This window comes from Talpa europaea, assembly GCF_964194135.1.
Source record: "Talpa europaea genome assembly, chromosome: X".
Taxonomy (NCBI): domain Eukaryota; kingdom Metazoa; phylum Chordata; class Mammalia; order Eulipotyphla; family Talpidae; genus Talpa; species Talpa europaea.
In genome coordinates, this window is record NC_140081.1 from 61,692,496 (window position 1) to 61,764,584 (window position 72,089).

The 72,089-nt window shown below is 42.2% G+C and overlaps 2 protein-coding genes across 3 annotated transcripts; one reads left to right on the forward strand and one right to left on the reverse strand.

Annotated features, from left to right (window-relative positions):
- The first annotated feature begins 4,589 nt into the window (after nt 1-4,589).
- Nucleotides 4,590-27,487, forward strand: SRPX2 (sushi repeat containing protein X-linked 2). Its single transcript, XM_084258711.1, has 10 exons — nt 4,590-4,686; nt 8,957-9,037; nt 16,842-17,033; nt 21,212-21,388; nt 21,689-21,815; nt 21,962-22,083; nt 23,510-23,689; nt 24,005-24,138; nt 26,001-26,122; nt 27,178-27,487. Exons 1-10 carry the CDS (start codon nt 4,605-4,607, stop codon nt 27,356-27,358), a joined length of 1,398 nt encoding a protein of 465 aa, XP_084114837.1. The 5' UTR covers nt 4,590-4,604; the 3' UTR covers nt 27,359-27,487.
- A 4,708-nt stretch (nt 27,488-32,195) lies between these two features.
- On the reverse strand, nt 32,196-55,372 carry SYTL4 (synaptotagmin like 4; the record flags this gene model as incomplete). 2 transcript variants are annotated; one of them, XM_084258387.1, is made up of 16 exons in its annotated part: nt 32,196-32,344; nt 34,196-34,404; nt 35,413-35,512; nt 37,445-37,553; nt 41,494-41,655; nt 42,156-42,258; nt 42,555-42,733; nt 43,898-43,987; nt 44,766-44,869; nt 44,984-45,074; nt 45,436-45,511; nt 45,971-46,072; nt 54,203-54,314; nt 54,554-54,663; nt 54,800-55,015; nt 55,263-55,372. In XM_084258387.1, 16 exons carry the CDS (start codon nt 55,370-55,372, stop codon nt 32,196-32,198), a joined length of 2,022 nt encoding a protein of 673 aa, XP_084114513.1. The 2 variants fall into 2 exon arrangements, with proteins under 2 accessions (XP_084114513.1, XP_084114512.1); XM_084258386.1 differs by having other exon boundaries at nt 43,898-43,990.
- Nucleotides 55,373-72,089: the final 16,717 nt, after the last annotated feature.

Genomic DNA, 72,089 nt, shown 5'->3' on the forward strand with positions numbered 1-72,089 from the left:
CCAGTGTTTAACATAGAGTTACCCGCATATAACAGGTACCAAAGAAGGTTTTTATTTTTATTAACCCCATCTGGTTTGGTTGAGTTCTTTATGTTACTTATCCCAGAGCTTCACCAGGAAGGCTCTTTCCTCATTTATTCCCTTACTTTGATGTCCTTTTGATTTCTATATTCTCCTTCCCTTTCTGCTTTAACCGCTCTCTTCTACCCCTCTGTCCTGCTCCTTCCAGCTCTACGTAGGGCATAAGTCTTTATCCAGCATCTTTACCCTAGCATGCGCTAAGCCCTAAGCTTGGTGCTGGGGGCTTGAAGAAGACTAAGATAAGGTTTTTGCCCCTTAAGTACTCACAGCCAAGCAAGGGGACATGGCCCTCATGGAATGGAGGGGACAGAGATTCAATAGAAGTGTTCTTAATTACAATTGTGTGTGTTTTGGGAACTAATCTCTCTGGACATCTACTAGAAGCTAAGAACCGGGGATACAGTGGTAAACACTGTCATCCTTGACATGATGGAGCTTACTCTCCAGCTCTGAGAGGATTTATGTTTAGTAGGAGAGAACAGGGGGAACCAAAAAATTAGAAAACAGTAAAAGACCATTTATTAATAAAAATCTCTGTCCCCTCCATTCCAGTAAGGGCAGGGACAAGTCTGAAATGAAAAAACTAGGGGACAGAGGTTGTCAGGGATGATCAGTGACAATAAGTGTGATCATCCCTGTCGTCTTCATGTGAACAAAGTGCTATACGGGGAAAGGAAGACCAAGTAAATTGCCTCTGATTGGGGTGGGTGGAGAGAAGCTTCTCAGCAGGAAAGATGGTGATGGATTCAAAACACCAAGAAAGGTGGGAAAGAAATACAGGGTAAATATGTCTGTACAAAGGAACCAAGGTGTGAAAGGAAGAACGAGGAATTCATTGTGTCTAGAATGAGGAGACAAGGAGTGAATGCTTAAAACTGGGCTGAGAACATAGGCAGGGTTTGCTTGTGAGGGTAAGGTAGACCCAGTTGAGAAATTACAAGGTATTCTTTGACAAGAGGGAGCCAGTGTGTGTAGGGGGGGACAGGGAGGGAGAGGGGGTTATAGAAGAAAACAACACTGGGGATTTTCTCTCTCTCTCTTCCATTTAATAGAGTCACTATTTCCTGACAATAAGTTTTAATTCCTAGATCTTATTTCAAGGGTCCCCAAATATGGTCCTATCTTATTTTGTCAACTTTGTTTCCTACCACTCCTGAACCCTCATACCAGTGAGTCCACCACCGCCCCCACCCCACCCCCCGCTGACCTAACAATGAGCTCTTGTTGATGTCACGTCCCTTGCCTGAGTGCACATGATGACCACCTTTCCCCACCGAGTCCTCACTGCCTGTACGATAACATTAAGAACTTTAGAAAACAGTAAAAGACCATTTATTAATAATTTTTTGGTTCCCCCTGTTCTCTCCTACTAAACATAAATCCACTCAGAGCTGGAGAGTAAGCTCCATCATGTCAAGGATGACAGTGTTTACCACTGTATCCCCGGTTCTTAGCTTCTAGTAGATGTCCAGAGAGATTAGTTCCCAAAACACACACAATTGTAATTAAGAACACTTCTATTGAATCTCTGTCGCTTCCATTCCATGAGGGGCAAGAGTATTTGTCAATTTGTTCACTGATGTCTCTCAAGTTCCCAGAACAGCACATAGCACATAATAGGTGCTCAACAAATATGTGTTGGATTGTGAATTAGGATGTCAGGGATTTTATTTGTTTTATTCATCATTATGCCTACCATCCTTAACATGGTAGATAGTTGGTAAATTTATTGATTGAATGAGGCCAAGGTCAAGCCTTCTGCTTCTTTATACCACTGGCATGCTGCTCGACACATGCTAAACACTCAATCCGTGTATGTGATTGGTGGATGGGAAGTGAAGCAGATTCACACTTGCTACTGAACTTTTTATTATCCTGAGCACATTTCTTCCCTTATAACTGAGAAAGAGCTGCCAGCTTGCATATATATAACTAAAAAAAAATTCTTCTATAGCCACTGCCTTTTCCAAGATGGGAATGTCAACCTTGAGGAAGGGAGAATGTAAGAAGTTGCTCTCTACCATAGAATAGCCTTGTTACCCAATACTAAAATGAAGAAAGCTCGCATAGTGAAGAGAAACATATCCTTGCATCAGAGGTTACTGGGAAACAGCTATAACCTTGCCGTGCACCGATCATCTAGATTCACTTAAACAGCCTCCCAATAAAGCCTCTCTGGACATGCTAATCAGCCTTGGTTCTTCAGGCAAGAATTTTGTAGTGTTTTTGTAAACAACATAATCTTACCAGAAATTGAAATCCACAGAAGTTAGATCATCCGGGAGGGTTTCAAAGTGTCTGACCCTGTGCTCTCTGGCTAGCATGTCACCGGGAGTTGGGGAATGCTAAGGAATGGCAGGGGAAATCTCCAGAGGATGGCAAAGTCACTACACTCTTTCACTCTCATTGAAGTTTGTGAAATTCCTTTTCATTCACTCCTGATGTCATGCTGAGTCATAACAAAAACAAGCATTCTTTTCTGGGCCACATCTCTGGGGGCCCCCTAGCCTGTCTCCTGGTTATTGCTATGCTCGCAGGCTTGGGGGCAGCACCATTCATTCTTCCCCCTGTTCTGCAGCAGACGGACTGCGTTCCTCTAATCCTTGTATTCTTTCTTCCCCATCGCTCTAAAACCCTTCTCAGAGAGGAACAGCTAGCTTTGGGGATAATGTAGCTTTAAGGAACTTTTGGCAGATGCGGATGTCCTAACATCTGGGCAGTGTTAACAGAATCCCGGAGGCCCCGGACAGACCAGGAGCCATTCGTTCTAGGAATGTTAAAATAGACATTTTTCCGACTGATGAGAGAAGCAGAGAAGGAAAAAGAGAAGTAGAAAGAGTACAGAAAATCATAAAACAGGTAAGATCTGCTGCTTAACATCTCCCGCCCTCCTCCCCTCCATGCACTGCCCTAGTTCACAACCATGGGGCTTGAGGAGTGGGGGATAAGAGACCCAGGACTTGAGCAACATGACTCGGGGTGGGAGGAATTTCTTTAGTGAAGCTGGATCCTATGCTGCTTTCCACTTGAACCTGACCCTGCACAGACACAAGTTTCCACTACCTTCCAGCCTGCCTGCAACAGAGGGATGACTGCCTCCGGTGAGTAGAGTTTTCAGTCTGAGATTGGGGAGGAGGTGAGCAGGGAAACCTTCAGCAGAGCACAGGGTCTGGAAAGGAAAGCCCCTGTTCCAAAATCAAGGGGCTGCATGTGGAGAGGATCAAGGATTCACTGCTCTAGCTGTTCATTTTCCTGGCTCTCTCTTTAATCTCTTTATCATCTCCCTGTTCCCTCTTTCTACTTTTACCTCTTTCCTCCAGCACTGGTAGATTTTTTTTTCCTTTCTAGCTTCCTTTCCACTTGCTCTCATGTTTTCTCTATCCTACTTCATTGCCACTCTCTAGACAAAATTTGAGGCCAAGTAACGATGAATTGGAAAATCAATCTTTGCCATTCTTGGACTTGTCATGCCCATTGGGGACTCTGGTCAGAATCTACCATCTTTTAGGTTCTCTGTTTCCGGGACTGACTCCTCCCCCAAGCATGGCATTTCATTGAAAGCCACTGGGTGAATGAGTGCTTGTTGAAGGGTCCAGCTGTCAGTTTATACCAATGGACAGTGAGTTTTAATACTGCCATTTATGAAGCATTTGCTGACCGGGAACCACAAAACTCTCATTCCATTACAGTGAGGGCTCTTGTAGCTTGCTCACTCTCCCTTCCTGTACCTTGGTAGGTTCTTCCCAACCTCGCTGACTTCCTGCTGGCGGGGCAGTGTAAAACCACAAGGTTAAGCTGGACTTGGAAACCAGAAGCCACTGCCTGTGAGAATGGAGACAGGAAACATCCACACCTGTCCAATAGGAAATTGGTGATAATCATACTCCCCTATGTACTAGGTAATAACTATTCTATAAGGTAGATACTGTTGTTACAGATGAGGAAATTGAGGTTCAGAGAAGTTAAGGACTTTATCAAAGGCTGCATAGCTAACAGGTACAGAATAGAATACACATTCAGAGTTGTGTGAGTCCAGAGTTCAAGTTCTATACAAACTAATTCTTCCCCAAGTACTAGTTGAATGGCTGAAACCATCAACTGCCAACCTATAGAGCTCAGGATTCCCTCTGGGTTTAAGAGGACTTTATATTTTGTTTTCCTGCTCTTAGTACCTCTGTGTCTTTCTCTATAACATGGACCATAGAAAATTTGCATCTGATCTCATCAGCGTCCATTGAGAATTGTTTTATGAGCTCCTCCTTCTGAGAGGAAAAGGAACCATCGATAGCAAATAGAGTCTTGTTATTTTATAAAGTAAATGATCCTTACAAGGGGGACAATATAACAGACATTCATTCATTCATTTAAAAATCTCTCTTTTTCCTTGCAGATCCCACATTTCTGCTTGCCTTGAAGTTCCTGATGGCTGATTTCTGAAAGTTATTTTTTTCTTTGCCCTGGTACTTCTGGCCACATACCTCTATTCCTATCTCCCTAACAAACCTTCTCCCTGCCTTTCGAGGATGGCAAGTCAACTAATTCAAAGAGTAGCTCTCTCCCTGCTGCTCTTCCTCATGCCAGCAGTGACACCAACATGGTATGCAGGTAAGTCCCAGGAGCTTTTGCCCATTGTTTCCAGGGAGGGCAGAGCCAAGACCGAGCTTTGAGGATGAAAGAGTTAGATTGCAATATGAGGCACTTAATTAGATACAGAGAAAACTTTTCTTAATATTAAAGATAGTTTAACATTGCAACTGGCTATCAAGAGAGTCTTTTAAGATAAACTATCAGATAGCTAAATGTGGGCTACACCAACATAAAAATGACAAGATCGGACACCATAGACTTTGAGACCATTGTCTCACCTGCTTCTAGACTTAGCTTCTCGTAAATCATTTTCCAGTATTAATTCCTTTATGAGTTAAATCTTAATTCCTTTGTCAAGACCACAAAAATAGGACTTGGGCCACATATGTCACTTGGAAAATATAAGGAAAGAAAATCTTTTCACGGAAAACAAGAATCCATCAAAGTTTGCCCTTCCTTCTCTCTCTCTCCCACCTCAGAATTTATCTACAGGGTGAGATATTTATAGCCCCCTTCTGTCAAAAATTATTAATGGCAACACAAGACATACAAGTCACATTCTCTTAAACAGGAATTCCCCAGTTTCTTCTTGCTCATTCCTTACTTCAGAAGGGATGGAGATTGCTGAATTCCTGAATGTTTCTTTCTTTGCCCCTGAAGACACAGGGAACTGAAGAGAACAGATTCAGTGAGGAGAGGGAAAAGGGGAGGGGGAGGATAATGAGGTGGCAGACAGAGGTTTTTGATGGGGTCCAGCTGGCATTCCAATTGCTAAGAATATTCTGTGGCCTGCAGTGTCTGCCCTCATGGGGCGGGGGAGTCGGAGGGTGAGTAGGGAAAGGAGACAGACCTAACCAATGAAGTTAGGAAAATGTCCAAAGATGAGTAAATAACAAACTACTTCCATCACAGCCACAGTCATTGCAGCTAAAATTTTCCACATGCCCTTAGCTCCTGGTTGAGGCCTTTGGCAGCAGCTCTGTTTGTCTGGAACAGCTGCATCAAGCTTTCAAACAAATATGCAAACTTCATCCCCTCTCCAGCTTAAGTTGGCTTTATAGGGGTGAAGCACAAGGACTGACATTGAGATGAAGAAATTCAAGTTAAACCCTTGGGAGAGTACAAACTGGGGTTCAAGGAGCCCGAAGTCTCCAGAAGATAATATGTGTCCCTTTCCTCCTCAGCCTCCTCCTAGCTTCAGTTCAAGGACATAAGACCAAAATCCAGCCAAAGCCCACAGAACTAAGGTGTGGGTTGATTAGATGGCTCAAAGCCAGATTTTGAACACCTATATAAAATCTCATGGGGTGCATAGGCCTTTACCTTTCCCAGGACAGGAGTCTGAGGTGTTGGTGTCTTGAGGACAGGGAACGTTTTGTTTCTTTTTACATTTGTATTCATCTGAGGCTCTCGAAGGGCTGTTTGCAAAGGTGGAACCTGCCACTTCTGTAAGACTTTCCAAGGTCACCACTCCTGAGCAGTGCAGGCTAGTGAGGTCTCTGGTAACCCTGCAGACCCACTCATTATGTCCCCTGATAGCCTTAGGAGGCTATAGGATGGTATTTGGAAATTTTCCATTAATCCTTCCCTACATTGCTAGCTCAGCTGTCTAAACTCTCTCCATTTGCTCATTCATTCATTCAGTCAGTCATCCAACAAATATGTAGTGACCACTCTATGCATTCTGCACCCTCGCTAGCAGTTCTAGCCTTACCTTCAAATGGGAATGGCACAAAGAGAGCAACCAACTGTGAATTCCGGGCTAATTAGGAAAACCAGCAGGGGTTCGGGAGGGTTAAGAATATAAGTAAAGTGCAGAGTGGGTTTAAAAGTGTATATTAACATTTCTGTACAGTTCTGGAAGTCAGATTGTATTTGTCATCATAAGCCAAGCATGAGTGTGGATCTGAAAATAGCCGTCAGCTATTAGTTACATTTCCAACCACAGCTCTGTGAAGGGCAGGGGCTAGAGCGTCTGGCTGTGCTATGGAAGTTGGAGGAGCGCAGTAACAGACCACAGAGTAACTGCTGCTCGGTCTAAAGGACCTAAGGGGCTGCCCTCTCCCCTCCCCCCAGGGCATGCCAACAGAACAATGTCAGGAAGGTGCCCCTCTAATGTCATCCTAACCCTCATCTCAGTATCCTAGTATTTGCAAAAAATACCCAAAGCCAGGCAAAGGGGGAAAACGGAACGGTTTAAAGTGACCAAACCCACTCCCTTCGCAAGACAAACTTGGCTCCAGTCCACCTACCTCCGCACCCTGGTGGCAACTGTAATTATGGAATTGAGTTTTCCCCTCAGCTTTCCCACATCCCATCTAATTCTAGAATGATGTAAAATGATCGGTGGACTTGGAACACGTGCATGCGCGCGCACACACCCCCACACCCACACACCCCAGTAGGGAAGTTGGAATTCAAGAAAGATTTTGGATTTTTATCTGCTGGACATTGTACAAAGTTCTCTCCTACCTCCATCTGTAGTGGACTGACTGACTTTGGTACTGAGGGTGGTCAAACAGCCCTGGGCTAGAATGCCCACTCTGCTCCTTACTAGCCAGGAGAACCTGGACTACTCTCACTCCTCTGGGCCTGTTTCCCGGTCTGTAGGTTAGAGAGCAACAAGGGCACCTATCTTCACTGAGAGGTTAGGGTAAGGTCCCGAGGTAAATATGTAGCGGGTTGAACACAGCCCATGCTGAGTGCTGCTAGCAGTCCTTGCTGTTGTTGCTGTCATCCAGCCACAGGCCTCTGGCACTCCTGTGTGCTCCTCTGGGAAACAGAAGCTTGCTCCCTGCTGGAAATTTCTTCACAAGCCAGCTCTTCAGTCAGAGTGTGGGGACCAAATCCTTTAGGGAATCACACACATCTGGTCTCCTGTTTACAGGAGCTGTAAGGCTTTGAGGCCGATACTAAACTAAAACAGCTGACAAGAATTCCATGCCCCACAAAGAAACCTCCCATGTGGTAACAGGCAGAGAAAGGGAGATGAGGCCTTAGGAGAAATAAAGGGAAGCCAGAAGAACTGAAATGGGAAAAGAGAAAAAAAAAAAAAACAATTAAAAAGGAAAGAAAAAAAATGAAGTCTTTCCTCTGGAATGCGGGTAACCAATGAGGACATGATTTCATAACGCAAACTTTCAATTTGATTCATTCCCTCCTTCATCAAGCTGCACTGGTTTCCCACCTCCTAACCCGCAGTCTGGGCCTGTGGGGAATGGAGAAACTTCATCATCCAGGGCTGTGTTCCACCCTTTACTGCAGGGGGCCCTGCGCCTCCCTCCCAGAGGAGAGGCAGGCTAGCTTGTGGTCCTCGTGTTTACACAGCCCAAAGGGCTCCCGCACTAAACCCAGCCTTGTCAGGGAAGCACACCGGGTCCTGGAAATGGAGACTGGTCTTCTGATCACAGCAGCGCTGGCCCCTCTATTCCCGTGCCTGCGACGGGGCTCCGGGAGGCAGGAAGGAGGGCTTCTAAAACCTCCACTCCGGAAAGGGCCAAGTTGTATTCCAATTAGTTTGTTTCACAACTGATTTCCTGCCGTCTGCTGAAACACATTGTTCAGTTTCCCAGACAGCCACAGACCTGCCTCCACCAGGGACTGGGCCACTTATCGGGATGGGGGCAGCTTGTTTAGCAGCTTCCCGCTAAGGCTCCTGATTAGAGGAACCGGAAATTTCTCCAAAGCACTTTTCCTCTTTGTTCTCCAAACCAGGGCAAGCTGCTCAGGACATGAAAACTATTCTCATTCCCCCTTACCTTTTGCATCCTCCTTTGCCTTCGCATGCTACCCCAGCGATGGCAATCAGGTGGCAGAAGGCTGATGCTCTGTGGGCAAGTGGGAGCTGAATTATTTCCCTCTGAGGACTGTGCACAGGCCTGTCACCGGTGGGAAGACACCTACTCAGGCTCTGTTTTGTCCTCCTAACTGGGAAAATTGTCCATCCTCAGAACTTGGTGACCAGTGACTCACCAAGGAAATAGGTCATGGAAAGTCCAGATTGACTGCACTGATGAAAGGTCAAGAAGTTTGATTTTTTTTTTTTTTTTTTGCCTTTTCAGTGGACGCTTCTAGCGCTACCAGGGAGCTCCCACCCCACCTCAACCATGAGCTCCATGTACCTGAAGTGTGAGCTTTGCCCACAATAATTCTGCTTTACAAGGCAGAATTTTCCCCTTAGGTCCCTACCCATGTCCTCAGGAAGGGACCAAGTTGGATAGGGGGAAGGTTGGAAAGGACTTGAGTGAGAAATCAGTGTATCATCTTGATATTGTCTTCTTCATTCCAGGTTCAGGCTACTATCCAGATGAAAGCTACAATGAAGTATATGTTGAAGAGGTCCCCAGGGCCCCTGCCCTAGACTACAGAGGTAATCCACACTGCTTTGCAGACTCAGGAAGAGTCTGTTCTGGCCTAAGGCCTAGGCATCCCCTAAAGCATCCTCATCCAGCTTAGCTCATATGTACCAAAACTGGTGCTCAGGGAATCAGGGACTGTGATTTCTAATCATGAACTTGCTTCCTGACTTGCTCTGAGACCTCACCTGTGTAGCACTAAGGTTGCCCACCTATTATTAACCATTAAGTATTGACTGAGTGCCAACCGTATGTGTAATTCTGTGCAAGATGAGCTTGTGGGTGAAACAAAATTTAAGTTAGGGTTTTGTCCCCTCAAAGAGCTTACATTCTGCAGGTGCCAGGGGAGGTAAGAAGGTAATAGAATTAGCAGATGTAAGGAAAGGATGCGTGAAACTATGTGGTAGCAGTAAATGCAATAGGAGTGAAGAAAAAGAGGTCAGGGAAGGGGTCATGAAAGATGATATTGAGGTAGGTCTTGAATGATGGGTGGATTTTGAGAGCTGGAAGGGCAAGAGGAGGATGCTCAGCAAAAACAGATGGCCACGGGCATGGAGGTGAGAACCAACCTGTTATAGGAGGAAGCCAATCTGACTGGAGGAGATAGAATGTGGAGGATGTAGTAGAAAAAAAAAGTTGAATATAAAGAGTGAGACTAAATTAGGAAAGTCTCCATGATCTAGGAACCCTTCTAAGGAAGACTGAGAAGAGTGAAGAGCCATTCCTGCACTAAAAAGAAAATTAGACCAGGTAATATGTAATGGCCTTTCCCGTTCTAAGATTCTTTGTTTACATACTTGGCAAGCCACACAGGAGAATTTAGCTGTTTTGCTAAGAGCTCTAAAGAGGGGAGTGACACGGTAAGTGGTAACTGCAGAATATTAGCCTCGTTATGTGTATAGAAAGCTCTAGAGTATGGGCTCTAGACAGGTAAAGCCTGAGCCAGGGAAACATTCCAGGGATCAGTTCAATGTTGGCTAGAGGTGACTGAGGGTAGTGGCAAAGAAATGGAGAGTAAGTAAGAACCCCTGAGATGTTTCAAAGATAGATATAGCAAGAGATTTGCTGTACCAAGAACCTAAGAAAAAAAACAGGTATCTGAAAACATCCAGTCTGAATACCTGGGGGAATTGTAAGACCCCTGTCAGAAAGGCAAGGTTGGAAAAGAAAATTGCTTTGGTAAAGATGCCCTCTAGGCAGTGGGAAGATGGAGCTTTGTGAGTCATCAGCTTAGATGAATGACCTGTCTGAGGGAGCAGAGGACCAAGGTCAAAGCTTTAGAAGACATCCACATTTGTGAGCAGGAGAAGGTGAGCCAACGGGGAAAAATAAATAATGGTTGGCCATGTAGGAGGCCAGGGTAGTATCTATCATATTACAGAAAGCACCTGAGAAAAGAGCTTTAAGAAGGGGGAGGGATAAGACATCAAATAGTGCAAATATTGCAAAGTGACAAATTGACAGTAGAACAAACATTTTATTTGGCAGGAAGAAGGTAAATGGTGACCTTTGAGAAAAGTTTCAATAGAGAAATGACCGGAGTTTTGACTTCCTCTATGTGCCTTTTAGCTACCTTCTGCTCATCTTTGTCTCCCTGACCAATGGCCCACACCCACTCCCTCTCCAACTCAGCACCCACTGGCTTGTAAACACCCTCCAGCCTGTTTCTTACCCACCCAAAAATCCCCATGCTCAAACGACATCTCTCGAAGATTACGATCTTCTCCCAAGGCAAATCATTTGTCACTTTCTTGAGCTACAGCCTCCTCAGCCACTCAGCAAGCACATCTCTCTCTTTTTTTAACCACCCTTCCTTGGCCTCCATGACATTTCATTGTTCTTGTCATAGCGGAAGCCAAGAGAGAATGAGATGTTAATCTGAACTTGGAGTAACCCTGACCTCTCTCCTCCATCTGTAGCAGCTGCTGGATACTTCCATTTGAAAATGTCTACCACTAAATTCTTTTCTCTCCCCTGAGGAGGGCCCTACTAGCTTCCCTTTCCGCTACTGAAAATAGTACCATCATTCTCTTAAAAATTGTTCAACAGCTCCTTAATAGCCCCTTTTCCCATGGATAATGGCACTTACCCCCAGCTGGATTCTCTGACTCATGTTCCTCCCTAACAGAGTAGCCCGAACTAGTGGCCTACCATGACCATTTTTAACAGAGTCTGGGTTTAGTGTAGCTGTCCAGTCTGGCAACTATGAGCTCTTCTCCCCACATGAAATTTATGGTTCAGCCAAATTAATAGAAGTCTCTGTTCCCTAACTGCTTTAGCCCACATTGAGCTTTCCCTCATCCATCTAGTCATTCAATATTTATTATTGATTACCTACTATGTACCTCTTCTGGAATAGAAGCTTACTGTCTGGACCACTCATTTGCCATTCATTCTGTACTGTCACTTTGGTTTCTTTCCATTACTCTCAACAAAATACAAGGAACCATGTATGACATTTTTACTTACAGAAGTAAGTAAAAAGTATATGCCCAAGAAATGTTTACTAGCTGGTTAGCATCCTGGGAGCAGAAGTCACATTTTGGAGACTGTAAATGGGAGAAGTGGATAGGAAAGAGCAACAGAGGCTGAAGGTACTTTCAAGGGGTCTGGCAACCCTATGATTAATATCAACCTCCCCCGCTGGTTATTTTTAAAGCTAAAGCCCTTAGACAAATATAAGTCACATGGTGGCCTTTGGTCTTGGGGTCAAGTGTCTCACGGCTCTCTTTGGGATGTTTCCTCTACATAAAACTAATCAAGTGACAGCCATAAAATATGATGAAATCTTGCCATTTGTGACAACATGGATGGATATGGAGGGGAGTGTGCTAAGTGAAATAAGTCAGGAGAAAGACAAATACCAGATGATTTCATTCATTTGTGGAATACAAAAGAAAAAACAAGATAAACAAAAACAAACCCTGACAAGAGAATGGTGGTTCCCCCCAGAGGGGAAGGAGGGAGGAGAGATGGCAGAGGCAGCTGGTGGGTTGGTGGGAGATGGTGATCAGACATTTGGTGGTGGGCGTGGTGTGAAATGTACAGTTGCTGATACCTGAAACCTATACATTGTTGTAAACTAATGTTATCTCAATAATAATAATAATAACAAACCAAGATACAACCTTAACAAACAAATAATCCCAATCAAGTGAGGTTATCAGAGACTAGTGGGAGTGGGGACGGGGTGGCTGAGAAAAGTGCAATTTGAGCTCCCAGCCTCTCTTGAAAGGTCTTTTTGATCTCAGAATCAGCAGCTCTGCAGCTATCCAGATGATCCTGACTTAAGATGATTCAACTAAAGACTGTTTGACTTTATGGTGGTATTCAGTGGAAACTGAAGTACCATACTCAAGCAAACACTGGCAAACACAGCTCCCACTCAGCATTTTTGACTTATGATTTTTTCTTTTTTTTTTAAGATTTATTTATTTATGCATACAGGCCAGAGGTGTGGGAGGTGAGAGGATCTTTGATTTTCAACTTAGGGTGGGTTTTTACCCCTAGGGGCATATCAGGACTTAACCCCATAGAAAGTCGAGGGAGAGCTGTCGTGCTTAAGAGGCTTTCTAACATTCAGAGATGACAGCAGTTTGTTGTTCAAGGAAGGTTGAGCTGGTGGCTCAAACCCAGATATCCATTTAGGGAATATAACCCCCAGGGTTAGATAGTTTACATATTCAATTTCATTTGATTCTTAAAGCAGCCTTATGAAACAGGTTCATTATCCGTATTTGAAAGATCCAAGTCCCAAAACTCAGAGGAGGCAGAGCCAAAATCTCAAACCCAGGTCTATCTGACTCCAAAACCACACTCATGTCTCATCAAAACTTGTTATTTAAAAAAAAAAAAAGGTTTAAGAGAAGAGAGCTCATTAGTAAAAAACCTGATCATTATTTGAAAGCAAACTACCTGTGTAATTTAGTGCCAATTTCAATTAATTTCAAAGTTTCTTTCATTCCATTATCCTAACTCCTAGCTTGGAGTCAGAAGCCCTTCTGAGACATGCCTGCAGGCCCCACAGATGGCGCCAGCCCTGGGCACTGAGGTAACTCTGCCTGAGTTATCTTGAAGCAATCACAAAGCAGGCCCTTTCAACCCTGGGTCAGCAGGTCATGTTCTTTACCACCCCTAAGTAGAGATAGGTGAACAGCTGCACAGAGCAGAGACCATGGATCTGAATTCAAGTCCCAGCTCCCCCACCTTCCAGTTCTTTGACCCTGGACAAACACCCATTATGTGCCAGTCACAGTGCTGTGTGTTTTATAAATATTATTTCATTTGAATAAACTGCAGGTTTGCATGGAGTAATATAGAAAGCTTTCTAGAACACATCATTAAGTTTATAAAAATAAAAGCATTGGTGGCTTTTTATACATTTGAATTTCAAACCACGTGGCTATATTCTCTATTCAAAAACATAGCAGCCCAACATGCTGCAGCAGCAGATACTGTGGTTAGAACAAACACCAGGGTTAGAGTCGGACAAAGGTTGCGTTCAAATCCCACTGCCCCCCTTACTTGTTGAGGGACCCTGGGCAAGTTACTTCCTCTTCTGCAAAACAGAGAAGTAAAATAGGGAAGTAGCCACAACGCCTACCTATCACAGGGATGTTGGCAAACTATTGGAGGTGATGGGTATGAAGATGCAAATACCTAGCTTGGTGCTTGGCACTCAGTAGCTACTCATTAATGACTAACACGTTTCCTGAGACATTTGCTCCAGGCAGTACAATATTTTACCACGTTCTTAGTTTCAGTTTCCCTGCAGCGCTCTTTGGGTACAGTTGTTGAGTCAGTTATGGATCTCCATAACTATGCTGCGACCTCACCTGTATTGCTTCATCTCATCTGCACGAAAGGTATTGTCCTGTATCTCCTTCACTCCCATATCACATACTATTTCCCCTGCTTTCCCAGTTGGCTCGATGTACCAAAAAAAGGAAATAAGGTCTGGAATGACTTGATGGTGAGGGCAATCAGGGGTTCCCACTTCCCTTTCTAACTGCTCGGAAGCCTGTGGTTAAATAGTCTAGAACTCTATGCTATCTGTGCTGTCATTGTCATTGGCTTAATAGCTCCTGGAGGCAGCCTCCTTCCTTCTGGAGATCTAAGCATGGTGACTATAGTGCCTAACACTACGCTGCATGCTTGCGGTTTGCTAGCGAGTACATCTTAAGTGCTCTCACTTAAAAGACAAAGTGGCTATGTGAGGTAGGTTAATGAACTGGATTGTGTGTGGTAATCATTTCACAATGTATACTTATATTTAACATTAGGTGGTACAACTTCACTATATACAATTTTATTCAATATATCTCAATAAAATTGAGGGGAGGGAGAAAATTGGGAAAGTGCTTTTGCTCTTTTCTACCCTTCCAACATGTTTTCTGCCAGGAGTCTGCCAGAACAGCACATTTGAACTTACTTACAATAGCGAGACCTTCTCTTCTGTCTTGGCTTTTATCCTGTGCTTTATATTTCCCTTTATCATACGGGTTTGTCCTGTCCATTCCAATCTGATGTATAGAAGGACAATCTGACGGGAATGATTACTGAGATCTCAGCCTCCCACGTCAAGTCCTTGTGATGTGTGTCGTTACCATACCATCACCAGCTCTGCAACTGCAGAGCTTAAAAGATATTCTGTTATTTGGAGGTGGCGTTTCCAGATGGCAGCTGTGCATCACAGGTACGGGCTCAACGATACTGGAAGCCACAAGTGTTTGGTGCTTGAAGGATACTTTTTCACTGTCAACTGGCCTCTGTTTCCAGCTGCCCTCAAGCTGAGACTCTACCCTTTTTTTGTTCCTTTAGTTCCTGCTATGCTCTTTATCAAAGCCCCTCTTTTTATGTCTCCTCAGATTTGGGAACTGAATTAACTCACGTGGGACTCTCGCCTTCCCAACTGCAGGCTAACAGATCTGTGTCATCTTGTGTAGGCCTTAGCAGGTGGCCCTCTACCTGCTCATACGTGTACTTAAAAATCTGAACAAGCTGAGAGTGATTTATTTCATATAGCCAACAAGGCATGTTTATGACACCTTTATGATTTAACAGCCCTATAACCATTTGTGCTCAGCAATCAACGGGGATTGGACTTTCATTCCTAAGCAGCCTTCTTTGATGTTGCATTCCCATTCCCTTCCTCTCCCAATTTTACATTTTGTGTTGTTTTTTATATTGTTTTAAATTTATATGCCACAAAATTCACTTTTTTTTTTTTTTGGTGTCAAGTTCTATGGGTTTTGACAAACTCAAAGTCCAGTAACCACCACCATAATCCCAAACAGTCCCATCACCTCAAAAACTTGCCCAGGGCTGCCCCTTTGAGGTCTTCTCCACCTCTACTCCTGATCCCTGCCAAACACTGACCTATCCCTATCTTTTTGCCTTCTCCAGAATGCGTGCAAATGGAATCGCACAGCATGCAGCCTTTAGTGTCCAGTTTCTTTCACTTCACAATCTGTATTGGGGATTCATCCACGTTGGTGCATGCATTAGCACTTCATCTTTTGTGTGGATAAACCAGTTTACCCAGGCACCCATAGAAGGATATTGAGCAGCTTACAATTTTTGGCAATTATGAAGAGACACTTTAACCATGTGTGTACAGGATTATGTGTGAACACGGGTTTTCGTTTCATTTGGGTAAATAGCTAAAGCGAGACTACAAAGTGGCAGTGTGTATTTACTTTATAAGAAATGGCAAAAGCGGGCCTCCCCGGTGGCGCAGCGGTTGAGCGCTGGGTTGCAAAGCTGCCCGCAGCCTCTGCAGTGCCGGTTCGATCCCCAGCTGCTCCCCGGCCACCGGAGGAGGGTCCCACATGGCGCGCAGACCTCTCCTGCCGCCCGCTGCTCCCCTCAGCAGTGTACTTCGGTCCTTCTGCCTGCTCTGCTCCCCGCTCTGGCTCTGGTGAATTCTCTCGCCCTCCCGCGCTTCTGACTGTACCCAATGCTTATGTAAGTAAGTAAGTAAGTAAATAAATAAATAAGGCAAAAGGATTTTCCAAAGTGACTATCATTTTGTTTTTCGCCCAGCAATGTATGAGAGTTCTAGTTACTCCTCCTTCCCAATACTAAGTATTGCCAGTTTGTTTTTAAATTTGCTCCTCCTAATGGGTGTATAATGGCATGTTCTTGTAGTTTTAATTTGCATTTCTCTAGTGAGGCTGACCATCTTTTCACATGCTTACTTTTCACCAGTATAGCCTGTTCAGTGACATGTCTATTCATGTCTTTTGCCCATGTTTTAACTGAATTGTTTGCCTTTTTATTGCTGAGTTTGTGAGTTCGTTATGTATTCCAGATACTAGTCCTTTGTCATATATGTGGTTTGTAAGTATTTTCTCCCCATCTATGGTTTGTCTTTCATTTATTAGCAGTACTTTTCACAGAGCAAATGATTTTCATTTTGCCAAGGTTCAATTTATTAATTTTTTTCTTTTATGAATTGTGTTTTTGATGGCGTGTCTAAGACCTGTTTGCCTAACTCTGGAGCCTAGATTTTTTTCCCCTAGGTGTTTTTTTTTTCTCTACAAGTTCTATCATTTTACTTTTTACACTTAGGTCCATGATCCATTTTAATTGTTCTGCAAGATTGGGCTTAGGTTGACGTTGTTTTTCTTTTCCTTTCTTTTGTTCTTTTTTTTGGGGGGGGGAACCTTTGCCAAAAATCTCAGCATATGTGTGTGGGTCCATTTCTGGATCTTCTGATCTGTCCCACTGATCTATGTGCCTTTTCACGAATACCACACTGTCTTGATTACTGTTTCTATCTTGATTACTCTATTTCCTTTTTTTCTGTTGCTACAGTTCCCCGATGGTGTTATACGCTAAATATCCAGGATGGAGAAGCCACATGCTATTCACCGAGGGGAGGGAATTATCATAGCAGCCTGGGCACTCGCTGTGAGCTCTCCTGTGACCGGGGCTTTCGACTAATTGGACGGAGGTCGGTGCAGTGTCTGCCAAACCGCCGTTGGTCTGGAACTTCCTACTGCAGACGTAAGTGGTGCGTGTGCACACATACACTGAGGTGTGAGTCCAAGAGAAGCCAGCCAACTGGCCGGCCACCAGGGTATATACCTGGAGGTGTTACTATATCCTCTGTCAAGTACAAATCGAGAACTTTCCACAGACTCCCCAAAGGGCCTTTCTCCTTCCTAACAGCTAGCTCATTTTTCCTCTCATCGTGGTTATTACCCAAACAGCATGGACATGGAAGTTAAAACCAGTCCTTCTGGTTCAGGGGTCCAGGTGTACATAGGCTATGTCTTAGGCCTGGGCCTTCCTCTGGAGCTCTTGAGCATATGTGGTCTCAGCCTCTTCCCCGCTTGTGGTGAATTGCTGTGCTTCCTAACCTAAGGCCTTGGAAGGCCTTGGTGATGACACTATGAGATGTCTCCTTTCTTCATATTCTTCTGAAAGTCAAGAAGAATCCCTAAGGCTAGAATATGGGATGCTAATATTGACACATTCCAAGTAATGTCCTTCTCAGCTCCCCAATCCCTACATTGAGTTCAAGTTCTATGCCCCATCCCTTCTAGTATCTGAGCTTTTCTGTCCATTTGGCCATTCCTGAATGCCATTTGTAGGAAAGCCCTGTATGGGTCACTTCAAGACTTTCCTAACTTCCTCAAATATCCCCAGGTTGCTTATAGACTAATGGGGGAGAGACACAAACATGTGCACATGAATATAGTGTAACTGGATCAGAGGGGTGAACATTCAAAGAGGGGATGGTCAGAGAAGACAGGGTGGAGGAGAAGAGAGGCTCGATAGCCAGAGAGAAGGAAGTCACCGCATCCCTCAGGTGACCGTAATTCATTGGACACTTAGATCCCACCGTTCCTAAAGTGTATTTGAACTGCCCTTACAAAATTAAAATAATATGTCTATAAATGTAAAATGAACATGAAACCTGTTGAAAGAATGGAGATGTCCTTATTTCCAGGTGCCTAGAATTAGTTGCATTTGAGCACCGAATCTGGCTTTGTCCTTTGTCATAAAAGACAAAAGTGTGAGCACTTTGGATCTATTATTTTCACTGTCACTTAATACTAAGAAAATAAATTCATCTGAAAAGACAAACCTTCTTCTTGGCCTTGATTTCAAGGAGGTCATTTTTTTTTTTTTTTTTTTTTTTTTAAATAAATTTTATTGTTATATTCCCCATACAATTGCAGCCCCCCCATTCTGACCCCAATCCCTCCCCTCCCGCCCCCCTAAAAGTGTCTCTGGTTCATAGTTTTTTGTTGATTTTGATTTTCACTATCTTATAGTTATTCATTTTCCTGGTCCCTTATTTAAGTTTTCTAGATTCCTGCTATGAGTGAGACCATCCGGTATTTTTCTTTTTCTTTTTGGCTTATTTCGCTGAGCATGATCCCTTCCAGCGCCATCCATGTTGCTGCAAATTGCATGTGTTTATCTTTTTTGAATGCTGAGTAATATTCCATGGTATATATGTACCACATCTTCTTGATCCAGTCATCTATTTTTGGGCATTTGGGTTGTTTCCAAAGCTTAGCTATTGTAAACAGTGCTGCTATAAACATAGGGGTGCAGGTGTTCTTTGGAATTGATGTTTCTGTGTCCTTTGGGTAAATACCTAGGAGTGGAATTGCTGGATCATATGGAAGCTCTATGTTTAGTAGGTCCAGAAATCTCCACACAGCTTTCCACAGTGGTTGGACCAGTTTGCACTCCCACCAACAGTGCAGAAGAGTTCCTTTTTCTCCACACCCTCGCCAACATTTGTTGTTGCTAGTTTTTTTAATATGTGCCATTCTCACTGGTGTAAGATGGTATCTCATGGTAGTTTTGATTTGCATTTCCCTGATGACAAGTGATGTTGAACATTTTTTCATATGCCTGTTGGCCATTTGCATTTCCTCTTCAGAGAAGTTTCTTTTAAGCTCTTCTGCCCATTTTTTGACTGGATTATTTTCTTTGTTGTTGTTGAGTCTCATCAGCTCTTTGCAGATTTTTGTGATCAGTCCTTTATCATTAGTGTTGGGTGCAAAAATGTTCTCCCAGTTGGTGGGGTTTCTCTTTGTTTTTGTTATTGTCTCTTTTGCTGTGCAAAAGCTCTTTAATTTGATGTAGTCCCAGCTGTTTATCTTTGCCTTCACTATCACTGCTTTGGGTGATGTGTCTGTAAAGATGTCTTTGATGTGCAAATCACGTAGTGTTTCGCCTATATTTCCTTCTATATATTTTATGGTTTCAGGTCTTATGTCTAGTTCTTTAATCCATTTTGAGTTGATTTTTGTGTATGGTGTGAGGTGGTGGTCAAGCTTCATTCTTTTGCATGTAGCGACCCAGTTTTCCCAGCACCATTTATTGAACAAACTTTCTTTGCTCCAATGCATATTCTTTGCTCCTTTGTCAAAGATTAGTTGACCATAAATCTGTGGGTTTATTTCTGGATTTTCTATTCGATTCCATTGGTCTGTATGTCTGTTCTTGTTCCAATACCATGCAGTTTTGATGATTATGGCTTTGTAGTATAGTTTGAAGTCTGGGAGTCTGATGCCTCCATTCCCTTCTTTTTTTTTCAGGAGAGCTTTGGCTATTCGGGGTTTTTTGTGATTCCATATGAATTTCATCAATAATTGTTCTATTTCTTTGAAGAATGACATTGAAATTTTGATTGGAATAGCATTGAATCTGTATATTGCTTTTGGAAGGATGGCCATTTTAATAATGTTTATTCTTCCAATCCATGAGCAGGGGATGTCTCTCCATTTCTTTGTGTCTTCTTCTATTTCTTTTAACAGTGTTTTATAGTTTTCTTTGTATAGGTCCTTTACCTCTTTTGTTAGATTTATTCCCAAATATTTGATTTTTTTTGTTTCAATAACAAAAGGGATGGTCTTTTTGATTTCTTCTTCTTCAGATTTATTGTTTGTGTATAGGAAGGCTACTGACTTTTGCGTGTTGATTTTGTATCCTGCCACTTTACTGAACTGATTGATGAGTTGAATTAGCTTTTCTGTGGAGTTTTTGGGGTTCTCTATGTATAATATCATATCGTCTGCAAATAGTGATAGTTTGACTTCTTCTTTTCCTATTTGGATTCCTTGGATGTCTTTCTCTTGTCTTATTGCCCTGGCTAGGACTTCCAGTATTATATTGAAAAGCAATGGTGAGAGTGGACATCCTTGTCTTGTTCCAGATCTTAATGGAATTGCTTTCAGCTTTTCACCATTGAGAATGATACTGGCTGTTGGCTTGTCATAGATGGCCTTTATGATGTTGAGGTATGTTCCTTGTATCCCAAGAATTTCAAGGGCTTTTATCATGAATGGGTGTTGCACTTTGTCGAAAGCTTTCTCAGCATCTATTGATATTATCATATGGTTTTTATATTTCTTTTTGTTGATGTGTTGGATAACGTTGAATGATTTTCGGATGTTAAACCATCTCAAGGAGGTCATTTTTTAATAGGTCTTTGCATAAAGGATACTAGAAAACAGGGAAGGTAGTCATCTTCAAATCTGGGTTGGCCAAGAAGCAAAACAAACATAGTTTATATAGCTTTATTCAAAGCTCCCATAACTGAACATAGGCAGGGTTAGAACTTAGACAACCTAAAGAAATGTATGGTTTGCCTGTTACTCTCAAGTATCTCAGATGAGATTTTGGCACAAGCTCACCATCAATTCATCAGAGCAGTGCCTGCATGTGGCACACGTGGCATCTAAAAGCACATGGATTCCTCTTGAATCAAGTAGCACCAAAGCTGGCCCTCCAGGCACTGGCCTGACTAGTATTCTCACCTGGCTGGAGGGCCAGCCTTCCTCATAAGTAATTGCACTTCAGCTGAGGAGTGCTGTGGTAACACCAAAACTATACTCAAGAAGAAGCTTTCAATTTGTTCAAGGGCATCTAACATTTAAGAAACAAGAGACAAAAAGTAACAGCTGCTGAGGTCCTATGGTTTACATAAACCTGGCCCCAGAGGCTTTTAGGTATTCTCCTTTAATCTGCACAAAGATCTTCTGAATTATTCACATTTTACTGATGAAAGCACTGCGACTCAGACAGAGAAGGTAACTTGCTCAAGTACCAGAGCCAGTGAGAGGTGAGGCTGGGGCGCTATCTCAGGTCTAGATGCCCAGGCATCCCCTCCAAATAGTCCTGCCGGCCACTGAGCTTGCCATTTGGTTCTCTCTTAGAGGTGAGATGCCACGCACTGCCACTCATCATTAGTGGCACCTACACTTGCACAAATGGGGTGCTTCTTGACTCCCGCTGTGACTACAGTTGTTCCAGTGGCTACCACTTGGAAGGTGACCGCAGCCGCATCTGCATGGACGATGGACGATGGAGTGGAGGCGAGCCTGCGTGCGTAGGTAAATGCTGGTTGCTACCAGTCATCCTGCTGCAAAAAGCCACCCTGTCACTATGTCCACAAAGGATGTGCATTTCTCCCCACAGAAGGCATCCCTGCTCTCTGTGAGGGTGGCACTCCACGCACGTGCTCAGCAAAGTGATTATTCCCCTGGCCTCAGGCCTCCTTCCCCAGTTTCATTAAGCATCTTGAACAGAGAGCTCATCTTTTACCTCCCCAGTGGTGTGGTAGTGCTTCTGTGGGTCCCCTCCAAGAAAGGCAGGGGGCTCATCAATTAGCACTTGATTTCTGACCTCGACAGACATAGATCCCCCCAAGATCCGATGCCCCCACTCACGTGAGAAGATGGCAGAGCCCGAGAAACTGACGGCTCGAGTATACTGGGACCCGCCCTTGGTGAAAGATTCTGCTGATGGTACCATCACCAGGTGAGCTGGAAGAACAATGCCCCTCCCAGCAGCTACTTGAGGGCTCGCAGGCTGCCCTTCCTGAATTGAGGGCAGTGATGATGGACCCCAGACCCCGATACTAAGGGCTTCTTTCCTCAGTGACGCTTGTACCCTGTCCCATGCAGAGTGACACTTCGGGGCCCTGAGCCTGGCTCTCAATTTCCCGAAGGAGAACATGTGATTCGTTACACTGCCTATGACCAAGCCTACAACCGGGCCAGCTGCAAGTTCATCGTGAAAGTACAAGGTCAGAGGGAAGTCTTCCATTGCCACATTGCTTATTATTCTTGCTGTCTCCTGACCTTCGAGATGCCCACCACAACCCTCTTGTCTGGGTTGCCTGAAACAGACACCTCATTTATATTGGGAGAGGGAAAAAACAAGTGCACTAAAGAGGGTCATTCAGGAAGCCTGCAGGACATGTGCATACACGTTTCTAATCCCTGACTCCCCAACTAGGCCTTCTCATTCTCTCAAATCTGGATAAAATTAACAAAGATTCTCTGTGTTTGTTTCTTTTTCTTGACCTTTAAACTACTGAGCCTGATCGGTCTTCATTCTCATTCTTTCTCGTCCACTGAAATTGGTGGCCTTAGCTGTTTGATTCTTCCTCCCTCTTCCATATTGTCTGGCGTCACTCATGATAAAAATAATTTATGCTCATTGATGAACATTTGGGGAATAAATTTTCAAAGGGAAAAAGATCTGTTACCTCATTGGTCCAGAGGCAATTGCTGTTAATCTTTTAGGATTTTCCTTTCAATTTTTTTCCTACACACACTTCAAAAAATATGTAGGAGAGGGCCTCCCCGGTGGCGCAGCGGTTGAGCGCTGGGTTGCGAAGCTGCCCGTGGCCTCTGCGGTGCTGGTTCGATCCCCAGCTGCTTCCCGGCCACCGGAGGAGGGTCCCGCATGGCGCGCAGACCTCTCCTGCCGCCCGCTGCTCCCCTCAGCAGTGTACTTCCATCCTTCTGCCTGCTCTGCTCCCCGCTCTGGCTCTGGTGAATTCTCTCACCCTCCCGCGCTTCTGACTGTACCCAGTGCATGTATAAACAAAGAAACAAACAAACAAACAAACAAATAAATAAAACATGCCTCTATAAAAAAAATATGTAGGAGATATCATACTATATATCCAATATTAGATCACCATTTTTCATTTCTTGTGATAACCGAAGTATTTTCCTCTGGTTCTTTAGAAAATCCTTGGAAATATTTTTCACAACAGTATAATAATCTCTTTCTAAAAAATATCATAACACCTCTGCTGATGGATATTTAAGTCTCCTCTGATTCATTTTTGCTACTTAAAGTGATTTAATGAAGTGGGCATATTTATGCAGGGTATTTGCAAAGTCTGAGAACAAAAACGGCAATATACATACATATTACAGTTAAGATATATAAGTATATATAACAGATAGTGTTTCCATGACAATACGGAAACTTGCTTGTGCTTCCACCCTTTATGAACACCTTTATCTGCATTTCAGATTTAATTTCTTAAGAGGAAAATTCTGGCTCTCTCCTGGCCATTGGAAACAGAGAAGCCATTCATTGTGATCGCCCATGGCCTTCTGGTTTAGAAACCTCAGCCTGGGCACCCTTTGAGCCTTGTTTTTTTTGTCTTAAGAGAGACACCAGAGCACCTAACTTGAACTCCTCCCTGACAGTGAGACGCTGCCCAACTCTGAAACCACCACAGCATGGTTACCTTACCTGCACCTCAGCTGGGGACAACTATGGTGCCACCTGTGAATACCACTGTGATGGCGGTTATGAGCGCCAAGGGACCCCCTCCCGGGTCTGCCAGTCCAGCCGCCAGTGGTCAGGATCACCACCCACCTGTACTCGTGAGTTAAACCAGGGGCTGGCGGGAGTGGCCATGTTGCATATGGCACGAGGGTCCAATAGCAATGAGTGTGACACGGGAATGAGAATCTGAGATGCGTTGATTTTAAGGACCAGTGTTTCCCTCTAGAATATCCCTACTCCAGGAAGAAGGGTTTAAGATCTGCAAGTGATCTTTCCGGATCTCCCCAAGGAATGGGAGAAACAACCAAAGAGCCTCAACCTGACAAACTAGAACTCCTGAAGATGTTTTAAGCTCCCTGTACTGAGAGGAAAGAGAAGGCAATCCTCTGACTGGCCATCTGCTTTTGCTCTAGCTATGAAGATTAATGTCAATGTCAACTCGGCTGCTGGTCTTCTGGATCAGTTCTATGAGAAACGGAGACTTCTCATCATCTCAGCCCCCGATCCTTCCAACCGCTACTATAAAATGCAGATCTCTATGCTCCAGGTGAGGCGCCTAGTCAGGGATCAGTCCCAACCCCATTCCTCACACCCCCTTAGTTTCCCTAGTCAAAGAACTGCTCTCTGCAGCACAAACCCTTTTCAAACTTTCCGTGGATAGCATTTGATCAATTTCACTGTAGACAAATTTAGCACATTTTTAAAGCTGTTTTGATTTTTATCGAAAAGGCAGCAAGGCCACTGGAATGGTGCATGTCCCTCACAGTGGGCTTGGTGAAGAATGGGAAGAGTGTGGGGCAAGCACTCTGGAGAAACCTGTAAGATGGCTACGATCACATAGAAATGTTGGGAGTCAATTACGCTTTCAAAGAATAAAAGCAAAAACAAACGCCTAGACGAAAGGTGTTGCACAAGTAGCGGATAAGTGAGTCTGTGCTTTGTGTATAAGCATTTAATTCTCACAACAATCCTTTTGAGGTAGAGACTGTTACTATCCCTCATTTTATAGGTAAGGAAACTGAGGCATAGAGGGGTTAATGATTGCTAGCTCAAGACTGCTAGCTCATAAGAGGCCAAGCTGGGATTGAACTCAGGCAGTCTGACTCCAGGGCGTCGTCTTGACCACTCCCAGAAGCAGAAGAGAAGGACAAGCATTGTGATATTTCAAAGTAAAATGAGGGGGTCACATGACAATTTTTAGCACAGTTTAAGATGCCTAGCCAAAGGCACCAGTGGGGGAAAAGGGAGAGAGGACAGAATAGGTGTGACCACTGCAACTTGCAAAAAAAAAAAAAATACTAGTTTCTTGGACAGAACTGTGTGCCGATGTGACTAACAGAACCAGCTCAGATGAGCTGCAGGGGCCTGGATACCCAGGTAAGGGAAGAAATGATTTATGGGTTTCTATAGGTTGATAGGTTGATTCTTACAAGTTGCCAGGTCAATACTCATGAGCTGTTGGGACAGCTCATGGCGGAAGCAGTTTTATAAAAGGATGGCCCTGAGTGTCTAGACCATAAAGGACCTAGGTCCTCCAGGGATCCAAAATAGAAAGACAAAGGTGGTAACTCAGCTTGAACAGGAAGCAAGAACAGGAATAGGAACCGGCCAGTAGACACAATGTGAGGGTCACTACTAGAAGAGTAGCCCAAAGCTACTGGCTACTTCTGTAACCTGGCCCCGGGTCTCTGGCACAAGGCGCCCCTGCAGGACAAGGCAGGGCAAAGAGCCAGGGCTGGGTTTAGAGTGTCCGGTGGCCCAGTGTGAGGAAAGCAACAATGGTTAATAAAAAGACCACTGGGCACCATTCTAGAGAAGTTCTAGAGACTGAAAGAAGAACCTGGTCATGCTGCATAGTGGGGAGCAACACATACTTGGGAGGCAATTTCAGCCCTCAGTTTGATTCAGGACTCAGCAACTTATTGTTGTCATGGAAACTTGGGCAAGATTTTTACCCTACAGAGTAAGATTAATACCACCTACCTTGTTAGGGTTGTTGTGAGGATTAAATTTGATTACTCCTGCAAAGCATTAGGTATGTGTTCAATAAACAATACCCATTCTTATGACATCACAATAGCCATCCTTTCAGAACCTGTGCAGTTTAAAACCTATGCGAAACTAAACGATGAGAGATGATATTCCTGCTGAAATTGAGCAATGACATTTCTCTTTTCTACCCCACCTATTAACCGTTTTCATATGCTTCCTCAGATTAAGAGAAATACTGTTAGGGCAAGTGCTTTGGGAATGACAGAGTAAAAGTCTGTAGGTCCCACTGGTGTGGTGGATGGGGGAGAAGCCCCTCCTTTGCCACACTGCCTCATGTGGTCCCAGGAGGCATCAGCTAAAGAGCCTTAGGTGTGAGTGAGGGGGCCTAGGCCGTCAAGCATTCTCTCCCCCTCTCAGCAATCCACCTGTGGACTGGACCTGCGGCACGTGACCATCATCGAGCTTGTGGGGCAGCCACCTCAGGAGGTGGGGCGCATCCGGGAGCACCAGCTGTCGGCCAACATCATCGAGGAGCTCAGGTTCAGGCGTGGGGGCTGCAGGGAAGGGGCAGACAGGACGCTGGCAACAGAAGGTTGTGGGGGAATCCGCAGACACTGTCTCAGGGCACTCCTTATGTTTGAACTCTTAGGTAAGAGCAGACAGGGGCGGGACATCAGAACCCAGTGGGGCGGAGCTTAAAATTCAGATGACCAGGCCCCACCCAGAATCTCCTCAGGAATGTGTTTTTTTAAGGCCTGTCAAGTGACACTGAAGCACAACCAGGGCTGAGACACAATTACACTCAAACATTACTCAGAGAGCCCTCTGACCCTGTGGCCTCATGAACTTGTCTCTTTGCCCTCAGTCCCCAGTGGAGCAAAAGTCATCTTAAACGCCGAAATGTGACGTGCACACATCTGCCCCTGGTAGGAAAAAAAAAAAAAAAGGACTATAGGTGACAGTTGGTAGCAGCTGACTTTTCTTATCTATTCAGTATCAACCTTTCAATACCTCCACATATACTAACGGCCAATAAAGGCCCTGCTGCTCCTATTCTAGAAACAGTAACTGCTTCTAGGGCTCAGATTCAGTGGGGAGGGAAAGATTCTGCCCCAGGCAGAGACTGGGAAACACTCAGAGAGGAGACTGTACCTTGCAGCTATAGCTAGAAGAGCCAACCCTCTACACGGAGCAAGCTCAGGGATGCCACGTGTAATTGCGCAGCGATGCCCAGCCCAGCTCCGGAAGACATTAGTCATATCACAGCAGATGTTACCGGTGCTCCCCAGAGTGACTCTCTGTGACCTGCAGAGTGACAGGCGCTGGCTCCGCTTAGGGGGCCTACAGTGGAAGTGCAGCCTAGAAAGAGCAAATTGCTCCATTTGGGGTAAGGAAGGGAGAAGTCGGCAGAGCTACATGCTTGGGGCAGGAAAATAAGGCTTTTGGCAGAGAAAAACAATAGGATGAGTAGAGAAAATGGGGACAAGGGCCCAGGGGGAGTGGGAACTAGTCCAACAGCAGAGCCTTGAAAAGACACTAGAGCCTGGAGGGAGCCCAGATAAGGCCTCACGCATCTCTGGCCTCCTCTCTCTAGGCAATTTCAGCGCCTCACTCGTTCCTACTTCAACATGGTGTTGATTGACAAGCAGGGAATTGACCGGGAACGCTACAGGGAACCTGTCACCCCTGAGGAAATCTTCACATTCATTGATGACTACCTACTGAGTAATCAGGAGCTGGCCCAGCGCCGGGAGCAAAGGGACGTGTGCGAGTGAACTTGAACTAGGGCATGACTGAAATCGTGAGAAAAGTTTCTTGGTTAGCTGAAACTGGGGTAGGTTTCCCATAAGGGACAAGACTCTGAGGTGGGTGAGGTTTACCAGTCCGGGGACATTTCCAGGCATCCTATTAAGGCTGTGTAATGTCTTGGCTAAACAAGTCTCTGCTTTAGGTAGCACTGGAGGAGCATAAGAAGCTGGGAGGGACTGAGGACAGGCCCTGGGCAGTGGGTTTGGGTAGGAGGTCTTTGTTTTCTATGCTGTGCCTCTATCCAGTTCTCTAAAATTTTCCAGATATATATAATGGACCCCTTTATCCACAAGACACAGGGTCCAAGATCCCCAGTGGATGCCTGAGGCTGTGGATACTACCTAACCCTATATACTATGTTTTTTCCTATATGTATATCCCTAAGATAAACTTTAATTTATAAGCCAGGCACAGGAAGAGATAATAGTAAAGTGAAACAATTTTAACAATATACTGTAATAAAAATTTTGTGAATCTGCACTCTCTCCCTTTCTCAGAATATCTTAGTGCACACAATATTTTAGACCATGGTTGACTGTGAGGAACTGAAATCACAGAAAATGCAAAGGTGCCTGAAGGGATGGGAAATTGCTGTACCAAGCGGTTGATTTAAATGGTCGCTCTACTCTGAGGTGACAGCAGAGGGCAGCACCATCATGACCATCAGGACACAAGCAAATGTAGCTTAATTTTCCTTGCAGGCTATTTGTATCATTGGAGGTGGGGGGAGCTTCAAAACCTTCTTGAACCTGTCATTTCCTCTTTTAGGGCACCGGGGTACAAGGGTTATGTCCACCATGGCTTTATCTAAGCTTTAGCAAAATACTGCAATGGCAGAGAGCTTGGGAAGGAAAGTCAGGCCAGAGCAGAAGGCCTTCTGGCCTTTCTTGTTGGCTGCGTGGGCAATAATCTCTGTTTCTGAGCCTCTGGTTCCCACAGTGAACGGTAACTGGTGCTGTTCCTTTGTCAGAAATACCCCCAGACTGTGATCTAGGAAACCTCAAAAGCACCACTACCAGCCCCTGTGGAGCCAAATGATGGAGACAGGCAAGGAAACCAGACTGAGCCCATGCGTGAACTTACTCAGATTCCACTTTTAAGAGATGAGCACAGAATGGGGGTGGGGGGAGCTCAGTGTGGTATGCAGAGCCTTGAGAGGCAGGCCTGAAATTAAATTTAAGCCTGTGGTTCAGTATTTGAAAGAAAAGCATTCATCCCCTTGCTATTGAGAACATTCTTTTCTATACTCACAAAACCCAGTGACATGATTAAGACTTAGTAGTCTCTCTCTGTCACCTTTATGTGTGGTGTCATCTGTGGAAACCTACATGGAGAAGGCAGTGGGCTGGGTAGAGAAGCAAAGCTACTTGTGAACACCAGAGCACTCACTATGTCCTAGGCACTGTTCTGAACACTCTGAGTTGCTCTGAAATCTTCACAGAGTAGGCGCTGTCATTAGCCCCGTTCCACAGACCAGGGGGTTGAAGCACAGAGAGGCTTGGCAACTTGCATGAGATCAAACAGCTAGTCCATGGCAGAGTTGGGATGGATGGAGTGATTTTTTTATTGAGGAAACAATACTGGGTATGTTGCAGAGGTATAGGATGTCACCCCTGCCAAGGATGTTGCCACACCAGAGTTGGGATTTAAATGCCAGCAGCCAGAGTCAATGCTCTTAACCATTATGCTATGCTGCCTCTATTTCTTTTTCCACTTTTCATTTCAAGACGGCTGACAGCTCCAATCAAGGGAAAAGGTTTTATCTTCTATAATGCCTCTTACACACAAGGCTCAGAGTGGGCCCAGGAGGAAAGGAAAATGAAAGGTTTTCAACTCAAGAAAAGCCACTCTCCAAAGCAGAGTAATGGGACATAAATCACGAGCCCAGAACATATGGGGGTGATAGTGAGTCAGAGAGAAGCTGTTTCCACTGGGATTTTTATAGAAATCCCTTTAAAAAAATCCCTTTTAAAAAAGTTAGGCAGTTGCTGGGGGGGGCGGGGACTGAAACACAGAAGAAATAATCAAACAAAAAGTTTGGAGCAAAAAGTTAGGTCCCTTTTCCCTCTTCCCTCCAGGGAAATACAGACACTATGATGGGCAAAAGGCAAGTTATGGGCAGAAGGCAAAATACGAGTTCATGTGGGAAATCTCCGGTCAGACAGGAGCTGTTGTTCCAAAGGCAAAGACTGACCATTAGGCAAGATGACTGACTTCCCTGTCTTTATCACTAACACCAAGTGCAAGCTAGCAGGCCGAAGCCCGGACGATGACATGAGGCGGCTCGCTGTCTCCTGAACAGAGGTCCCCCCCAGGTCTGACTCTCACATATAAATGCTCCCCCTGCTTAAAAAAAAGGCAAGGAGCTTTTGTTGAGTTTCATTTTATTGAGTAGTCAAGGCACATCAATCTTGCTTTGGGTAAAGTGGTTGTAACCTCTTTTGCAGACTGATTCAAGACATTCCAACTTCTAAAGGTCAGCAGCAACATCAGGTCCACAGCCAGACCAAAGGGGGTTAGCCCACACCCCTCTTTGCCCCCCACCACACACACACACACACACACACACACACACACACACACACAGAAGCTGTTCAGTCAGTAAGTTGATTAGTTCACATTCAAAGCATTCTGATTGTCCTACTTTGTAAACTAAACGTATTTCTTTGAGATATTTTAGAAGTCATCCCTTCCTTTGAATCTCTGCCCATAACACACATCACCTTCACAGGAGGCAGCATGGTACAGGAGAGTCACATTCAAACCCAAACTCTGTTGTATGACAGTGGGCTTGACTTTCATCATGTGCAAAAAAGAAAATTTTCCAACTATAGATGGTGTTTGGAGAAATTAAGGAAATAATATATATAATTGCTTAGCATAAAGTCTTATACACAAAAGGAATTCAATCTTTTCATGCCCTTTAGCCTAAGAGGTTAAGAATCACTACTGTTCTACTAGAAACCCAGAGTCTTATCTCTGAGATGGGTTACCTAGCATCAGCATCATTTATCTCTCAAAACTAAATACTGGTAATAGGAGTGAAAGAAAAAGAAAGGTCCTATCTCCTATAGAAATGGAAAGATCCAGAAAGAAACATGCACAGGGTGGTAGGAGTGGGTGGGTATGGATAGTAACTCTCTAGACACCAGACACAAAGGGCAAGGGAGTGGAGGTATCAGATAGCAATGTGGGGAAAGGCAAATGTTCTCTGAATATGCACAGGATGGTTAGGGAAAGGTGTCACACTCATTCTGATCCTTCAAGCCACATGAAAAGCAACAACAGTAAGTCAGGACATGGAGACAAAAGCATTGATAGAACTGACAAGTGCAAACAAACATTTGACAAATGAGAAAGCTTTTATTGAGGGGGCACACATTCATTTCAGGATTTCAGGGAGTAGACAACAGAGGAGCAAGTTACAGTCTAGGATTACAGGTTATGCCTTCCATTACAGTAGTAATCTATACCAAATACACCTTTTAAAAACTCCCCTCCATTCAGTTCACACATTCATTAGAAACCTCCATAGCTGTTCTCAGCCCAGTGGCCTAATAGGAGAGTCAACTAGTTGACTCTGCTGAAAGGGATTTCTTCACCAGTATACACTCCTCTCACAAACCACTCTGTGTACATATACTTGTAAGAATAGAAAGGTCAGTTTAGAGGAACATGTATCAGAAAAGGAGCCTCAGAACACTAGGCCCTTTTAAGAAAGCTCTCAACACACTACTCTTCTGGGCCAAGTTGAGGAAAGAACAGAAACTGAAACCACTGCAAGAAAGAAGTCAGAGAAACTGGGAGATTCCCTGAATGCATTCTCTTGGGGCATGAACAATGCCCATCCTGGAGAAACACTGTGCTGACTTGGTGCTTGGCTATTCTGGATGAGAGAACAGTACACAGATCATATTCTGTGTCTACCTGTGACCACGAACACCAAGACTAAGGGGCTACGCGAGTGAAGTGTCTTATCTTTCTCTCCAACAACCGCTGTATCCATTTCCAATGCAAAGAATTCAGCCTGGGCTGGGAGACACTTCATCCTCAGTCACTTTGGTCCTCTGGAACCACCCAGAAGCTCTTGCTGGGCATCTCTATGACTCAATCAAAAGGCCACTATCTAATTAAAGTGCTTTTCTAAAACAGCCCCATTATAAGGGTTCACCAAAGGTCTAGTGAAGATGTCTAGAACAGACAGGAATTGAGGACTATTCTTAGCATTTGAAGGAAAACCATTAGACCCCAAGCAAGGTAGACATTAGTTAAAAACAAAACAAAAGCCAAGTTCCAGAAATTTATCAAGGTAGGAAATGAGCTGAAAGCAGACATACACTGGAGATGACGGCGAGGACCCACACCCCTCTTTCCCCGTTCTCTCTCCAGCAACCCAACTCTGCCTCCCAGAGCTGGGCTCGCTTTGAAATCTAAGTAAGTGTGAATGCCAAAGGTAATGGGGCTTCCTGGGAAGTGGAAACAAGGACAGCAAGACAGGAGATAAAAAGTCGTTTTGGAAGGTTTTTTAGAGTTAATTCAACCTCACAAAGATACAAGCAAGACAAGGCTCTGAAAATAGGGTAGATTTTGCATAAATAAAAACATTTTCAAGAGACCCTCATTCTCGCGCCTGCTTTAAGAGGGAGAAAGCCTGCATCACTTTGGCAGCTAGATGTGTAGAAATACAAGTCTGTACACACACATACATCACACACACATGAAATTATAAATGTTCACTCTTGGTTTCTTCGCTTCATCTCAATTGCCCTGGTCAGGGCTGGACCCGCAGAGAAGGGCAGGGACTCATAAGCCCAGCTTCTCCTTGGCCATTGAGGAACGGAGCTGCAGAGTCCCTTCTGCCCAAGACCCCGGATACTGTCGCATCTTCTGCCACAGGCTCACTTCTTCCCCAGTCGAGTCCATCCAGTCCACCACTTCCCCATTACTGATCCCTGAGGAGAAACACCAGAGCAGGCTGAACAGGTACCCCACTCCTTAGCCCACCAGGAAAGATGGTTAGACAGCTGAAGAGACAGAGCTCTACAAAGATGGGCTGATTGGGGCACAGTTTGCAAACTGCTCCTCACTGAACAGCTATTTCTGGGTTCCTGAGACTATCAAGAGATGTGAGGTTGATGAACTGGGACTTTAAGAGGCACACAGCAGCTAGAGACCTCTGATTCAGTGGCTGTTCTAGAGCTCTTCTTTGTCTGACACCTCATGCCAGAGTGCCTGCCCTTCTGTTCTTGTCAAGCTTAAGCTTTTTTCTTTTTTTTTTTTTAAGAGAAAAAGCTGAACACATTCTTCTCTAGTCACTCTGGTCCTCTGGAACCACCCAGAACCTGGATGGTTCTACACCCTGGAGTTGTAGACTCCAGGACTGAAGTTCAGGTTCTATGTAGCCTCATTTTTATTCTCTTGTACGGTCATCCATTCAACAAACATTTACTGAGGGCCTACTGTGTGCCAGTACTCTTCTAAGCTCTGCAGATACAGCAGTGACCAAAGCCAAAAAAAAAAAAAAAAAGTCTTGCCTGCTTACATTTGAATAGGGAAGACAATTTAAATCAACGGGCATATTTCACATAGTGAAGCAAATGTCAGAAAGTAAATAACTAGGGGGACAGCTGTGCCTCGATGAAGGTCTCCTAAAGGTGGACGGGAAGGAGTCAGTCTTTCCAGAGAGAATGTGAATTGCAGAAGTTATAAATTGCACACCAGCTTGGTGTGTTCGGAGAGCAGAAAGAAAACCACTGCCGTTGGAGCATGGTGAGCACATGAGAGTGACACCAGATGGATCATAAAAGAACAGGGTCCAGATTACAGCCGGGTCTGCAGGCATGGTTAGGGTTATTTTCTAAGCTCAAGAAGCCACTGACAGAAGGGTTCTAAGGAGACTGAAATTCACTGGCTTCCTTTTGTGAGAGCATCATTCTAGATGCTTTGTGCTAAATGCTTTGTATGAATGCAGAGACTAGATAGGGAAATAAAGAGGATTCAATACTAAGCCTTGAGAAGCACCAATATTTAAAGTTTGGGCAGAGAACGAGGAACTCACAAAGAAGAGCAATGTGGATAGAAACTATATCTTTCAAGCACAAGGAAGTCATCAGCTGTGTTAAACGGTGTTGAAAAAGCTAGTAAAATGAACGCAAAACTTTGGCATAAGCCATCGCTCAGAGGAGGGGTGGGACAGAGCCCAGGTCACAGTGGACTGAGGACAACAGAAGAGGTGAGGAAGTGGAGACAATTTGTTTTAAGAAACCCAGAGGGGGAGAGGGCGGGCAGGGGGTACGAGAAAGCTTTATTTCTGTTTCTTAAGACTGGAAATACCAGAGCAAATCTGAATTCATCTCCAGTAGAGAGAGATACAGAAACTGCTCAAACAAGAGAGAGAGAGATTACAGTAGCGAGGTCACTGAAAAGGTGAGGATGTGATCCAGAACACTTGGAAAGAGCTTGGCCTTTCTAGAAAGGCCCCTTCTTTCATTATTATAGGATTGAAGATGGCAAGTATGGGTACAGATATAGGTAGGTTTGTAGATTTCCGGGGGGTGGGAATATGATGGCATTGCAGGCAATGAGGGTCACATTTATCTGTACATGTAACAGTGTGTAAACTTGGCCTTTGCCTCAGTCTGGCACATAGTAGGCACTCAGTAAATATTGGTTGTGTGTTAAGTGAAAGGAAAGAAGAGAACTCTTGTCATAGAGTAGCTGTGTAGGGAGGGGAATGGGCAGACTGGAAGTGAAAGATACAAGAGGCCATTACAAGAGCAGGAAGAAGGGGGAGAGGCGCTCACCAGTGCCAACACCCAGCCTGACCCCTCCCAGGAAGTCATTGCTGGCCAGGGGCTCCCGGTCCCACACAGTCAGTTCCAGGCACATGTGCTGTAGATCTTCCAGCCTCACACCATTGTAGACAAATGTATGATTGTAGTGGGGATTCAGGGTCTTCTTCATCACTGGAGTTTTACGTTTACTGGCCTTGTTCCTCATGGGAAGGAGGTATCTGGCAGAGGGTGGGGAGTAATCAACAATCTACTCAAAGCTAGCAAGGCCTATCTAAATTCCCCTTTCCCCTACCACAGGCCTAGCTCAGGAAGGTGAGTACACACACTCCTTCCTTTGAATCTGCTGAAGCACAGTTCCTACTGCCCCCACTCCAGTCTTAACCTAATTCAATTCCTTTAAACCAGGAGGGAAAAATTAATATAATGTTATTAGTGAACTGTTACCAAAACCAAAAATGGGTTTTAAGTATTTGGTTTCACTGGGCCATGTCCTCTTTAAATAAGACCAATAATAGTAACTACAGGCAGAGCCAAACACAATTTTCTAGAGAACTTAGGTTAGTGGAGGTGATTTATAATTTGGGGGAAGCTGGCGCTGCTTAAATATTGTCAGGGACAAAGACCTGAGTTCCCAAGCTTTGACAGTTGGGGGAAGTGATTTTTATTTGGGATTAAAAGCACAAATCTACGGGCCTTCCCGGTGGCGCAGTGGTTGAGTGCTGGGCTGCGAAGCTGCCTGCAGCCTCTACAGAGCCGGTTTGATCCCCGGCCGCTGGTGAGGGTCCCACATGGCGCGCAGATCTTTCTTGCTGTGCCCACTGCTCCCCTCAGCAGTGTACTTCGTCAGTCTGCCTGTTCTCCTCCCCACTCTGGCTCTGGTGAATTCTCTCACCCTCCCGCACTTCTGACTGTACCCAGTGCTTGTATAAAAAAATAAATCTTTAAAAAAAAAAAAGCACAAATCTACAATAAAGGAAAAAGTCAGACCTATCTGTCTACCTACTCTCCTCTTTGAAATGAACACTTCAGCCCAGTCCAAACTGAGCTAAGACCAGTGCAAATGTGGCAGTGGAGATTTTACCATTACCTAATTTCAGGTAATGAAATTACCTGGGTGCTGGAGGTAGTTGGACATATGAGAACCTTCACAGAGAGGTTAAATCAGGGTCCTTTCTTAGCTTTCTTGGCCTGAAACTGGTTAGTTTGGTGCTGGTCCAAGGACTCACCCCTTGACAAAGGTGTCTGAAGTCCCTCCTGATTTGGCAGCCGTCAGGTTCTTGGCTTCTTTGATCCACACCTGGAGCTCTCCCCCTTCCCCACCTTTACCTGCAAGGGATGTCAGCCATAGCAAGTAAGTCCCTACACCTCTGGATTTCTCTGGAGCTTTACCTACATAGCACTTCCCTTTTTGCTCCTGAAGGCAGGAAGCTCCATGACAACACACCTGACTAGTATTCTCAGTATCTAGCATGGTGTCTGCCAGTAAGCAATAGGTGCTCAATTAATAACAACAGCAATAGCCACAAATGCTTATTGAAAATGGGGCTATGTCAAATTCCACATTAAGCACTTAATTCTCAAAATGACCCTATGAATTGCTGTCTTCATTTTATAGATAAATGCTGTTGAATGACTGAAAAAGAGGGAATTCCTCTACCTGTGTTTATGATGTCATCCCCTCTCGATAGAACTCCTTGGGTATCACCAATTTTAACACCCTTCACCCATTTTTAATACAGGTTTCCCCCACTAGTTGAAAGTAGAATGTTCCTATTTTGTGATTTGGTAGGTTATTTTTGGAGGCCTGGGAGTGTTAAAAAATTTTCTATATAACTTAATGGTAACAGCTCTCCCAGACTCCCAAAATAAACTACTAAGTCATACCAAATAGGAATGTTCTACTTTCAGATAGCGAGAGAAACCTGTATCTCTTCTCCACTGGCCCCATCCCTTCCATTTAAATATGTGCTAACCTCATCTCTTCTTTTCAAATAATCCTTCTAAAGGAAAATCTCCATTCAACCTTATCTTCTCTTCAAGCTATTCTCCATGTCTCTTCTTTTTTAGCAATCAATTATCCTGAAAAAAATAGTCCACACTCACCACCTCTACTTCTTTGCCTCATTCATTCAGACTAGTTTCCAGCTTCTGCTTCCACTGAAAATATAATCTAATGCCTATGAACCACGTCTTCTCAGTCTTCCTCAGGACCGGCCTCCAATTAGTATACCGACAGGATGGACATGTCTCGCTCCTAGCACTGCTCTCTCCTGATGGCCCTCTAGACTTCACTGGCTTTTCTTCTTCTCTTCATCCTTTAAAAAGTTGCTGTTCCCAACATACAGTTCTATGCTTGTCTCTCTTCTCTGGTTATTCCATATACCCTCTTGGGGATCTTATTGACTCCCCAAATCTTTTAGCTTACGCTTTGCTGTCACTATCATTTTAAGAACCTTGGCTCAATAGCCAATGGACCAAGTTCAACTCCTTACCATTATGTTCAAGGCCCTTTTCAGTTGACCTCATCTCCAGTGCTAGCCCCACTCCCACACATGTACCATTGTTCCAGCACCACTGAAATAAGTTCATTCTCTCACGCTCATAGACAATCCACACATACCATGCCTTTCTCAAAACTTTCGCTCAGGCTATCTCCTCTTCCAGAAGTCCTCTATCTTTTTCTTGCCTGGCACAGCTGTAAGTCCAGTTTCCTCATCATTTCCTCTCTAATGCTCCCCCAACTATAACCAGACAGAATTTATCATTCCCATATCTGCGCTCCTTTAGCAATGACTATCTTCTGGTTAAATTAAGCTCTGTAAAGGAGGGCAGCGTGTCTTAGTCATCTACATATCCTTAGTCCCTAGCACAGTGTCTGCCATGTTAGGACTTACTCTTCCTCAGCTTTCGACTCTGTCCCTCATACCTCACTACCCCTTCTAACCACCCTTCCTTAGCCCCTAAGTTTCTGTTCTGATCTGCCCTCTTAGTAGCTTGCCACAGCTACTAGGCTTTAATGATCTAAAAAAAAAAAAAAAAAAGGAATGACAGCCTAAGGCATTTCTTCTGGTTAAAGGTTGCAGAAAAGGATGCACTTAGTAAAAGACTCTTTACTAGGAGCTGATCCAGGGGATGGATCATCCAGGATGCATATCAATCTGGTTTCTCCAACAGCACTAGCCACTGGCTGGCACTACCTCACACAGATCCAGTGCAGAAAAACTAAGTGCTAAATCCAGGGCCCCAAAGAAAACTCACTCTTTTTCCGGTCACCTCCAACAGGAAGTTTGGAGGCTGGGATGTATTTCAATGAAACCACCAACTCGCCTTTGTGTGATGGCAAGCCAGTCAGGGACTCAGCACTGATCTGAAACACAGGCAAACCCAACAGGTCAAGCTGGGCTTCTCAGGAGTTGTTGGAACCTCCTGCTGAGCAGATTCTAAAATCACCCCAAGCACAGCTTCATGGTGTAGGGAAATCCTTCTACTCATGAATGCAATCCAGGGTCCCAAGGCTATCATAGCTACAAGTTTTTAAGGCAGTTTCTGCTGAAGGAGCTGCAGAAGAACTAACATAGGGTCTTCTCCAGTGCTCAGTATTTTGCTGCTTTGGGAATTCAGTAACTAGATTTCACATACCCTCAAAGATCTTCAGCAAGGCTACCATTCACATCAGGGACTGACAACATATGAGCATTGTTAGTAATAGCCAAAAAGTATAAATAAACTAAAATTAATCATTATAGGAGAGATTAAATGAGAGGCTCCATTAAATAACTTCAGTGCTTTCAAAGGGCCTATGGCATGCAATCATCAAGAACAATCAGTGAATCTGCATGTGCTGACATGGAAAGCTAGCCAAGATGTATAGTTAAGTCAACAAAGCACAGACAAAACTTCCCACTTACTTTAAGATGTATCTGTATCTGTGCATGAGAATATTTATGCATATAAATAATTATTACAATATTATCACTTATATAGCACTCACTATGTGCCAGACACTGTTACACATGCTTTAATTATATCATTTTGTTTAATCCTCAAGATAGTCCCTATGAGATAGGTACTATTATTCCCATTTTGCAGGTTATGGAACAGAAGAGGTTAAGCAACTTGCCCAACGTCACACAGTTAGTAATTGGCAACAGCAGGATTCAAAAATCAGACCAAATGGTTCTAGAGTCTATACCTTTAACCAGTATACTACACTGTATAGAAAAACCCTGAAGGATACAGACAAATGTAATACTTGTTTCTTATACGGAGGGGAGCAGAATAGGAGACCATAGCAGGCTTTTACTTTTAACGCTGTTTATATCTCTCCTGTCTTCTCATCAGAATGGCATGCAACATTTGTCTGATTTTCAAAGATAAATATGTTTTTAAAAAGAGAGCTTGCAAAGATTTGAAGGCTAGGTGGAACTCTGTTGCGAGGATTTGAACATGCCACAATTTTTCATTTTACATGTGTTTGTTACTTTTGGCGAATATATCTGTCTTTACCACTAGAATCTAAGTGCCAGGAGAATACAAATCAGGCCTATTTTTGTTCATCCTGGTATGCCTGACATTTGGGGAGGTGCCTGGCACATAGGAGGTGCTCCACAAATACTTCCTGAATGAATGCAAGAGTGAACGAATGTCTGGGGAGGGCAGCAAGCAGCCTATCATCTCTGGTTGTGGGCAGTGGAACTGCTTCTCTCTACTTGCTCTTAGCATGGCTCTGCTCTTTACCAGAGCATGAGCTGGAACATGCTGGGGGTGCCCTTCCACCCGTCAGTGTTCACCAGGGCTGCTCTTACTGAGCCCTCACTACTGAAGATACCCAGGCCAGGAAGGCATAATCCCTATCGGCTTGGAGAAATGTACCACATGCCCAGGAGGCACAAAGTTTAGTAAGTAGGAGAGAGACAAAAGGATTGGGAGGTGGATGTCAGGAAGAGAGAATTGAGTTCAGAAGCAAATGGATTGCCAGGGCTAAACAGAAAAATCAGAGATGATAAATATAAAATGTTTTAAGTTAAATTAGGTATGTAATCCTGAAGAGGTCTTTCAGCTATTTATAAAATGTCTACATAATATGTTGATGTCTAGATTGTGAACTCAATGCACTCTGAAAAGTTGGAGCTGAGCATTTACTGGGAAATGCCATATTTGTTTTAGTTATTATGTTCATTCTGGCTCAGTATAATTTCAAAAAGCAAATACCTCCATTTTAATGCAGTATTTTTTCCCCTTTGATGTAAGGCCTTTTTATTGGTAGTAGCTCATAATAGTTCACAGTGATATTTCCAATATAAGTATATCAAATTATGTAGGCCCCTACAGGCCCATGAGACAAATAGTTTAAAAAGTCTAATTGTCTAATAATATGTTAGAATTTAGTGATAATTGTTCTCCTGCTTTATTATATTTAAAGGGACTGATTTAATGTTGTTATTATTTCTTTGAAGGGCAGTAGCTATCAAAATACTGGATGTACATTTCCTTTGACTCATCAATTCCACCACCAGAAATTTCTCCTAGAGTTACAATCACAAAAGAAGGTTCAGATTATTACAGCACAGTTTTAATAGCAAAAAAGCAAACAATTTAAATGCCCATCAATGTGGGAATGGTAAATGAATTATCATTTACCACACAGGCACATGAAAGAATACTACACAGCACTGAAAATAAGGTAGAGATCTGTAAGCAACAGTATAGATATCCATGATAGAGTGTTAAGAGAAAAAAAGAAGTAAGAGAGATATATAATCACAATGAGGTTCATATGAGCCTATTTGTGTAAAAAGTAAAATATAAACTCATACATGGACATTCAGGTTGCTTAGTATAAAAGTATGAAGATATCCAAGCAGTAGATAACAGTGTTTTCTGCCCCCACCCCAGGGAATCGAACCTACATTTCTTTTTATACACTTCAATGTTGTTTTAATTTGAACCATGTGCACGTACAGCCTTAATTTTCTTAATAAGCAATATGCATAGACATAGCAAAAAATATCCAAATGTTAAAGAAGGGCATACAGAGAAAACAAAATCACCCTCCTACCTCAGTCTTCCTTCCTAGAGGCTCCCTTTATGTCTTTTGTCTACCTTTCCAAAGGCAGTCTATGCACCAAGTACTAATTTTAGCATTTAAAATTCTAGTGTATAGGGCCTCCCCTGGTGGCGCAGCGGTTGAGCGCTGGGCTGCAAAGCTACCCGCAGCCTCTGCAATGCCGGTTTGATCCCTGGGCACTGGCGAGGGTCCCACATGGTACGCAGACCTCTCCTGCTGCGCCCGCTGCTCCCCTCAGCAGTGTATTTCCTCAGTCTGCCTGTTCTGTTCCCCACTCTGGCTCTGGTGAATTCTCTCACCCTCCCATGCTTCTGACTGTACCCAGTGCTTGTATAAATAAATAAATAAATAAATAAATAAATAAATAAATAAATAAATAAAATTCTAGTGTATAAAAGTAAATAAATAAAATGCTAGTGTAAAAAAAAATTTACAGAAGAACCTTGCAATTGAACACATCTGATAATCAAGAATCCTAACTCTGTTTTAGCAATTTTATCTTAACCAAAATGACAGTAACCTATTAAATGTCCTTTATGTGTGAGGCATAGATCGGTACTCTGTACACAATCCTGAAAAAAAGGAATATTATCATTCTCTTCATTTGCTATATAAAGAAACTTCGACTCATGGAAGTGAGATGACTTACCTAAGTTGTTGTTTTTTTTTTTTTAATAAGTTAGGTGACTTACCTAGCTGGCAAATAACAGAACAGGATTCAAATCCAGATCTGCACTCAGATCCCAGGCACTATTATGCACACTTCTACACTATCAATTGAGGTGCCATTTCCAAAGTAAAATTGTCCCTGCCCAAGAGCGCAGCAGTTGAAACTCCATGAATTGCTGTACTTCTCACTTCTTCAGTGAAAAGGATAGTTTATAAAAGGAGTGCAGTTTAGGATACATTCCAAAGCTTGGCTTGGAGAGAAGTGCAAGTTAGTATGTTAGGATACACCCAGACTCTGGAAGGTTAGGAGGCGAAGCTTGGCACACAAATGAAAGACTTTCCAAAGGAAACCCATGGCTTCATCCTTTGCCTGGCCTACACAGTAGACATTACCTGCACTTGACATACAAGTGCATCTGAAATCACTGTCAAGCTCAGAAACCCCAGCAGAGTGCGCTGGAACCCTGCATAAGACTATGTTCAAAGGTACTAACCAGCATGGACCACCAGAGGTCACTGCAGACAATTCTACCTCAGAACCAAACTGTAAGGAGTTGTTAAAGCAGACTACCTTTCCATGTAAAGGGAGGCAATGATCCAGTTTCTTATCAAGCTTCCAGGAATCCATCTGGACCTCTGCCTCTCCAAGGAAAGCATTTCTGCCAAAACGGCCATGATGCCAAACCGAAAACTGCAATGTCCTCTGGGCCAGGAGAGATTCTGGGATCTCATACTGTGAAGGAAAAGAAGCCCAACATAATTAGTTGGTGGTAATTCTGCAGAAAAGATTTTTCAAGAATGTGAGCAAACATACCGAAAGTCCAAAGTCCTGAATATAAAATTACTTTAATCCCTAAGCATTTTGAGGTTCCTCACTCAGATCTTCAACTTACCCCATTTCACAAAAACCGACCATATTCCACAGGAGGACCCGGAAAATTCATTTATTTTTCCTTGAGTGGGTAAGAGAACACTGGAACAAAAAGAGCTTCCATGAAGCCTCCTTATGCCAAATGAATTTTGAAAATGAAGTCTGTGGCCACGTGAATCTCCGACTTCACAACAATCCAAGAAAGCCAGATCCCCTTTGTTCCCTTCTCTGGAAGGTCAGGATGTGAACAGATACCCAGAGTGTATCCCAGACACTGAAACCCAGGCCAACCCGCCATGTCACCGAAAAACAGTTGCAGTTTAGGGCACAAATTCTCCTGCCCTCAGGATCCAGATACTTACTCTGAGGATCTCATCATAGAGCGGATGGATGGTGTCCCGCTTGATGCTGGTTTTTCTTTTTCCTTGGCGTGATTTGTCAGGCAGAAGATAAGTCTTCACATATCTAGAAAGCAAAGAGAGAGTACTTCGTCATCTCTCCTCATTTCCCCACTCCATTCATTACTCCTGCTCCTCATATCCATGTGCCATGATGAAATGAAAATGTCACTTCAAGCCCCCTTAGATGCGCCATTCTTGTGTTTTCCCGATCCTGGTCCTTTCCCACATCTCGTCTAACCACTCTCCATCACACCGCCCTGCTCCTCCAGGAAGTGATAGCCTCGATCCAAGGGTGCCCGGAGAGATGCCAGGGTCTGAGCCCTGCTCTCAGAGCATCCATCGGGTTCCAGAAGCACTCACGGGTTAGAGCGCTTCTTGGCTTCATCAGCGTAGGCCAGATCGTGGCACTCCTTCACATGGATGACCAGAGTCTGTGTCTGCTGCTCGTACTTCAGGGAAAAGGTTATCTTGCCAGTCACAAAGATGTTCCCAAAATCACCAGCTTCACTATAGATGCTCATCATGCTGCCGATTGTACTCTGAAGATAAAGCACCACAAACATCTGGGGAAGGCATACTCCCCCTGCCACATGGTGCACATCTCCCCCTCATGATAAAGCCACAAATGTTTCAGAAGCCTGTACCATAACCCAGTCTTGTCAACAGTCTCGTACCCAGAACACACGGGAAAGCTGGAAGCACACTCACAGTTGTTCACGTTGATAAATCAATCAGCTCGTGCCTAACCTCAACTGTTAGCTTCTCTTCTCCCACTCATTTCATACATTTTGTTACTTTTTGCCCCGCCCAAAGGGTGGACAAGGAGTAGGGAGAGGTAAGGTTCAGCTAAGAAGGTAAGGTTCCATTTTGTACATGCACTCTATAGGCTAAAATGTACGTTAGTCACTCATTTAAGTTAGGTGCCTTCGTACTGACAAATTAAAAAAAAGATAAGGTGCTTTGATTATCTTTAATCCACCTTATCCTTGTCAAGATCTATAGAGAAAAGTGACTAGGTCAGAATCAGGGGGAGACCCCCAGCAGTGGTAAAAAGACATCTTCCTCTCAGGTAGTAGTAAGCTCTACAAACCTGCCATTCTCGTCTTGTGTGTAAGCAGGAACTAACCATAATCACCCTGGTTTCTGACTCTTATCTCCCCAAACATCAATCTTCATACTTACGACAGAACCAGGCTGTGATTGGGAAACGTCCCTTTAAACTTCATGTTTCTACTATACTGTTGCTCCTTAATCACACCCTGAAGCCAATGAAGTGTGCTGGGGCCCTTCTCATGACACACATGACTTTTTTTTTTTAATTTTTAATTTTTATTTTTATATTCCCCAATGCATGACTTTTTAATGTGAGATTTGGGGCGCGCTCTGATGAAGAAATCTGATCTAGCTCACTTCATGGCCTGGGTATCCCTTAAAGGGTGAAGTTAAGGGTGACTGTTCACAAGGCTATGATGAAGAACGTCTCTAGCACAAATGATGTGACATAAGACTCTGAAGAGCAGAGGCTGAGGAAGTCAGCTAGATGTGTGCTAATCAACCTGCAGATAGGAACAAGCAAATACATCTCACGTACCCGGGAAGAGTGACTAGGATGATTTCGCCAGCTCCTCACTCTGCTTGAGGGAGGGCCTTCCTTCCTTCCTGGTATCCAACATGTCTATAGCCACAGAACTTTTAGAACTTACCATGGAGGAGCCACTTCGCATGCTGCTTCTGGCTAGTTTCTGGCGATGCAACTTCACCAAGTGGTCAATGTCTTCTTCTTCCTCTTCCTCTTCCTAAAGAATAAATATAGACCCAGTTAATAAAACCAGGGAAAAAGTTCAAAGACTAAGATCCTTCCTCCAGTGGGAATCCTAACTGTTGCTAAGCGCTGAGACGTCATGTTCACATATATGTGTGTATCCTTATTTTTTTTTTAATATTTATTTATTTATACAAGTACTGGGTATAGTCAGAAGCGCAGGAGGGTGAGAGAATTCACCAGAGCCAGAGCGGGGAACAGAGCAGGCAGACTGACGAAATACACTGCTGAGCGGGCACAGCAGGAGAGATCTGTGTGCCATGTGGGACCCTCGCAGGCGGCCAGGGATCAAACCGGAGCTACAGAGGCTGAGGGCAGCTTCGCAGCCCAGCGCTCAACTGCTGCGCCACCAGGGGAGGCCCGCGTATCCTTATTTTTATGTCTCCCCATTTCAGGCTGCCAAAACTGAATTCCAACTATCTCTTGGAAATCTTGAAAGAATAAGATTAGTTTATCTCTCTCCCATTTGACTCCCAACCTGCCAATCCCTTTACATTTTCATCAAAATAAGTATTTATGTGCACCCCCAATGACATACTAGCAATATGTTAGGAAGCAGAGACATTGAAGACAGTCCTTTTCTTTAAGCAAATCAGCAGCCACTTTAACTTTAGAAATTTGGAGGAATCAAGGTTCATGTTACCTTTCCCTAAAGAATTACACAGGTTGCTTGAGAGTACTGGATACTAAAGTCAGCTCTACATATATAAAAGTTGCAATATAGACAAGGGAGAGGCAAAGGTACTTACCATATCTACACTGAGGCCTGGGACTGATTTGCTTCTGTCTCCCAAGGAGCCACCCTCATGCCCCACATCTTCCGGGCGAAGATCAATCACAGATTTAGTATATTCTGAATAGAAGACCAAAAACCATTGTTAGAGAGAACCTATCTTCTCCACACCAAGAGCCCAGCACGGGTACTCAGAATTTTAATCTCAATAAGCCACAAAGGGAAACCAGCTACCTGGAGGCCTGAGGATTTTTCTAGTGTTCTTCTTGAAGATCATTTCACCCTCATCAATAGATACCACATTTTGACCTCCAGGCTGAGTGTCCTAGGAAGGAATAGGAGCAAGGAAATGGAAAAGGGCAGTTGGGTAGGCGGGAGGATGGAGTAAAGGAGGAGAGCCTTAAGAAGATTAAGGCTCAGATTTTCACTAAACTACGACACCCTCAAAGGAAAGCTTTTCATGTATATGAAGGAGTACAAAACATATTTTCCTTACATGTTTCAACCAAAACCTTAGAAAATGCTCTCAGGTGAATCTCAACTGAAATTTAATTCAATTCTTCACGGAAATTCTTGGGAGGGAGAAGGAGGGAGAGGAGGAAGTGAAAGAGGAAGAAAAGGAGAGTGGGAGATGGAGGAGGGGGAGGGGGATGAGGAGGTGATGGTACCCATAAACTAGAGCTTGCCTTTTCTACTTGAGGTTTGGGGGCAGACATCTTCTTCCATTCTGGAAAGAGGCCAGATTTATCTAGAGAGTCTCTCCTGGAGGTAGAGAGAGAAATTATATCAGTCAACTTTCCCCCTTCCCCCTTTATCCTGGAACACGGGCTGTATGGGAAGAAGAGTCACTGGCTTGGGGTTACTGTAGGAAGCAAATCCAGAAGGTAAACATCACATCTGATTAACCTTGAAGGAATGTGGACGATCAGCTAAGCAAACACAAATACTCACACCCCCCATTCCTAAGGAAGAGCACATCAGTTATTGCTGGTCTAGGAATCTTGGGACAGCGCAGTAGCCTGAGGAAGTCAACCTCCTCCAGGAGGCTGTGCTCACAGCCACAGCAGAAGTGCTTCTCAAAGACTTGTACCAAGGTCAGAGCAAATCTTTCCTTCAATTTCTCGAGGGCAGAAGTCAGGAACCCTGAAGGCATAGGGACTGGTCCACCTGAAGCTGGGGAACCCAGGCTGAGCAGAGGTACAAGGAATGGGGGGCTCTCACCTGGAGATGCTATCCGAGTCAGCTGTATAGCTGTCTAGACTCTCACTCTCAGCCTCCAGCGTGTTCTTTCCACCCTTCAGCTTGGGAACTTCAAACGGCACACTACAATATGAACCAAGAGCCAGAGTGGAGACGCCGTGGGTGCACCTGCAGGAGTCAGGCCTCTTCCCAACCCACTCGCAAAGGCAGGCCTAGTGATCTTTCTCAGGTAAGTATCCGAGCAGCACATTATTGTTTAATGATTTTTTTGAGGTCACACTGGCTTACACTGTTGTTTGTACTTTGGAAGTCTGGGATCCTCACCTTCTGCTCCCCCCACCATGGTCCACTGTGCTCCCTCCCCACCGTGTGCTTGGCCCTCCCCCTCTGAATGTCTCTATTCTGGAGTCTGCTTTCAAGGGTTAGTTTTTGGGTGTGGCTTTATCTGACCCTTTCCCTGATTTCTCTATATTCCATAGAAAAGTGATAGCTGACAAGCTTTTTAAACTGTTCGGTGGTTCCCAACTGCTGTTGGGATTGAGTTCAAACTCTATCATAGCAAGAAAATCCTTATGATTTGGTCCCCGCTCGCCTCTCTGGACACAGGTTTCACTTTCCACCTCTCCTCACACTTTACACTCCAGAAAGACCTGCATCTTTTGGCTCCTTAAATGTGCCAAAGCTCTCCCTCTTCCCTCTTCTCTCTGTCTGGGATGCTCTTTTCACAATGGCCACTTTTCTGTACCTGCTTAAATCTACTCCTTCAGGTCTCTCCTTATGTCAGTTCCTCCAAATCTCTCTGATGACACCCACCCAAGGCTAGATGAGTTACTTTCCTATGTGTTCCTAAAGCGCCTAATTTCTTCATTGCAGACACTGCATGTGATTGCTTAATTCTTTTAAACAAATTATTTAATTTGTTTAATAATTTGAACAAATGATTTTTAATGTCCTTCTCTTCCACCTAACTAAGTTTCCTGGGATCAATGACCATATCATCTTGTTTGCTGCTGTGTTCCCCAATGCCTAGAAGAGAAATTAGCTTAAAGAGAGCTCTCAAACATGTGTTGACTGAATTCTTGCCTCAATACCCTCAGTGGGGATTAAGGTAAATCATAAAGAAGCAGTCATTTTGATGACACTATTCAGAGCAGAATTCTTTTTCAGCTTAATGAAGGGTGACCCTAGGTACCCTAAAGGGATGCCTAGACCCATTATCTCACCATTCCTGGACTCCCTACCTCAGAATTTGTGAGAGCAAAAGAAAAGGGGACAGTACATCAAGTATCTCAAGTAATTTTACTTGGCTGCCAGGACACTACGTTCTGCTGGTTTTCTACTCTGACCTCACTGGCTGCTACTTCTCAGTCTCCTTTACCGGTCCCTCCTCATCTCCCAGACCTCTAATCTCTGGACTGTGCCCAGGCTTATTCCTCGGACAGCCTCTCTAAAATTATCCCTAAGTGATCTCAGGTAGTCTCATGGCTTTAAATATCCTCTATAAACCATTAACTCCTAAATTTATCTCTCCCTCAAATGCCAGACTTGTATTGCCAATGGCCTACTAGACATCTCTGCTCAGATGTCTCAAATACATCAAGTGTAAAACAAAAAGCCACAATCAATCCCCAAACCTGTTCTTCCTTCCAAATGACAATACCCTCCTTTCATTTCTCAGGTCAAAAATCTTGAGAATCATCCTAGATGCCTCTCATTCTCTCACAGTACAAATCCCATGTATCCCTTTACTCCATCTTTGATGTATATCTAGAATCTGGCCAGTTTACTATTCCTCTGCTGTCGTTACTCTGGTCCACACTGCCATCATCTACCACATAGATGGTTGCAATAGCCTCCTAATGGATTTCCCTGCTTTTGCCACTATTCCCATGAAATCTCTCCCCAACACAACAGCAAAATGAGCTTTTAAAATATAAATCCAATATAGAATTACCATATGGCCCAGCAATTCTACTCTTAGGTATCTACCCAAGATAGCTGAAAATATGTTTCCACTCAAAAAATTTTACATGAATGCTCACAGCCGCATCATTCACTATAGCCAAAAGGTGGAAACAGCTCAACTTCCCATAAGGGAATGAATGGGTAAATCAAATATAGTCTATCCATACAATGAAATAAAAAGCTAATGGATTTCTGATACATTCTACAACAGGGATAAACCATGAAAACATGTGAAGTCAAAGAAGCCAGTCACAGTCACATTTTGTATGATTCCATTTATATGAAATGTCCAGAACTGGCAAATAATCCATAGACAGAAGGCAGATTAGGAGCTGGGGGAAATGAGGGGTGACTGCTTGATGGGTATGGATTTTCTTTGGGGGGAGATGAAAAGGTTCTGAAATTAGAAAAACACAACATTCCGAAAGTACTGAAGGCACTAAAAGCCACTGAACTGTGTACTTTAACAGTTTATGTTAAGTAAAATGAAGGACTTTATGTTAAGTGAATTTTACCTCAATTTTTACAAAAGGAAAAAAAAACCCACAGTATTATTCAGAGGCCCCCTTTTCACTTGGATTCTTTGCAAGGGCCAAAGGTCTCATATGCTTTGCTTCTTACCCCACCTCCTACCTCTCCCCTCACTCAGTTCCAGATTACTCAAACTTGTCAAGCACAAAGTCACATTATGGTTGTTATACCTGCTGCCCCACCGTCTAGAGTGCTGTCCCCCCAGATACTCTCTAGGTTTGTGCATTCATTTGCTTCATGTCTTTATTCAAATGTCACCTTATTAGTATAGTAACGCTTTTCCCTGCTGATCCTAAATAAAAAGCCATATGTACATATGTGCTTTCCTGGCATTCCCTACCCTTTTAGTGTCCTTCACTTTCTCCATAGCACTTGTGAAAGTTAGATGTACAATATACGTTATATGTACAATGAATATTCACCCCCAAATCTAAGTGGCACAGGCAAGGGACTGGGTTGGATTCACTAGTGCCATCTCGCTGCCTCAAACAGTGCCTGGCAAATAGTACACATTCATAGATACTTGTTAAACAAATGAACAAAGTAATGAATTAACAAAAACAAAGTAGCCAAAATATATAACTGTCTCCGGCAGTAAAAAATCAACTTTCAAGTTATTACATGATGTTTGAGATAGTTCTATGAAAACAGACAGCAGGAGCTGAAATCCTAGCACATGCAAACGGTGAGACAGCTCAGTTGCTCAGAGATGTGTTAGCTTTATAGTACAATACACAGCAGGGAGATCCATTCCATTTTTACTTTAGAATCATTCTTTTTACCTTTTTCCTCCAAAGAATAAAAAACTCAAAACAGAACCATTCCTCTAGAAAGAGAGTCTATCAATGGCCCATGGAGAGTGCTTTCTGCTTATATTTTTTCCTAAAGATTAATATGCCCTGATCCAGAGCTGATACAAACCACCCTAGGGCAAAAAAAGCAATTATTTGACATCTGTGCAGTAAAAAATAGACTAAGAGACGGGAACCCTGGACTTTAACTATCTGTATGATCTCAGGTAAATCACTTATCCTGCTTTCTTTTCTGTAAAAGTAAGGGGGTTGAATTAGATTATCTCTGAAGCTCCACAATTTTATGGAAAAGATCACTTATGGTCACTTAATCTGTTCCCATGTTTAGCATAAATAAGAGTCTTCTGGGTCCAATAAGACAAGAGGTCCTAGACAGCCAGAAGCAGTAGGTTTCAGAAATTGCATTCTGACCGATGATGTCAGATTTGTTAATCAGGTTCAGAAAATAAAAGCCATCCTTGTCCTTATCCGCAGAGGATAAAGGGGGCCCCATCACCTAAAACAGATGAGTCACTCCTCCAAGGCTGAGTGGAAAAAGTCACGGAATATACATACAATGAAACACCATACATATAGCAAAAAGAAAGAGCAGACCCTTGGTGCTGATGTGGAAAGATGTCCATGTGATATCTTCCTGCAATTTTTTCCTTTTATACTTTGAGTGATAGCTGACGTAAATGAGCTACACATGTTTAAGTGTGCAATTTGGTGAACTTTGACATATGTATATATCCACCACCACAATTAAGTTAGCTGAATACAACTATCACCCTCACAGGTTTCCTTTTGTCCCTTCATAATTCATCCCTCCCTCCCTGTCTCTGTCCATAGGCAGTGTGGATCTGCTTTCTATCACTAAAATTTAGGGTGTTTTCTAGAATTGTACATTAACAGAATCATACAGTGTGTCCTACTCTTTGTTTGGCTTCTTTCCCTCAGCATGCTCATTCTGAGATGCAGCCATGTCGCTGCATGCATCAGTAGTCTGTCCTTTTCCATTCCTGAGTAGTATTCCATTGCAGAAACAAGCCAAAGCTTATCCAATTACCTGCTGATGGATATCTAGGCTGTTTCCAGCTTTTTTGGCTACTGTAAATAAAGCTGCTTTCAACATTCACACAAATCTTTCTATGGTGTTAGGCTTATATTTCTCTTGAGTAAATACCTAGGAATGAAATGGTTGAATCACAAGACAGGTGCATAAGTTAATTTGCTTTCCAAAGAAGCTGCACCATTATTTATTCCCATAAGCAATGTGTGAGAATTCTAATTGCTCTCCATCCTCATTAATAATTGGTATGGTTGGCCTTTTTAATTTTAGTCATTCTAGTTCATATAGTAGTATTGTCATTTTAATGGAATTTACCAAATAACTAATAATGTTGCGTATATTTTCATGTGCTTATTTGACTCCTATATATCATCTCTGGTGAGATGTCTGTTCAAATCTTTGGCCCATGGTCTATTGGATTATCAGTATTACTGTTTTCAAAGTTCTTTTTCTGTCATTTTTTTTACTGACCAGGTGTATAGTATGGTTTTACTTTTAAGAGAAATTACAAAATTAAAATCCAACCCATATTTATACAGTTAGACATTTGGCAGTCCATACAGAAAAACTATTAAACAACTATTAGCAAGAATTGTTTGGGTAGAGGCAGTGAAATTACTGGTGACTTGCTTTATATATTCCTCTACTTCTTTTTAACAATCATATAAAATGTGAAAAAGTCATTTTTCTTTGAGAGAAAGTTAGAAAACACAAAAACCCAAACATTCACCAGCAGCAATGGAATGAGGCAATGAGTAAATCCTCAAGTCACAAAGTTCCAAAGTAACAGCTAAGGAAAAAGAAGCTAAGTTTAGCTCAGCAAAACTGCTTCCAACGGTGGGGCGATGCAGACTAAGCAAGGGAGCAGGCAGTCCTGACATGAGTCAAGGGAAATAAAAGTCCTCAAGATTTTAGAGTTGGATAGCACCAACTCTGGACCAGGATATTTAAGAGAATTTCAGATCAAAGCCAGGACCCCTAAATTCTGTGCCACCCTGCCCGTCAGATTAGTAAAAAGCAAATGGAAAGCAATGTTCTATCCTAAAACTAAAGCATAGCTGGGTGTGGGAAAGAGATAAACCATTTCCATTTGAGATGAGAGGCCTGTCAAGAAGTCACAGGCACTGCATAGAGCAAACAAAGATAAAGGCAGAACTTCCCATGTTACACATGAATACAATGAAAAGAAATAGTCTGGCAGATATAAAAATATGCCATGATGTAGGGAGAGGTAGAAACAACTTGTAAGATAGACAAAGAATCTATCTGGAGCAGAATCTAACCCTATGAAAAAGCAGCAAATTGCTTGCGAGTGCTTTACATTACAGAGGAACTTGATAAGAATATAGGTTTGATAAAGCACAAGAACTCAAATACGAAGATGACAAAGCAACAAAATTAGAGGAAAAGGAAGGTTGAAAACAAAGAACAAATTAAACCTAAACAAGGGCCTCCCTGGTGGCGCAGCAGTTGAGCACTGGGCTGCGAAGCTGCCCGCAGCCTCTGCAGCACCACTTCAATCCCTGGCCACCGGTGAGGGTCCCACATGGCACACAGACCTCTCCTGCCATACCCGCTGCTCCCCTCAGCAGTGTACTTCATCAGTCTGCCTGTTCTGTTCCCCACTCTGGTGAATTCTCTCACCCTCCAGCACTTCTGACTGTACCCAGTGCTTGTATAAATAAATAAATAAATCTTTTAAAAAAAAAACCTAAACAAGACAATTTATTCAAATAAATAGAGATAGCAAAAAGACCTGGGAAGGAGCCAGGTGGGAGGGGAAGGAAGAAAGAAAATGGCTGAAAATCAAAGTAATAGCATGGCAGAAAGGGTTGGCCTAATTATGGTTAATTGATTTCACTGTTTTCTTTTTTTGGACTGCAGGAAATAGTGAGGAAAAAAAAAACAGAAGCTAAAATAATTCCAGTGTCCCTGAGGTGGCAACCTTAACTAACGAAACAGAAAAAGAATTCTGAGGACATGATATGGAAAATTTTCCTACAATGAAAGATCAAGAGTATACCACATACTGCAAAGAGTTATACAGGATGATGACCAGTGATATATATCCTTGTTAAGTTACTAAACTTCAAGAAAAATAAAAGGAACTTTTCATGTATATACAAGTTCTCTCCATCTCTCTCTCTCTCTCTCTCTCTCTCTCTCTCACACACACACACACACACACACACACACACACAGAGGGAGAGAGAGAGAGAAAACTACTACAAAGGAGAAATACAAGAGGCCAGCTGGCTTCAGACTTCTTCACGGATTCAGTGGCAGAAGACAATGGAGCAACAGCTACATTCTGAGGGAAAGTGTGACCCAGCCAAGATATGGTTCAAATATAAACATACTAGGCAGACATTTTGAACATGAAAGAGTGAAATAAATATAGCACCCACACGCCCTTCCTTCTCAATGATAAAATCCAGACCACCAAGAAATAAACCAAAGAATTCAGAAATATAGAGATGCCATGGTCTCAGGCTCAGTTGTCAGCATATAATCCTTTTAAATTTCAGCGATAACTAAACGAACAGATAAACAAGCAGATGATTAATGGTTGCAAAACAGAATATAAATGTTGTAAATTCTGACAAAGTAAAAATAATTTGAGTAATAAAAATGGGAATAGGGGAAAGAGTTGGGAACAAGTGTACAAAAGCTAATCTCCCCTTGCAGAGCAGAGTCCATTGATAATATCTAACATTGAAAGAGATAAGTTTTAAAAATGACCAACGGACCACTTGACCTAGGAACTTTACTCCTAAGTAGCTACCTAAGAGAAATGAAAATATGTCTATATAAAAACTCACTACAAATGTCCACAGCAGCATTACTCTTAATAGTGAGAAAGCAGAGATAACTTAAAGATCCATCAACAGACGAAAGGATAAATCATTTGTGGAATATACATATAATAAAATAGTGCTTGGCAATAAAAACAAATGAAGTACAGATACATGCTAAAACATGCATAAAACTTGAAAAGTGAAAAGAGGCAATCACAAAGGACCACATATTGTTATGATTCTATTGAAATGAAAGGTCCAAAACAGGCAAATAGAGATAGGCAGAAAATAAATAGGTGATTGCTTAGGGATGGGGAAGGAATGGGAGGGTGGGGGAGTGTTATCTAAAGGGTACAGGGTTTTGTTGTAAGATGATTAAAAAAAAAATCTAAAGATTGACTGAAGTGATGGTTGCATGATTTTTGTAAATATACTAAATACCATTGCACTGTAGGCTATACGTGGGTAAACTGCATGGTAGGTGAATTACATCTGAGTAAGACTTACCAAAAAGACACCAGAAAAAAAATGACTAAGTGCTCAGTGGTTTTTATCATGTTTATTCTTAAACTTAGAGGATGTTAATAACTAATACATTTTACAGTAAACAAACATTTGTCTGAAAACTAGCAATTTTTTAATTTTACCTCAGTGGTTTATTGTTTAATTCATATAAAATTAAACTCAATACTCTTAATTTAATATATTATGATCCAATATTGCAAAGTTTTTTCAGTCTATCTACCTACCTACCTACCCACCTACCTTGTATAAAAGGTACCTGAAATAATTTCACAAAATGTGAAATTGGAATGAATTGTTGCCTATAATGATTAAAATTTCAATAATAAGTATGTGTTTTTATTTGTCTTCAAAGTGTTGTTATGAATAACAAACTAAATATGTCAAAATATTAATGCTTACATGTCAGAAGGAGGATAGGAATTTTTTCCTCCTTTCTTTTTCTACTTTTCAAATTTTCCTATAATTTAAACACCTATTATTACATAAATAGAAAGAAGCAAAAAAAAAAAAAACAACCCAAGGAATTAAAGGAATACGTAATGTTTCTTTTAAATGGTTGTTTGGTTCTTACCTGAGTTCCCTGGGCTCCTTCTGTTGCTCCTGAATGATCTTTCTTCCTGGCCAGATATTGCCCACCTGTGCCTGGTGAAGGAGGGACTGTCCCACTGTCTCTCTTTTATTGGCTTCAAGACAAACAAAACAAAAGCAAGGCAGAATGGTGGTGATAAGAGCGGAAAGGGAGCCATACCACGCTTGTAGAAAGGATGGCAATGTAATCTTTTATATTCCCCAACAAATAGGCTGAGCCCAAGGAGTTAAGACACTATCCGTGAGAATACACTAGGATTCCACACCCGAGGACCTATGACTAAAGATGGAGGTGAAGCACCTCAAGGAACCAGCCCCCACACAGGTTTGGTACCTGCAGGCTTGCGGCGCAGGGACATCCTGATGATCTCACTGCCTGTGCGGTAAGCAAAGCGATTCACTTTCTGGTCATAAAACCAGTCTCCAGTTGCCATCTTCAACTCTCTGGGAAGGAATAAAAAAAAAAAGCCAGGTGGATAAAGAATGGCTCTTACCATTCAACCAACAACAGCAGGGGAGAGAAATCCTCACCAAGGGCACAGCCTCATTTCCTCCCTACTCAGCCATACGTGACACTCACATTTCCTTGGCACACACTTTGCACCTCCAGGTACCATTGGTCTCCTGGATGCGGCATTCCCGACACACCAGATGATTGCAACCCCGACAGCTGTTGGTCTTGGGAGTCAAGCGACCCAGGCTCTCCTGGCATCGGGCACAGGTCCGATCGCTGTAGTGCTGACTGCCCCTCTTGGCCCCCTTCCTTTTTATCTCCTGTAACTCATTCTTCAGTCGTCTGCCAAGACCCAAAAGAGAAGTACACTTGGAGTCAGGATCCACATAGGTGAATGGAGAGGGGCAGTGGGGTAGAAGTAAGGTTATTTGGTTCCATGAAAGCAACAACCTCAGAACCCAGTATCACCCTGTGAGGGGTTGTAAAGCCTCATAGGAAAGTCCCTTTGAAATTCAGATGTGACAAAGAAAGAAAGTCTGGATATCATTGGTCAAACAAGTGGGAACCCACACTTTTCTGGGACTCTAACCTGATCCTTTTCTCATCTGCTCTCCGGAGCTCCTCATCTCGTTGTAGAACATTGAGGATCAAATCCCTTTCCACCTCAGACAGAAAAGAGAGGTCAAGTATCTCTGACATGACTTATTGTGTTTTTTCTTCTTTCTTCTTTCTTCAAAGTGCCAGACCAGGAGAGCTACTAGAGTTACCTGAGAAAAAAAAAAGATGAGAACTCATTTTATGCAGATCATTTACTCCCTAATAGGCCTACAGCCCTTGGGGCCTTTCAGCAAGTTACTTCCCCCTTGGGCCAGGCAAAAGTGACAATGGAGGAGTATCTGATGTATTTGCCACTCCTACTCCCCCCCTTATTCCTGCCCTGAAAATGAAGAGGCTTTAATTTCTCAAGAAGAAAAACTTATTTGTGACCTTGGGAAAGGGCTACCTTTGAGCATAAGCATCTTAGTCTGGAAAATACACCAAATGGGTCTTCGATTATCCAATTTTCAATATTTTAAATATTCTCAAGTCCTAAGCCTATCAACCCCCAAAAAATCAGATAGGTGGTCTCTTTAGCAGAGGAGAAAACCACATGGGACTTCTGCCAACTTAAGCTTATTTCTCCTTTGCAGACTAGCTTCCATATTCCCAAAAATCAGTGAAATCTCTGCTACATTTCAAAACTTCCATCACCTACTTTATCTCTCAAGGTTCTTATTGTTAACCCTACCTCAGGAATATTGTTATCATCTCACAGTTTGTTGAGAACCCACTCTGACAGGCATTGTGCAAAGTGCTACGGATAGAGATGAGTAAGACAAGGTTCCTGTCCTTAAGAAATTCTCAGACTAGTAGAGGGCAACAGACACACATAAATACAGTACAATGTACTAAGTGCTCTCAGAGGGATAACAATTCAGTGTCATGAGACCTTAGAGAAAGAACCAATTAATTCTATTTTGTGTGGTGGGAAGAGAAAGAGCTGTACACATGGAAGATTTTACCCAAAAAAATGCATTTTGCCTTATAAATCAGAGTTTTCTAATGGGCAAGAGTGGTAGGAAATATATGTTTAAGTACTCATTTAAAAAATTAGAATTTTATTTTATTTTTTAAAGATTTATTTATTTGTGCACACAAGAGCTGGGGTGCAGGCCAGAGGAGCAGGGGAAGGGTTAAGAGGATCCACCAAAGACAGAATGGGGAGCAGAACAGGCAGACTGAAATACACTGCTGAGGGGAGCAGCGGACGAGACAGGAGAGGTCTGCTGTACCATGTGGGTCACTTCCCTGGCTGGGGATCAAACTCATGCTGCAGTGGCTGTGGATAGTTTCATAGTGCTGTGACTTAACCCCTTGCACCACCAGGGAGGCCCAAAAAATTAAGAATTTTAAAATTTATCATATATCATATAGACAATAGAAATCCATCAAACATCTTTGCTGTTGCTTTGTTTTTGACATTAGGACATGACATGACCAAATTCATTTTTCAAAAATCACTCTAGTTATAGTATGAAAAATTGAGACAAAGAACAAATTGAAGTACAATTGGTTAGACTATAACACAGTGGGCCTCCCTGGTAGCGCAGGCAGTTGAGCGCAGCGCTGTGAAGCTGTCCACAGCCTCTGCAGTGCAGGTTCTGTGAGACCTAGCCACTGTTCCTCCATCTTGTGTATAACCACCATTTTAGCATTTTAAGTTTTGCTTACTCAAGACTGAATAGCTTGCATTCCAGAGAAGGTTTCGACCCTCACCCCCACACTGGCCTTATCTCTTATCTCGGACAGCCAGCCACAGTGGAGCCAAACACTAATGGGGACAACTAATGGGGTCAAACCAGCCATAAAATAAACCATGTGCCCACCGTTGTTAGGAAATACACCTGTATAACTAATGAATGGTTGCCAAGATGATTTAATTTTTTAGATTTGCTTGTAACCCTATAAAAGATCCCCGCTCCCTTTGTTCAGGGCTCTCTATCTTTGCCGCTGTGTCGGTGTGAGTCGTGAGCCCGGACTCAAGCCCGAAATAAACTCCTTTGTGTTCTTGCATCAGCTGACTGTGTGTCCTTGGGGGCTGCACTTGTTGACGCTGGGCACAACAGGTTCAATCCTGTCCATCCGGGGAGATACCCACATGGCACAGCAGACCTCTCCTGTCTCGCCCACTGCTCCACTCAGCAGTGTATTTCAGTCAGTCTGCCTGTTCTGTTCCCTGCTCTGTCTCTGGTGAATCCTCTCACCTTCCCGCACATCTGGCCTGTACCCTGGTTCTTGTATATATAAATCTTTTTTAAAAAAGAATATAAAACATTATAAAATATGCACACTACTTAGCCAGTAATACCACTTCTAAGAATCTACCTAGTAGAAATAGTCATACAAATGTACATACAAGGATATATGTATAAGAATATTACTGGAACATTATTTGTAAGAGCAAAAGTAAGTGATCTTTATTTTAACAGATGGATTATTAAACAAATACTTCTATATAATGGCATACTATGCATCCATTTTTTTAAATGTGATAGATCTGTATGAAAGTACATCCCTGCGTAGAAGAAAGTAGTTGTAGGACTATAGTGAATGGTCCCTAGATCTATTTATCTACATGTGACAGTGTAATTCCCAGGGAAAGGGGACTTTCCAGGTTCCCTGCCCCACCTTGAGGAAGGGTAGAGCTGAGCTGGGAGGGGAAGCTGAAGAAGACAAAGACTGGAAGGAAGGAGAGGGCTGGAGGAGGCACAGAGCAAAGAGACATGTGAAGAAGAAGCCACACTTGTTTCTCAGCCTTGGACCTGTACCAGGGACTTGGGAAACATGTAAGGAGACAACTGAAAGAGACAGAGATGTGGGTGAGAGACCCAGGGAGATTGACAATGTGAATTGTCAATTGCCTTTGTCTTAACTTGTATTTTGATTTTGCTCTTTTCCTTCCAGATTTGCCTGGCTACTTCTGTCCCTTTCCTGAGGGTCCCCACTAGAAGGTTCCTTAGACTTGTGGCAAACTTTCAGGCTTCAGTGGCCCCGCTTTGGGCCAACCCTGTTTGGCTGAGCATTTACCAATGAGGAGATGGATAACTTTGGGTGTTTAATTGGACACTATTTTTACTATATTCTTTCTCTTCTCTCTATTGCACACTAGTTGTACTAAAGTTATTTTTCATTAAAGGTCTTACACACTAGAGTATGTTTTGCCTTGATGAGGCAGATGGCAGAACCCATTTAAAGCAGACAGGTTTGGATCTTAGGGCACCCCAAATTCTGCCCACTAAAAGACACATGCATCTATGCAAAGAAGAAAGGCTTAGAACAAAAAGCGTCACTGCTGATTTCTCTTTAGGAGTAGAATTGGGAATGGCCAACTTCCATTTCTTACTTTATATTATTATTTTTTTCACATACATTCTTACTTTCAAACATCAAAAAAGGGGAAATAAATCAAAGGAGACAAGGAAATTACGCTATAGTCTAGACTAAGAGCAACCTTGGTTTACTAAATATGCCTCTAACCAACTGGGCAAGTGAATTTGTATCTGTCTCTCTCTGGCTTCTCAACTACAAAATGACTTACCTCATAAAGTTGTCATGAATATGAAATGAAGTGTATTAAAGGTCCAGTCACTGTGTTTGGAATTCATGCTTGGAGTACAAATACAGGGCAGGTCTAAACCAGGGCAGCAAGACAATGGGACAGCAGATAGGGTTGAGAAGTAAAATTGAGAGAATGGAGTAAGTGAGTGTAGAGGATGAAGAAGGTGAGGTCAAAGACGCCTACCTCCAATACTGAGGTTAAACAGCTGACTGGCTAGTGACAGTCCTGGAAGCAATAGTGGCTATATGTAAGAAGCAGGTTTGGAAGTAAGGAAGATTTGTTTTAGCCATATTATTTGGTGCATACAAGATAGCTCAGTAAGTAGAGCTAGGAAGTAGTTGGAGGCACAGGGCTGGACCTCAGGAAGAGAGACTCTATCTGAAATAAAGATGTGGTAGTCATGGAGGTCAAAGAGCCCAAGATAGACTGTGAGAAAGGAAATGATTATACTTACATTCTATGCTCTCCCTTGAAACTAGACAAGCCATTTTGTGTATTATTATTTTTTTTATTTTACTAATTACCTACAGGACAATAGATAACATAAACAACACAGCAAAGCTTTATAGGTTCCTGAAGCCTCAACATTTCTCAACTTGGCTATTCCCTGCTCCTTATTGAACTGTTAGACACTAAGCCTCTTTCATAGGCCTTTTCTAGATAGTCTAAGGAAGTCTTCTTAGTTTTTATTCCAAGGAGAATATAAACTTTCCACGAGACCAAGGACCTTTACAACATTCTTTGATGAATCTGGCTGAGCACCTAACACAATATTTAGCACAGTGTTGCAATGCCACTACTACTCTTAATATCATCACTGTCATCGTTACGCCAACAGTTCCACTTCTTGAGAATTTACTATATGACCAAGCAGCAAGTATTTTATGTATATTAACTAATTTAACCCTTACAACAATCTGAAGAGTCAGATACCATTACCCCCATTTTATAGATGAGAACTCAAGGGAGGTTAACTTGCTTAAGAATAAACAGTAAGTAAGTAAAGCGGCTGGAATTCAAGCCCGGGCAGTGTGATTCTAGAGTTAGTGCTCTACTGGCTCCCAACTGGCGGGATCATGGCCAAAGAGATTATCAAATATTAAACAGAGCAATCAAAAGCACTGTGGAAATTAATCCCCTCATGTGTGATTATGGCTGAAGGTCAAAAAATACCTGTGGCTCCTGGATAGAATAAGTATCACCAATTGCGTAGTAGCTAAAGACCAAGGATGGCACAGGCAACACTGGAAATGAGAGAAATCCAGATCTATTAGAAAACTGGGGCTTGTGGAGAAACAGCAGAGTCCTGTAGTGGGACAGGTGCAATGGTACAATAAAGAGACCAAGGAATAGCAAAAGTCAGGGAAGTATGAACACTATAGAGGGAGCAAATATAGCACCATAAGAAAATGGAGCTGCTCAGACTGTACATCATCTTTTTACCTTTTACTCTTGGACCTGACCAAACAAAACTTCCCCCATCTCAAAGCTTAAACTCAAAAATCCCAACTTTGCAAGCACAGCTCACATAGCTCATTCCCACTTCCTCAGTCTCATCCAGACTAGAGTCTCTGGAGCCCTGCATTTTCTCTTGGTCTACTGCCTCCTACTGATCTATCTTCCTTCCCTCCCATCCCTTCCTGAACTCCAAGAGGCTCAACATTGAAATCACCCTCACCAATACATTCCATATTCATGTACCTTCACCTCCTGCCACAAATGCCATCAAATTCCCAAGATCTTTCAATTATCACTACCACGAGTAGATTAAAAAAGTTATTAAATACATAGACAAGCTAAAAATAAAATAAGCTTGGCTTAATTGACTGTTCCCGCCAGGCAAGATTATGGCAGGATCATATCCAATTGGAGAATCACTTTCTTTCCAAGCACATATAGAATTTGTGAAATGACCTTTTATTAGCTTATTATAGAAGTGTCATTAAATTGAAAAAAAAAATCATCCTCAGACAGACAGACCATAGTCCCTGACAGCAAGGAAATTAACTATGAAGTCAATAACAAAAGAAAATTTTTAATTCCAATATTTTTTTGGAAATTTAAATCACTTCTAAGTAACTCATAGGTTAAAGATAAATAACACTGATACTAAATCTATCTTTAACAAGTAAAAGAAGAGACCTGCTGCCTTACTACCACCACCACTACCCCTATATCATAGAGTAGAATGTTTTTATGGATGAAAAATAATGCATTCATAGTCAATGAGGCAAGTGATATCTTTTTATGGTAAATGGAACATCACATATTTAAAACTATCTCTCAACAAAACAGCAGAGGTACAAATAAGAAAGCCAGACAGATTTGTGGTTAGAAAATCTGTGACCTTTCATATTTCCCAAGTGACAGACACTAGGGCTTAGTAGAAAAACCAAAGCTCAAGAAAACTTGTTAAGACCCTTCATTGAAATTCAGTCACAGGCGTGTAGTCAAAAGGACAAGGATTAGCTACTGAGAAGACCACAGCTCAGGTAACATGTGTCTGAACCCGAGCTCTGATGGACAATTTGTTCCAGGTTAGTTGTGGGGTGTCAAGAGTCAGATGAAATGCCTTAATATAGTATCCTTTTAGGACTTCATGTCCACAAGAGGATACTTTAGAAAAGGTGGCTTGTTTAGCTAGACAATTGCATGCATTTATTGCTCAAAATTCAGGATAGTATTTTAATGTAGATACTTTCAAAAAGCCAAGGGAGACTGAAAAATCTACCATCAAAATGGGAGCTTAACATACCTCTCTCAGCAGGTTAAAAATTAGTAAATAGACAAGCTGAACAGGACAATAAGCTTGATACAATGAACATATTTAGAATTATATATCCATGTGAATATAACCAATTTATCCTCTAAGCCTATAGATTAGGAAATAATAATAATTAGTAAGTGAACACTAATTCAAATACCAACAAAGCTAGTTTTCAAGAAGGGGTGGGGAGAGGTAACTCAGATTATTTAAAACTCTAAAGATCAGTTTTTAAAAGTAAAAAGCTGAGCCAAACTGACAGGGAACATGGAATAATGAATATTGTGGTATAAAGATAGACTTGAGTTCAAATCCTAGGCCTGCTACTTATTAGTCATATGACCTTGGACAATGGCCTAGAATGTATCAAAAAATTGTCAAAAATATAGAGTTACTGTTTAAGACTAGTACTTAGATTTAAAAAAATCACTTTTCCTGCTCCCAAAATGGAAACTGATGTGAACTTAGAAAAATACCAAATAATGTCCCTGCACTGGGCCAGCAAACAGAACAGATTTTGCCTTGTTTAACTGGTTGAGCACACTGATTATCCTCCCAAACCGTGCAGCTCATACAAAAGTATAAGATAGGAATACTTATGCTCAAACTAGAAACTTCTACCAATGTGACCTCCTTAAGCACAGGCACTGTCTCTGAACTTCAGGCCCTCAGAGCATACTTAGCACACTGACATACAGCATGTGTTCAATCATTTGAATGCCAGTGTCACCATTTACCAGCTGTGTGACACTGGACAAATTACTAAACTTATCAGTGCCTTCATTTCCTAACATGAAGATAATAACTGTATCTGCCCTCTTGAGTTTGTTATAAAAATTAAATGAGCTATAAAATATGTAAAGTGGTTAACGTAACATGAACACAGAATGTTCTCTGAGTGTTAGCTTTCTTTGTCAGTTTTTTTAAGTGCATTTGCGCTTTCAGACTTGACTGGATCTTATAAAATGACATTAACTTTCTTTTAAAGAATAGAAATGAATTGTGAGTCAAACTGCATATAGCTACCATTTAAGGTTTCAGCATTTTTTAAGAAATTATGCTGACAGTTTTAAAGATGGCAGAATAATTTTAGAAAAATTGACCTAGGCAGAAGGGCAGAAACTGCCCTGGAACCGGTATTAAATTAAAGTGATATGATGAAAAGCATTTTGCTTTCTGGGCGAAGGACAGTAGACAATTTTGGTAAAATTTAAACCTTACTGAACATGAAAAAGTGAACCAGTCTTAGAGGATATTAGCTTAACCAAGAAGCCCTGAATTAAACTGCTGTTGTTAAGCAAATGAAAATGTTTCACACAGAAACTGATTAGTGATGTGAGAGATTTATACTGTAACTTGTCAGATTCTGTTTACTTTTGATCATACATCTTTAGAACCGATCTAGTTATGTCAGGAAATGTGATGGTGTCTATTTTTTTGAAAGATAAGAATTGAAATTGGGCTATAAATTATAATTGGTCATGAAAATTTAAGATTATAAAGTGCCAGTGGACTTCTACTCTTGACACAGACAGAATAACAAAGAATGAATTTCCATCCTACCTGAAACAAAACATATTTAAGAAAAAAACAGAGTACAAGAAACAATGCAATGAAAACAGGCAAGGAAGGACCGTGATCCCTTAGAGACTGAAAGGAAGTCCTTCATGCCAAAGGAAAATAACACCAGAGAGGAATGTGAGTGTATAAAAAAGAATGGCGAGCACATGTTATGGTAACTATGTGGGTAAAAATATTTTTTTCTTATTGTTTGAATCTCACTTAATAATGTAACTGACAATTTAAAGCCAAAAAAAAATCCAATATATTGTGAGGTTCAAATATATGCAGAACTAAGTTAGAAGATTTATACAACCTGATTTCAAGACTTTTAATCTTAAGTCTACAACAATCAGGTTAGTGTAGTAATGGCATACAGGTACACAGACAGCTCAATGGAACAGAATGGAGTCCAGAAATAAATCCTATGGTTATAGGCACTTGATTTTTTTTTTATAAAAGTGCAAAGGGATATAGCAGAGAAATGATCCTCCCTTCCACAAGTGCTGCTCGAAAAATCGGGATATCTATATACAAAAAAAAAAAAAGCAAGGATTTCTTAGATATATCACCTCAAGCATATCTAGAACTTGGTAAGTTAGACATTTTAAAAATGTTAAACCTCTGGGGCATCCCTGGTGGCGCAACAGGTTAAGAAACAGCACTATGAAGCTATCCACAGCCACTGCAGCATGGCACAAGTTTGATCCCTGGCCAGGGAGGTGACCCACATGGGGCAGCAGACCTCTCCTGACTGGCACACAACCCTCCTCAGCAGTATATTTCAGTAGATCTGCCTGTTCTGCTCCCCACTCTGTCTCTGGTGAATCCTCTCACCCCCCCACACACACCTCTGGACTGTACCCCAGTTCTTGTATGCATAAATAAAAAAATATTTAAAAATTTTTAAACCTCTTCTCTTTGAAAGCTGCTCAGAAAATAAAAGGACAATTCATATACTAGAATAAAATATTAACAAGTAGTATCACTGATTCACTGATAATGAGACCAAGGGATAGCAAAAGACAGGGAAGTAGGAACGCTACTGAGGGAATAAAGATAGCACCATAAGAAAATGGAGTTGCTCAGGCTATACATCATCTCTTTACTTTTTACTCATGGACCTGACCAACTAAAGCTGGACTTGTATCTAAAAGGACTTGTACTCAGCATTCAAAAAATATAAACACATGCAATTTGCAGCAACATGGATGGCACTGGAAGGGATCATGCTCAGCGAAATAAGCCAGAAAGAAAAAGAAAAATACCGGATGGTCTCACTCATAGCAGGAATCTACAAAACTTAAATAAGGGGCCAGGAAAATGAATAACTATAAGAAAGTGAAAATCAAAATCAACAAAAAACTATGTACCAGAGACACTCTGTGGGAGGTGGGGGGCGGGGAGGGGAGGGATTGGGGTCAAAATAAGGAGGTTGCAATTGTATGGGGAATATAAAAATAAAATTTATTAAAGAAAAAATAAAATAAAATAAATAAAAGGACTTGTATCTAAAATATCTAAAGGGCCTCCCCTGGTGGCGCAGTGGTTGAGTGCTGGGCTGCGAAGCTGCCCGCAGCCTCTGCAGTGCCAGTTCAATCCCCGGCCGCCGGCGAGGGTCCCACATGGCACGACAGACCTCTCCTGCCATGCCCGCTGCTCCCCTCAGCAGTGTATTTCGCCAGTCTGCCTGTTCTGTTCCCCACTCTGGCTCTGGTGAATTCTCTCACCCTCCCGTGTGCTTCTGACTGTACCCAGTGCTTGCATAAATAAACAAACAAACAAATAAATAAATCTTTAAAAAAAAATCTAAAGAGTTCTCAAACCTGTATACATTTTAAGAAAACCAATCGACCTAAACTTTTCAAATGAGCAAGGGATTTGAACAAATATATCACCGAAGATATACAAATATCAAATAAGCATATGGAAAGATGTTGTACATCATTAACTGTTAGCTAAATAAAAAGCTAAAACCATAATGAGATACCCATTAGAATGGGTAAAATTAAAAATATATCAAGGTGGGCCAGGATTTGAAGCAAACAGAACTTTAATACACTGCAGTGGGAATGAGAAATAGTATAACCACATTAGACACATTTTTGTAGTTTCCCAAAAAGTTAAATATGTATGTCCCATTTGACCCATATATCTACAAAAGCAAAAGTGTATGTCCAGACAAAGGCCATCATATGAATGCTTTTAAAGGCATTATTAATAATAGCTCCAAACTGAAAACAAACCAAATGGCCACCAATGGATACAAAACAACTGCAGGGTGTCCACACAATGCAATAGTACTCAGCAATAGAAAGGAATGAATTAGTGACACACACAGAAGTAATGGATAAATCTTAAAATAATTACGCTGATAGAAGAAATAAGGCAAATAAGTACATATGCTACATGATCTGATTTATAAAACTTCAGAAAATACAAATTAATCTAACAGTGACAGAAAATAAATCAGTTGTTGGGGTTCATAATACAGAGTACTATATATAGTCAATAGAGACAGGAAGGATTACAAAAGGGCACAAGGACACTTTTGAAGGTGACTGATACTTTGCTACCTTGATTTTGGTGATGGTATATACAGATGTTCAAATTTATCAAGTTGTATACTTTAAATATGTACAGTTTTTTGTATAAATTATACCTTAATAAAATTGTTTTTTAAAAAATTATGATTAAAAAATTAAGATTAAATGTAACTAAGCCTTCTTTTAATCAGAAGGTTTGCAATCCCAGAATACCTGTAGGGCACCAAGAGACTTTAAATGCATTTGAACAGTAAAATGTTGTTTTATATCAAAGGGTTTTTTATAGGGAATAAACATACAAAGCAGGTTTGAAAATGTTCGCATCGTTATTTAATTTTGTCTCCTAAAAGATATATTTTCCTCCCAACTCTTCTAAATGAAGAATTTCAGTGAGTTTTGAACCACTTGTTAAAAATGTGAAAAGACAGCATACTTAGAGCAGAGTAGCTGGAAAAGCAACAAAACGTGTGTATAACTGTTTCCAGGAACTAAAATATAAGTGTCATATCTAATATGTACATCCAACAATCCACTTCTTTTATTTTTCGATTTGTGTATTTTGTAAGGTATCTTTTTCAGGTATGACAGTTATTAAAATCAACTGTGAAAATAAACAACTTTGAATCAGACCTGCAAGTAATTGTATCATAAACTGAGATTTTATTTAAACAAAGCACACATAATGCCACTGCTTATTATACCAATAGTAAATAAAAAATTAATTTTATTTATTTTTTTAAAGATTTATTTATTTATTTGTACAAGCACTGGGTACAGTCAGAAGCACAGGAGGGTGAGAGAATTCACCAAAGCCAGAGCGGGGAACAGAACAGGCAGATCTACAAAGTACACTGCTGAGAGGAGCAGCAGGCGGCAGGAGAGGTCTGTCGTGCCATGTGGGACCCTCGCCCGGTGGCTGGGGATCGAACTGGCACTGCAGAGGCTGCCCGCAGCCTCGCAACCCAGCGCTCAACCGCTGCACCACCAGAGAGGCCCATAAAAATGAATTTTAAATAGTATTCTTTTAATCTCTCATCCCTCTCATTTTTGTAAATGCTTTATAGTATATGTTAATACAGTAAATATATAGTTTATAAATAAATATGCGTATGTTAGGGTGATCTAAAATTTTGGTGGTAAGGAGGAGTGGTCAAAAAAGTTGGGAAACCCCTTCCTCAAAGGAGGGTGAAGGGAAAGTCATTTTTACAAATTGCCATATGTTGTCATGACTCTGCTTGAATATAGTTCTGAAGAATGTTAGGACAGAGGAGATCATTCTCATGATTATAATGGAGCTGCCCTGATGCAAGTAGGGCAGTATAATGAATAAAGATTTGTACCACCGTAAGGCACATTCCAAAGTGGACTCTATTAATGAATTGTCAATAAGGCAATTACAATATTTGAAGCAGACCAATCTAAACCACTGTCAGAATTAATACCTATTATGTATGTGTATTTCCAAAACAAAGATGGCAGAAGTATAGCCCTAAAGGCTAGCAAAACCCAGCACCCACTAGGGAAAAAAAAAACTATTTGAAAATCTAAAGATAAAAGAGAGTAGATCTTCGAGCACAGAAAAAGGGCAAGACCAAGTCCAAGTTATATGGTGAGTCTGTAGAACTTAAAGGGAAAAGAAAAACAAGACTCCCATGTAGAAAAGAAAGCTTCCAGGGATGCAGGTCTTTCCTAATCCCCTTGTTTGGATGCAGTCACCGATACACACAGGCACCAAATAAAAACATCTTCTTAGTGATAAGAGCTGAGGGAGCCTGCGATATTACTTACAGCTTACCTGGGGATACTGCACTGGTTATCGTATCAACAGTTCTTTTCAATTTTAGAGTAATATCATTCCAAGAAAACAGCTGTAACTATGTTTATTAAAATAAGTCATAGAGAGCGAAAACAAACAAGCAGATGAACTAAATAAAACAAAAAACTTTTAGGCCATAATACCAATTAGTGGTTATCAGAAAGGACAGGGGAAAAGGCAGGTGGCTAAATCAGGAAAATGGGGTCAATTGTATGGTGAAGGATAGAACTGGAGTTTTAGTGGTAAACTTAATATAGCGTATACATAAGTTGATGTTTAATGATACATACCTGAAACATAATGATATAAAATGCAATGTTAATTCTATAAAAAATGTATCATCTTAGGTATCTGATCAAGACCACCAGACAAACTTCAGATAAATTCAAATTGCAAAGCTGCTGAGTTCAGTTTCTCAGATTTTTCCAAGTTCTCTTTGGATACAGACCCCCCCCACTTCCATCCCCACAAACCCCATATGGCCCCTGAATTAAATAATGTAAATGTATCTGGCCCCAAAGATTGTCCTGTGAGAACTCCATTGGCTGTGGTTGTTCTAGTAGTTATCTCTGAATGTCTGTGTGATTTCAGGTCTTCAAAATCCTACTTCTTTCCCCAATCTGGTGCACTGTATTCCACAGTTTTCCAAATGCTCACTAATTAGGAGGGCCAACTATGTGCTAAGTGCTGAGCTAGATGATGAGCACCCCAAGTAGACAGTAGTGGTAACAGAGACAGGGCATTTGGAAGGCATGACACTGAGTGAAAATCTGCAGAACATGTAAATGTTCTGTAACACAGAACAGCCTCTTCTACTAGGACTTGGAGTTCTGGTGCAGTAGATTTCTAATTAAGAGCAGTATAGCACAAAATCGTGCCTAAGAGTCTTGGGTCAGAGCCAGGAAGCCTAAGTTCAAATTGTACATTCACTTCTTTTTAACTGTGTGACCTTGGACAAGTTATTTGACCTCCCTGAATCTCAGTTTCCTGATTTGTAAAAATGGTGATTAATAATGAGTTCTTGCCTAAGGCTATGAGGATTCAAGGATACATAAGTAAAAGGACAGCCTAGTGCCTGGCATAGAACAACCACTTAATATTGGTAGCTGTTTAGTTTTAATTGTTATTAACCATATGCTTTGGAAAATATATGAGCATATGGCTGTTTTGACATCTTACTATGAAATTTGAGAAATCTAATCAGTATTCTTGCCCAGATGGAAAGTCACTGTACCTCTCTGCATGGAGGTAGGCTGACAAGCATAAATATTAAGCAAATGTTAGTAATTAGATATGATCAGTTTAAAAGACATTTATTTATACACTGTTCCAGACAGGATTTAAAGTGACTTACAAAGATACATAAAACATAACATAAAGCATAAATAAAAAAAAATAGGATCAAAACAGAGAAAAACAAGAGTGGAGACAAAGTGGAGTTGTCAGAATCGCGACTCCAGTACTAAAGGGCAACCAGGGCTCCAAGGGTCGGCTGGGGTCTAACAAACCCCCCGTGTTGCACATCCATGTCTCCCAAGTCATGCCCGTGTGCCCTGCCTGCACTGGGGGCCATTTGCAAAAGTCTTACAGTAAGTAGCCCAGTGCTTTCTGCTTTTTCCTAACAAGAAATTTATAATTAGCTGTCAAGTTCCTAAGATTCTGATTTTGGTTTTATAGTGAGGTTCTTTTCCCCATACAATCTATCTCAAAATAGGTTCTACAATATTGCAGTTTGCATGTACTGAGGCATTTTAGCTGTTTCTAAGACATCGATCAGGTGGTAAAGGTGATGGAGAAGAAAGAGGAGGAGGGAGAGGAAGAAGAGCTGGAGGAGGTGGAGGAGGGGGGAGGAGGAAGAGGGGGAGGAGGGGGAGAAGGGGGGAGGAGGGGGGAGGAGGGGGAGGAGGGAAAACAGCAAGAGGAAGAAGGGGAGGAGCAGCAGCAGGAGGAAGAGGAAAAGGAGAGGAGGAGGAGGGAAGAAATAAAGGAGGAGGAAGAGAAGGGGAGAGGAGGGGGAAAGGAGAGGCAGAGTGGGAGGAGGGACAGGAAAGGGGGATGAGAGAGAGGGGAGGAAGGAGGAGGAAGCAGCAGCTAACATTTCCATAATGCTTCCTAGGTACCAAGCACTTCTAAACACTTTCCATACATGGAGCCATTTCATCCTCGCAATCATAGTATCAGGTCGGTGCTATATTATACTTCACAAATGGAAAAGTGAGGCATATGTTGTGCATAAAAAAAAGTGTCCCCAGGGCCACACACCCTTAAAGTAGCTGTCTGGTTTTTGAAGCCAGGCAGTCTCCTAGAGTTGGAGCTCTTGACCTCTATGCTACACGATCTCTTCGTAGTCAGATAACACTGCCAACACATATAAATGTTCGGGAAAGGGGACATTTTCTTTTTTTTAATACTTATTTATATATATACATTACCTCAGTCTTCCTTTTTGTACAATGTATGCTTTCTCCTCTCAGGTGTAGTCCCTGTGAAATTCCCACCACCAAGTCACCCGTGCACCATCACCACAGTCCCTTCTGCTCTTCCCTCCCCTGTTTTGATCCCTTTGCATCCCCCTCCCTTGCAGAATGTCTCTGATTTATACTTGCCTGCTAGTTTTGTTTATTTATTTATTATTATTATTGCTATTTTTCCCCTGATTCCTTATTTGGTTACCCTATATTCTACCTGTAAGTGAAACCATCTGATATTTTTCTTTTTCCTTCTGGCTTATTCCACTGAGCATAATCCCTATCAGCTCTATCCATGTTGCTGCAAATGGTATGAGTTTATTTTTTGATTGCTGAATAGTATTCCATTCTGTATATGTACCACATCTTCTTGATCCACTCATCTATTTGGGGGCATTTGGGTTGTTTTCATAGCTTACCCATTGTAAATAGTGCTGCAATAAACATAGGGGTGTAGGTATCTTTTTGAATTAATGTTTTTGTGTCCTTTGGGTAGATTCCTAGGAGTGGAATTGCTAGATCATATGGAAGCTCCATTTTTAGTACCATGAGGAACCTCCACACAGCTGTCATAGTGGTTAGACCAGTTTGCATTCCCACTAGGAGAGTAGAAAAGGGCACATTTTGGAAAAGTAACTAGAGGTAGTGGTTTCAAATTCTTCAACTAACAGCACATGGACTTCTGAGAGGGCTCTATTCCAGGTTACTTTCTCAGTTCCCTGCCACCCTCACCATGCAATAATGTGTAACGTGCTAAGCGCAACTCTACACGAGCAAAATTATCCATTTTCCTCACCCAAGACATCACTCCTAAAGGATGGTAGGAGCATACAGGGGATGGGAAGCTAAAATATAATTTCTTTTGCTAGCTCCTATAATAGTATGTGGGGACAATTATCTTCAGATTGACTCTGCATGGCTGCCTTTTAATACCACCAAATTCTGTTCATAAATGGTTTGAAGAAATTCCCACTTTCAATAATATATACTTAAAAAAAATAAGTCCCAGGGAGTAGCTAGATATCGTAATACATACATTTCTCCCACACAGTGGTTGTTTGATACAACCACTTTATTTTCATTGTTTCATACTTACTTTCCTGCTCCTCAGCACCTCAAACTCACCCCCCATCCTAGAAAGCAAGCTCTATAAATATAGCATATAGGGGTACGAACAAAGGAGTGTGAAAACAAGACCATGTTTCCAAACAGCCCCCTTGACAACAGGGAAATTTACCTAGGAAGACATATCCCACTTAGCTCTCCAGCTGTCAAGACCTACACTGGCGCCTGCTCTCACACGAGCCAGGCAGGCACAAGAAAGCCCATGAGGTTGAGGGTGCATAAATGATGGCCAGTTCGTCCTCAGTCAAAGCCCCTTTCCTTAGCCCAAAAGTTGAGCAAGATCTAAAATGTCCAACTAAAAGAACAGCATATTTTAAAATTCAGGTTACTTGTATGTATGAAACTTTTAAGTCCAGAGAGAACTGACACATTGTCATTTTTCAGTAAGCCTCACTACCATGTGGAAAGCATATCTTTCCTTAGTCAACCAATAAGCTTTGATAAACCAGCACCCCCACAGGGAAGACCCTCTTTTCCTGCCAGGGTCACAGATGGTAGGGATTTCTAAACTGAGCTCTAACTGGCATCTAACTGTTTCTTACAGATCACATCACCTGAAAATCACCCACACCGTCCCCTTAAATGAGAAATCATGACGGCTCATGACTAATCCAGCCCATGTTCACACATAACTGTGATTTCATGCATTTGGTTTCTTTTTTAATTTTAAGGATGCTGCGATCTAGTTATGGCCACAGAAACCTTAAACAATTAAATAATCTGTAGTTGAACTTACACTGAACTCTATATGTGGCAGATAATTGTAAGGCAGTATTTAAGGCTGATAAGACATAAAATAAAGGCTAACTTCTTTCAAATATTAATAAATCTACATATGAGTATATGACACAAAAGAGTAGACATAATTGAATAATATAAAATAAAGGTAAAATATGAATGTACTGCAAGCCCTCTTTCCCTCCTAAATTGCTTATCCATAATTACTTTACACATTACATCAAATCCCAGAACAAGATT

What these genes read in the sequence shown, in the direction of transcription:
- SRPX2 (XM_084258711.1), top strand. Translation starts at nt 4,605, where the DNA reads ATGGCAAGTCAACTAATTCAAAGAGTAGCTCTCTCCCTGCTGCTCTTC. An exon ending in TGGAACTTCCTACTGCAGAC is followed by an intron (nt 17,034 to 21,211) that starts GTAAGTGGTGCG and finishes GTTCTCTCTTAG; the next exon opens with AGGTGAGATGCCACGCACTG. An exon ending in AGGCGAGCCTGCGTGCGTAG is followed by an intron (nt 21,389 to 21,688) that starts GTAAATGCTGGT and finishes TGACCTCGACAG; the next exon opens with ACATAGATCCCCCCAAGATC.